General features: G+C 47.5%; 4 protein-coding genes across 5 annotated transcripts; 2 read left to right on the forward strand and 2 right to left on the reverse strand.

The window, feature by feature from the left end:
- Positions 1–27563: 27563 nt before the first annotated feature.
- LOC119399782 (uncharacterized) lies at positions 27564–31146 on the reverse strand. Of its 2 annotated transcripts, XR_007416921.1 has the most exons (3): positions 30651–31146; positions 29401–29833; positions 27564–28155 (listed from the first exon to the last, which is right to left on the reverse strand). XR_007416921.1 is itself a non-coding variant. In XM_049417845.1 (2 exons), the coding sequence occupies exons 1-2, from the start codon at positions 30931–30933 to the stop codon at positions 29655–29657; spliced, it is 462 nt and encodes a 153-aa protein (XP_049273802.1). In that variant the 5' UTR covers positions 30934–31146; the 3' UTR covers positions 28171–29654. The 2 variants fall into 2 exon arrangements, 1 of the variants encoding a protein (XP_049273802.1); XM_049417845.1 differs by lacking the exon at positions 27564–28155 and having other exon boundaries at positions 28171–29833.
- Positions 31147–34575: 3429 nt separating this feature from the next.
- On the reverse strand, positions 34576–36940 carry LOC119400865 (uncharacterized). Its single transcript, XM_037667769.2, has 2 exons — positions 36515–36940; positions 34576–34905 (listed from the first exon to the last, which is right to left on the reverse strand). The coding sequence occupies exons 1-2, from the start codon at positions 36928–36930 to the stop codon at positions 34623–34625; spliced, it is 699 nt and encodes a 232-aa protein (XP_037523697.1). The 5' UTR covers positions 36931–36940; the 3' UTR covers positions 34576–34622.
- A 2428-nt stretch (positions 36941–39368) lies between these two features.
- LOC119399783 (uncharacterized) lies at positions 39369–57807 on the forward strand. The gene is made up of 7 exons (XM_037666622.2): positions 39369–39516; positions 41396–41715; positions 42403–42865; positions 43190–43292; positions 44399–44676; positions 48503–48963; positions 54402–57807. The coding sequence occupies exons 2-7, from the start codon at positions 41480–41482 to the stop codon at positions 54436–54438; spliced, it is 1578 nt and encodes a 525-aa protein (XP_037522550.1). The 5' UTR covers positions 39369–39516; positions 41396–41479; the 3' UTR covers positions 54439–57807.
- A 1482-nt stretch (positions 57808–59289) lies between these two features.
- On the forward strand, positions 59290–60360 carry LOC119399784 (ATP synthase mitochondrial F1 complex assembly factor 1). Its single transcript, XM_037666626.2, has one exon. The coding sequence runs from the start codon at positions 59437–59439 to the stop codon at positions 60355–60357; it is 921 nt and encodes a 306-aa protein (XP_037522554.1). The 5' UTR covers positions 59290–59436; the 3' UTR covers positions 60358–60360.
- The last annotated feature ends 1481 nt before the right edge of the window (positions 60361–61841 follow it).

Raw genomic sequence — 61841 nt, forward strand, 5'->3', positions numbered from 1 at the left:
CGCATAGTAATGTAATTGTAGTATTTGTTCGTTATATTACCTAACATTTCATTTTTATTAATTTTTTTATGACTCAAGATTGTTCGAATTAACTTCTAAATGTTAAACTACGATTTCTTGGCCAATCCGCCGGAGTGGATATGTGCCATAGTGCTCAAGGCAAACCAACCAACAAACAAACAAACGGTTCCTGAGCACGCACACACGCACTTATTCCCGACAGAAATCGCTGAGCGTACAGTGAACTACTTGTGCTGCTGTGTAAACATGAATATAAATGGTAAAAGCGAACGTCAGTCTGATACGTGCGCCGCCTTTTGTTTGCGCGCAACAGGAATGCAACGTGAACGGGCGGGAATGAAAGACATAGTATACTCGCGCTCCTTCCGTGGCTTAAACCTAAGCTTTAAAATCTTCGTCTCGTCTACTCACCCCACTTCTCTCCACAGCCGCCGCGATCAGTGTAAACGAACGCCGTAAGGGCACGCGTCCATCAGAAGGCGTGTAATGACGGGACGCTGTCACGTGATCGAGCATTGCCGCACCCATGGGTATGACGCCAAGGTATATGTAAACTGGTAGCGTAACTTTCATAGAAGGCCATGTATATCAAGTAGTTGGCGGCTCGTCGCCTCCGTCGCGATCTACGTACCGCGCGGACAACTAACAGCAAGCAAAAGGTAAAAATAAAGTATGACGTCACTGTCGGAATTGGTAGCGACCACGCGCATTTTCACTATACATGGCGCGAAATTGAATTTTTTCTTAATTGCTTACCTTTTTCTCTGATAACTACGCGATTTTATTGCGTCTTAAAGGGGCCCTGCAACACTTTTCCAAGTAGCCATGGAATTGCTTCACTAAAGAAACTTATTGCCTCACTAATCGAACGCAGCAAAAATTTTTACTATTCGTCCAGTACGAGCGGAGTTAGAAACAGTTGTCTCACGCTGTAATTCCTTTCTCTTTTCTCTCGCCCCGACGAAAGCGCTGGAAGCTAGTGGGGGGGGGGGGTGAGGGGGGATGGCACGGGAGAATAAGGTACGTCACGCGCGCCACCTGACCTTCAGCACATTTTTTTTTTCTTCGAACGCGTGGCGTACTTTCAGTGCGGTTGACCACGCGTACGCGGGCGAGTGGCGGCCTCTTGCGGCGGCCGCAGTAACTACCAACCGCGCCATGTTCAAATCAGCCAATGGCGTGGAACCTGTCTGTGGCGCCGTAAGCAATATTTTTTTTTTTTGTCGAGAGAAGAGGAAGCGCTTGTTAGCTGACTTTGCGAATTCATTGTAAATCCCAGGGCGCGTTAATTCTGCGCTATAATGTTTGGATTGCGTGTTTTCGGGAGCCTCGGCTACTGCTGGGCAGCGTTTTCTGACCATGCTCAAAGAGTGTTGCAGGGCTCTTTAATGGCTCGCCAATTGGATGTGCGAGAGAAAAGCAAGATCTGCTAAAAAGATTCGGGAAGCAAGCTTGCTTCATTAAGCAAATAGTGTGATTACAATATATACACCAAAATACTTTGAAGATGAAAAAATGGTGATACAATGGCTCACGAGTACAATAGCACATTGCTTCGAAAACTCACGTTGCCCAATCGAGGAAAAGCACTCGAACGAAACAGCTGTCTTGAGAGTATCACTTCGGCTACCTTTGAGTGCAGCGTTTCATCACGAGAGGCGAGGACGCGCCGGCCCTCTGCCAGCGAAAGCAGCCTGCAGTCACAGGAGTGGTTATCTACACATTCCGTGACCTAGTTCAGCTTCTCTGAAGTTCCACGCCATTAAAGAACACATAAGCAAATAAATAACGTATGGAAGATACGCACAGAACCACCGCGCAAAAGTGAGCGATGCCTCGTTGACCAATAATGCGCCAAGTAAATCTATGCCCGCATAGCAGACTGCCTGCATGCAAAGTGGTGGTTAAGGGACCTTGTTGGTACGTACACCTAGTTTTTCAAACAGCGCAAAAGCAGGAGACGAGATTAGACCACACTACACAGCGCCTGTGTTGTGTGGTCTATTCTTGGTGTCCTGTGTCTTCGCTCTTTGAAAAACTATGTGCCTGCATACGCCCCCCCCCCCCCCCCCATTTGTGGCGCTCGACCAAAAACAATAGATAATAAACTATTTAGCCATGTCCAAGATAAACCGTAACGTCAATTTGTAGTTTACTTTGGCATATATAATATTGAGACTATTCGAAAAACAATTCCATTAAGTGTTTCGTTTTCGTTCTTTGTCCCCTCCTCACCTAGTCGCGCTTCTATCCTACAGCGGGCATTGATGTCTGTGGCAATAGGTTTTCGACCACTTTTCATTCCATGTTTCGCGACCGATATAATTTGACCCTGTGTGACGCTATCAATGGAGCTTTACTCCTGCAGAACAGTACTCACAAACTTAGGGCTAAGTAATGAGCGTTCTTCTTTTTTTAAGCTTTTAAAGTTTGTATGGCGACGCTATCACGTGATGATGATTTTTAACACGAAAGTGTCTTATGACGGGGTCCACCAAAACTTTCACGACGTATCTCCGTCACGCAAAAACGTCGCAAAATGAATGCCATCAAATGGCAAAGAAAAAAAAAACTGTTGAAAAAGTTTCGTTGACAGGACTCGAACACACGGAATCACGGTCCCCGACTATGGCCGGCGGGCGTTTAGCCCACTGAGCTACCGCCAAAGACAGAACGGAGGCTACGTGAACGCGCCTTTTATGTTTGACAAATTCCTCTCGCAGTGCTCTTGGATGGATGGATGGATGGATGGATGGATGGATGGATGGATGGATGGATGGATGGATGGATGGATGGATGGATGGATGGATGGATGGATGGACGGATGGATGGATGGATGGATGGATGGATGGATGGATGGATGGATGGATGGATGGATGGATGGATGGATGGATGGATGGATGGATGGATGCTATGAGCATCCCCTTTATAACGAGGAGGTGACGTGTGCCACCAGGCTCGAGAAAAAAAAAAAAAAAAGCGGCGTTGCTGCGACCGTCCCACTCGGCGCGTTTACCATATAAGCTTAATTTCGTCAACGCTTTAACACGCCGCGAGGTGGCGGCTTTATCCCAAGCCTCGCTCATAGTGCCCATCCATATCGAAAAATAGCTCTGCGACGCTCGCCTGGCTGCCGCACCGCGTTCCCCACTCGCCCTGTGAGAAATAACGGCCAGACTAGAGGGAAGACACGACGCGCGTAGGGTTTCTCTTTGCGTTTCACGATGCTTTGAAGGAGTGCATTTCAAGTACAAGTGTTTATTATGTGCTTGTTGATGCCACATTTGCGCGGGATTCACCATATGCGGTGTCCACATATGCGTTAAGAACTTCAGCTACCGCAAGGGTTAAATCATGATCATGGGCGTTAGTCGCCGGTACGGAGATGTGCCACTAGGCATGAACGTGAGTGAGTCTACATCAAGCCGTGCTATACCTGCCAAACAACAGTAGACATTGACAAGCTCTCATATGCAAATCCACTATGAACAATCAGGTACTTCTGTGACGACAGGTTTCACTTTCGTGTTATACCGATTCCTATGACAGAGGGATCAGTCATCTTTTCTTTTTTGTATCACTCATGTTGACGCCGCTGACGCGGGACGCCAGTCACTTTTCACGTTTGATGGAAGGAGGATAAAAAAAGATTTTTTTTTAATCCTCCTTGGTTTGATGAGGCATCTAAGGCTTTCGCCTTAATATGGATTTCGCATTAGAGTCGTCTTGCGCGGATGCATGGGGGAACGTGTGCATTTTCATGTCTTTTGGTTTCGCGAATCCGAAAGAAAAATAATAAACGTTTTTTTCTCTCTCTCTCTCTTACTGCCCAAGCTCGTACACTCGCAGAACAGATGGAGTAAAAAGGCCGTCTTTTTGTCCCACAACAATAATCGTCATTTATTTTGCCTTCCTTTCCTTGCATTATCACCCAGCGCCCGGCACTTTCTGGTCAGGAAAGGCATGTGCGCTATCATTGTGATGTAGCATTCTTGGTAGGAAAGTGGCCATCGCCGAGTTTTCAAGACAGGAAACGCAAGCAAGCCAGATGACGAATATTGTTGTGGGACAAAAACGCGCCCTTTTTACTAGGTCTATTCTGCGAGCGTATGACGTACGATAACTTGAAGAGGCTGTGCCAAGGATAAATCGTTCAATCACCGTTTTACTAACGATGTGAATATTACAGATATTCGTAATGTGATTGATTGCACAACCATTGACGTAAGTAGAGAAAACTTGAAGTTTATGCACTGTAACATGAAGAAAGCGCCACTACTAACATTTGACTACATTGACCGTCCAGGTCCGGATATGTTTAGGCGATGCAGATTGCAACATTTGTTTATTTAGTGAATACCGTAGCCCACTAAGAGGTCGTAGCAGGGGTGCATTCATATATATTGAACTAATACATTATACATGCAATACAATTGCATCAACACTAAAACGCCAAGCACTGTAACAGCAACAAGAAATAAGGTAGAATGACTGTTAACAAAACAAAAGCTATGCCTGTAGGCTTTACAATAAATACCAACCCAGAAGAATGCCACAACTCTATCACCACCCAGATATTAGAAAAGGCTAGTATAAAATGAGCCAAATATTGCTAAAAGCGAGGCCAGTGACAAATGAACAAATGGGGACGCGTTACGTGTAACAAGGTACCAGCAAAGCAAAGGGTACCGAGCTAAGGTACCATTAAGCTGTGACAGGCTGCCGACAAATGAGGACAAGGAGAATGATAGGACTGATTGTGCGGACGGACCGACAGCAGTGATGCAGAACTATCGATGGTACTATCGATACTATCGATAGCTTAGTCACTATCGAACTATCGATAGCGTTATCCATAGCAAAAAATTCGTTGTCACTATCGACAGTACAATATCAACCGCGCGAACTAATTGCAGAATAAACATGGTGGAGCCGGAGGAAAAGGCTGAAGGGCAAGAAAGTTGACATGCTTGTGTTCCTCACCAGAGTGCTTTGCTGACACACGATAAAAAGGTGAATCTGTGCGGCTGTAGCGGAAAGGAAGTAGTTACATGTGGTGCAGGGGCGTAGCCAGAAATTTTTTGGGGTGGGTGTGTGTGTGTGTGGGGGGGGGGGGGTTCAACCATACTTTATGTATGTTTGAGTGTGCGTTTGTATGTGTGCGTGTATATATACGCAAGCAAAATTGAAAATTTTCGAGGGGCGGGAATTGAACCCCCCCCAACCCCCCCTAGCTACGCCCCTGATGTGGTGGAACTGCGCGGCTTTAAATTTATATTGCATTTTATGATTTCAAAATAAAAAAAAATATCAAGAACAGACTTAATTCTAAGGTGTAACAGGTTGTTTTTGGATGTGAATTTATTGATGGACATATTGCGCCATTTTCACTGCGAAATAATTCATTTCTTTCGCCAAAAATTGCTCATAAATTAAGTGAAACTGATAGTAGGCTATTGCAAGTATTTTGGCAATATGGCCGGCCAACAACAGCATCATTATTCACACCACTATCGATGGTTGTGACGGTGAAGAATGCTGCAGCAAGACTGGGAAATCCGGAGCTCTTTATTTGGGTGAACTTGTGCCCAGAAAATCAAAACTCAATATTGTCACGTAGTCATGACGTCGACGAAGGCAGCAGTCAGCACGTCGAGATGAAACTCTTTATTAGGCCGAACTTGTGGCCGAGAAACTGAAAGCTAAAGCAATACACTGATAGCGGCGAACAGAGCGTCGATCGTCGATCGAGTGACAAGCGGTCAAGCGCGTCGGCTTTTATACAGGCGCTATCGAACTTTCCAGCGATATCGCTGGTGGCGGCGTTATCTCTCGACAAATCTGGAACATTCGCGTGCGGCGCGCAATCTTAACAAAACGATCTACTACAATCGCGAAGATTCTCGAACACTGCTTCGCGGACCGCGTCAAGCGTGCATAACCTTCCTTGTCGGTCAAACCGGAACACATCAAAATAAAACAAGAAGTGGGCGTGGCAATATACAAGCGATACACGCTGCACACTGATAGCGCCGAGAACGGTCGTCGGACGTCGAGTAATCTGATCATCGGTGCAACGCATCGTCTTTTTTACATCAGTCATCGAACCTTCCAGCGTTATCGCTGGTGGTCGTGTAAGCTCTCGAATAAACTTGACTATTCGCGTCCGCCGCGTAATCTAAACAAAATGATCTCAAACAAACGTGAAGCTTCTCAAACATTACGGCGCTGTCAAACGTTGCTAACAGTCTTTGTGGGTGAAACTCGAATACATGAAAACAAAACGTTAATCGCACGTGGCAGTAATATCTCTAGTAGTATTAACGATGATACTACAAATTGCACTATCGATAGCTTACTTACACAGTTGATAGTTTCAAGAAAACTATCGATGCTATCGATAGTCAATTTACCGATAGTTCTGCATCACTAGCCGACAGTCAAGAAAGTTGCGATGAGACGATCAGTGTCATCTATCGCCTAAACCATGACATTACGAAAGTAACCACCGTAGTGTTCCAGTGGGAGGATTTGCAGTGACAATAAAGCACCACCGTCCCAAGCAGCATGTGGCACATAAGAGCGTTACTGACAGTTCAGTCCAATGTTTCGTGCATAGGGCGCAGTTTCAGCCTCGTGAAAATAAAACTACGTTCGGGATCAGGGTGGCTACGCGTTTGAACTCGATGGCGCTAGAGCGCAAGCTCGAAGATTGTCTGTGTCTGTGTCAAAATTAGAAAGAAATCACCGCAATTTTGCTCATTTATTTCAGGAAGAAATTAGTAAAATTAGGTTTAGAGCCAAGTCAGTTTCGTTATTTCGGTGTCATGGCGACATTGAACCCAATAGGTACCTCCCGCGGAACGGAAAATTCTTCGTTAAATGGGGAAGTTCCTAATAAAACGGGTTTCGTCAGACCGAGTTCTAAATGTAATACAATTCTGAGGTTTGACGGGCGAAAAACACATTCCTTTATCAAGTATTCCGCACTGGTGACTTCGGAATAATTTTGACCACCCATGGGGTTCTTTAACCCTTTCACTTCTGAGTTTTTTGGCCGAAAACGAAACAAACATACCAATTTCTTTTTTTCTGGGTTGATTCAACGTGTCTTGAAACAATTAAACAAATTTATTCCAAGACCTTTATTGGCAAGATGCAAGCAAAATATTTTTTTTTATGTGCAGCGGATTGGCTTCACTGCAGTGCGCCCTGGAAAGTGCCCTACATCTGCACATTTCGGTGCCGAAAATGTCTCTTTAAAATTAAAAGAATAAAGCGCCGGGAAGCGAGTGCGTGAAAACAAAGCTTGGAGGCGCCGGTGAGGCTTAGCTTACATTTAAGGGTGCCCACTGACGATACGTCGATACGCGGTCGTCGTCCGAATCCGATCATTTATTGAAACTACGCTGCTATGTGCAGTCGCTGCTACACTCGCACGAGAACTGAAATCCTTCACTTAACGAATCTTTGGCAAACAAGGGCATTTTTTTAAAAGGAGCTGTTCCGGCAAGCGCGCACAACTCGTGCACAGAGGCGATTTCATGTGACGTCATGGCAGGACATCCTAGCTTGGTCAATAGTGGGCCGATCACGGAGGCTGTGAAAAACCATGCGAGGCCATGTGGCGTCACTGTGATGTCATGATGACGCCCCATTTTTGGAGATTTGTGACGTCACGATGGCATCATATGGTGACGCCATCACATGATGATGATTTTTCGCATCACTCGTGTTAATGCCGCCGACACGGGACGCGGCTCAATTTTCGGGTTTGATGAGACGGATAAGGCTTTCGCCTTAATATGTATTTCGTCTTCGAGTCGTCTTACGCGGACTCCATCAGGGACCATGTGCCTTTTCTTCTCTTTGGCTATCGCGAATCTGAAAAACAAATAATAATAAACGTTTTCTCTCTCTCAGACAGTCTAAGCGCTTATGACGAAAGATAGCTTAAAGAGTCTGTGCGGATGTCAAAGCGTTCAATTACCGTTTTACAAACGACTTGAATATTTCAGACATTCGCAATGTAATTGATCGCACAACCGTTGACATGAGCAGAGAAAACTGGAAGTTTATGCGCTGTAACGTGGAGCAAGCGCTACTTCAAGCATTTGGTTCCATTGACAATGGAGTTCCCACAGCTTTCCACCCTTCACCATCGTTAAGAACGAATTACCGCTCCGCCACAGATGTAGACATAGGCACATAGGGCCCAAAATAAGAAAAGTATTAAATTAGCAAGCAGTTCTGTGCCAACTCAACCAGGAAACTGTCTATCCCGCTGCACGTCACGTAAGACGACAATAGGTGACCCGTAAAATAAGCAATCACAGGGAACTATGGGACGCGGCGGCTTCCGGTTCGACACACCACGCGGGTGAGCAGTGGCACGCATGGTTTTTTTTTCCGCTCCATCGGCCGCGGTGGAGCAGTGGTTATGGCGCTCAGCTGCTGACCCGAAGGTCGCGGGTTCGATGGAGGCGAAATGCTAGAGGTCCGTGTACTGTGCGATGTGAGTGCACGTTAGAGAACCCCAGATGGTCGAAATTTCCGGAGCCCTTTACTACAGCGTCTCTCAAATCATATCGCGGATTTGAGACGTAAAACCCAGATATTTTTTTTCCTCCCGAAAAATAAGTCTGCCTCACCGTCCCCGTTTCAGCGATGTCAAGGCTTTAGAAGATGATATTGTGTTTTGGTTAAATGATACAGCTATTGTTACAAGCCCCGCAAGCCATGAAAGGTATGCACAAACGATATGCAATGCTTATCTGCTGCTCGCGGGTACTGTAACCATTAGGGACGATGCACCTTAGGGTCACGGCGTGTAGGCGTGCGTCGCGCATCGTCGTCTGCTGTCGCGAGTGCATACTCGTCTGTTTTGCTAGCTGATCAGTCGATACAGAGAACAGTTTTTATTCCATAGTACGTCGCTGCACATGAGAAGCCTCATTTCAAAGATCTTGACAACGTTGCTAGTGGGGGGAGGGGGGGAGGCGAGTTGGAACATGTCTTTGATAATGGTATTGAGCGCAAATACTACACAAAGGACGAGCAAGATACAAGGACGCAGCGCCTTCTTCCAACTAAAATTTATTCGAAAAGCGCACACATATATGTACGCAGAGGAAAAGAACCAAGCCATAAAAGAAAAGAAAGGAAGCAACCCGGGTGTGACCAACAAGAAAAAAAGTCACAGTTTCGCCGCAAGGGCGAAGCAATGAATGCGATAGCAAGAAACTAATGCTATACGAAGTGAGGCTCGCCAATCGATACGCAAAGTTTGAACAGCACTCCTGTGGCAAAGGCGGCCGAAGCAGCGAAGGAAACTACCGTGCTTCAAGTGTAGAGCTGTGACACTTGATAGCTCGCGCTCATCTTCTGTTTGTTCGTTTAGCGGCGTCCCTTGAGCTCGAGTGACTTTCGTACGCTCCATAACATGAGCGCGGACGTCACGGTGAAAGCTCGAAACATCCCTCTTCCCCTCACCACGAGAAAACCGCCCGAGCAGACAGCGGAAGGTCAAGGTTCTCCCAGCGCAAATATAAGAAGAAGCGAGCGAGCTCGCTGACGACTTTAAGATACGCCCGTCGCGCTCCTCGCGCCATCTCGCTGGTAATGAAGAAACACTTATAAGCGCCTGCCGTCTCTGAGTCCTGCCAGCGGTAAAGGGTGTGTATATAACGCTCGCCGTTAGCTCCCGAAGGATCTGCGCTTTCTGGCTAGTGGCTACCGTCACGCGCTGCGGAACTAGAGGTCGTTGGTTCGATTCCGCGCTTCGGAAGCATTTTTCTGAATTATTTTTCTTTGGGACTTTGATATATTTATACATACTTATACATATACGGTGCATGACGGCGGCGACGGCAAAATCCAGCCGAGACTGTCCATATAATAGCTATCGCAATAAAACGCATAAAAGTGTCACGCGAGGAAAAAAAAGATCGACGTCCTTGCTAGGTGCGTCTTTCCTAGGTGCGCCTGCTCAAGAATTCAGTTCTCCATACAATATTCGCAGAAAATTCATGCGTAAGCTTGCTATTCACGTTTGCCTTTGAATGCTCGAGTTGGATCAGCCGACCATTATTTTGCAAGGCGATAATGCCGCGTGCGAGAATGCCGAACAATCAGAAGCCTACGGCGGACCAGTTCGCTGTCTGCTTGCCTCGAACCGGAAACTGGCAGCAGACGACGCATCCCACAATCCCTCGCTCTCTTGCCGGTCACCTATTGCCATGAAGAAACAAATGGCTGCAAAAGACATTAACGTAGTTCTTGTGTAAGTCTCGGTGTAGTTCTAAATCCTGCACTCGATGCAGCACCGCTACTGCGAAACTTGAGGAAGTGCGTAGCACGGGCAACTCCGCGCTTGCCACCGCCTCGACAATGGCGCGCTTTCAGAGGCGGTGGCGCCCTCTCTTGCGCGGCGCGGATATCATCTAGATGCTTCTGAAGCCTTTTTCGTGATTTTAGGTAAACTATTGGGGTTAATTCTTGGTTATTTCTGCAGTTTACAATATTTTAGACCTTGTTAGTTTAGTTTATTTTGCACTGGTTTTGAGCATTGTTAGCCTCGTCTTAGGCCTGTATTCACCACTGCGTGACCATGCGACAAGAGACAGTAGATGAACGACAAGCCGGGCCCCTAAAGTTCTATACACGTCAAAAAGCGACGTCGACTTTCAATCTGTGAATACTGTACGTTACACACGCAGTGGTGTTGCACGCGTAATGTTTGCAGCACAAGTGACCAGTGGGAATTCTGGCGCTAGTGTCTGCATACGCGGGAACTGCAAAAGCATGGTCACGCAGCGTGTTTGCCTATCTTGAGATGACTAACTGTGACTCTAGATGTGCATATGCAGAGGCTTATCTATTCATTCGGATTTTGATGATAATAATAATAGCAATTGTTTAGGGTTTTACGTCCCAAAACCAGCATATGGTTATGATGCACGCAGTATAGTCGAGGGCTCCGGCAATTTCGACCACCCGGTGTTATTTAACTTGCACTTGCGTCACACAGTACACGCGCCTCGCATTTCGCCTACATCGAAATTCAACCGCCGTGACCGGTATCTAACCCGCGACTTTCGGATCAGCAGCCGCGCACCGTAACTACTACTGCACCACCGCGGAGGACATTCGCGCTGTAAAACTCACAGGGTCCTTTATTCACTCACCTAAGACGACTGGAAGGCCGAAAACCATGTTCTTTTCCTTCTCAGTCGATGTACTGTCGCTGCCCTGCAACTCTCCAAACGCTTTTTGCACCTAACGTATTTTTGCATTGCCTCCAGTATCCGAGGCATCTCTCCTGGTTTCGCAGCACCTCCGTGATCAGCCCACTCTTGAACATGCTACCATGTCATGCGATGACGTCATGATGTGACGTGACGTCACTGTGTCATCATGATGGCGATCTGCGACGTCATGATGGCGTCATATGATGACGCCATCACGCGATGATGATTTCTTGCCTCACTCGTGTTCACGCGGACGGGAGACGCCGGTCAATTTTCGCATTTGATGAGGCTTATAAGGCTTTCGCCTTAATAATAGCTGTAATTCATTAATCAAAAAAGTATCCCCAGGATACGAGACTGGCACTGGCGACAACTGTGGCCGAAAAAGGTGGCACACATACGTTTCCTGAGCTCGCACAGACGCGCGTATTCCCGGCAGAAATAGCTGAGCATACAGTGGACTATTTGTATACTGCTGTGTAAACGGGAAATATAAGTGGCGAAAATGAACATCAGTCTGACACATGCGCCGTCTTCAGCAGGCAAGCTTTCACGCGACACGAATGCAAAGTGAACGGCGACGAATGAAAGACCTATAGGCACCCGGCAATGTAGTTTCCGAGATACGATGGTAGCGCCAGAAAACACAGCCTAGCGAGTAGATGCAGCAAGATCGAGTGTCTATCCTCCGCATCCTCCATGTTCAGAAACGCTCCTTGACTTGAACGTGACTTGCCACCGCCTCAATGCAGTGCGTTTGAAACGCGTTTGTAGCGTTTGTGCTGCCTTGGCACAGCCTGAAAAGAGCGCGTTCTAAACGCGTTTGTGCTGCATTGAAGGCGGTGGCAACATCCCTGAGGTGATTACGAACGCACATAGGAAGCGTTCGTTGAAAGAGGCGCCCAACATAGAGTTTCCTAAAGTATTGTAGGAAACTCTATGGCGCCCAAAAGGGAGACACTTGAGCGCGTCGATGTGTCCAGCGAACGTTTCATTTTCTTCGTATCCCTGGCGGCTGGTGCCCTAAATACTTAGGCGTTCGATAAGAGCTCCATCGCGCCCTCTGGTCAGTGACGGGTGCCTATAGTTGTATACAACTTAAATAAAGGGAACCATGTGGGTATGCGAAGCAGCGCATGTGTCGACTTAAAGCTCGGTTCATCACGGGCACCTTGCACGATGTTAACGCGTCCTTCCAAGTGGAGCACACCATGAATGCACTATAGTTGATGTTGCTGTTACGCGTCCCGAACTCTTGTTGGAGCACGCCACGCGGGTTCATCGCGCGTCTGCAGAATCTCGTTCGCAACGCCATCACGTGACAGCTGAGAGAGTGTAAGGGGGAGAGGCCACAGCTTCTTATCCAGTCCCTTACACGCGCCAGCGCTTTCAGACTAGGATACGACGCGTTGGTTCATCGCGCGTCTGAAGAATCTCGTTCCCGGACGCCATCACATGATTGCTGAGAGTGTGCAAGGGGGAGAGGCCACAGCGTCTTACCCAGCCCCTTACACTGGCCCGAACGCGCTAGAGCGTGCCAGCACACATGGTTTTGTCTGCGTTACGCCAAGCTAGGACAGCATACGGCAGCCCGGGCACATAAAATGCTCTGCACGTATCATCATCAAGGCAGTCGAAGAACAAGGGGAAGAAGAATTCTCCTTGGTGCGAGCGAGCGCAGAGATGGCTATCCTAGGTGGTAGAAAGCGGACGGTCGCCAATGGAACTACGGACACAGCCCCGAGCAAAAGTCCAGAGAGGTCCCATCCCCGGGTGACCGAAGCGCGGCACCGGAATATACCTCCTCGGCTACAATGGAGTCATTTTAGTCCACGCGGTAGTGTTCTCCGAAGGTGGGGTAACCGGCCGCCCGGCCCATGACGTTACTCTGGACTGCGCGCTCGTTGGGGCAGGCTCGCATGCATCCGCCTTTGAGAAAAAAATGTCGCTGACTTCAAAAGTATGCGACTAGAGTGTACTCAGGTTGCTTCCGTGCCTTAAACTTAAGCTTGATCTCTAAATTAATTCGTGTCGTCTGCTCACCCACTGCTCTCCGTAATGGCCGAAATATGCTCGATACGTTCACTCAGTTGTGACCACGCAGGCTTTTCACGATAATATCGGCCGAAGCCCATTAATGTGACATTCCAAGAACTGTTCACTTCCAATCTTTACTCCGGAAAGACCTAAGACAGGCGACTGTGAAAAGTACGCCATCGCTTCATTTTAATTTCTTTTTCATCCATTAAGGAGCCGGTTGTCCTCTGGACTCGACCAGTGGAAGGGAGGGGAAGGGAGGCTGTAACGAAGCTCCCCCCCCCCTATAATGGGGAACCCTGTGCACGCCTAGGGCCGCCGCGACCAGCGTAAGCGCCCGCAGTAAGGCCATACTTCCATCAGATGGCGTGCAATGACGGGACGCTGTCACGTGACCAAACATCGCCGCACCTGTCGGTATGACGCTGTGACTGGAGCTTTAATCCTTCTTTCAGAGCACTCACGAACTTGGGACTAAGTAATGCACGTACTTCCGTTTAACAGCTTCTACAGTTGGTGCCACGTCGGCGTAATTTTCACTCAGACACTTACACGACAGCCATCGTTTTACATTTAGCGGCCAGTTTTCAAGCAACAAGACGCAATCTTCACGCGTAATTGCTCGTAACAGTAGTTACACTAAAGTATGGATTTCGCCTTCGAGTGGTGTTACGCGGACGCACAATGGAAGGTGTGCTTTTTTTTTCTTCCCTTTCGTTATCGCGAATCCGAAAAACAAATAAACGTTCTCTCTTTCTCTTACAGTCCAAGTTCGTACAACGAACGAGAGCTTAAAGATTCTGTGCCGAAGAGAAAGCGTTCGCGCACTGTTTTACAAACGATTTGAATATTAAAAGCTTTGTAATGTAATTGATTGCACAACCGTTCACGAGAGTAGAGTAAACTTGAAGTTCATGCAGGGTAACGTGGAGGAAGCACCCCTTCTAAAACTTGGCTCCATTGGCGGTCTAGAGTGAACGGTGCTCACAGATGAACACATAGGGCCCAATTTCATACATACTTTAAGCGTTTTAGGTAGGAGAGCATTTCTGCGCCAACTGAACCAGGAGGCTGTCTATTCCTCTGTCACGTAAGACGACAACTACCATGAAGAAAGAAATGCCTGCACAAGAAATTAAAGCAGTCCGTGTTTAGGTCTTGGTGTAGTTCTAAATCATCCGCTAATGTCGTTCTTGCGAAGTCATCGTATATTTCTAAATCCTGCACTTAATGCAGCCCCACTACCGTTAAACCCGAGCAAGGGCGTAGCACGGGCAACCCAGCGCTTGCCCCCCACCTCGCGAATCGTGCGCTTGCCGAGGCGGTGGCGCCCTCTCTTGCGCGGCGCGGGTACCATCTAGGTGCTTCGGAAGCGTTTTCCGAAACTTTAGGCAAATTATTGCGAAAAATTCTTGGTTTTTTCTGTAGTTGATGGTATTTTAGACTTTGTAAGTTTATTTTTCACTGGTTTTAAGCATTGTCAGCCTTGTTTTATTCCTGTACTGACCACTGCGTGACCATGGGAGATGAGACAGTGAATGGAAGGCAAACAGGGACAGTTAAGTGCTACGCACTTGAAAAAGCGATGTCGCTTTTCAATGCGCGAGTACTGTAGGTTCCACACGCGGTGGTGTTGCACGCGTAATGTTTGCAGCACAAGTGACCAGTGGGAATTCTGGCGCTAGTGTCTACATGTGCGACAACTACAAAGTCATGGTCGCGCAGCGTGAAAATGAAACTTATCACGTATGTTTGCCCGGTGTGGAAATAATTGGCTAAAGCTCTACATGTGCACATGCACAGGCTTAAATGTTCACGAGGTATTTGATAATAATAAGAAGAAGAATTGTTGGGGTTTTCCCTCCCAAAGCCACGACATGATTGTGCGGGACGCCGCAGTGGAGGGCTCCGGAAACTTCGACCATCCGCTGTTCTTCAACGTGCACTGACATCGCACAGTACACGGGCCTCGATCGCATTTCGCCTCAATCGAAATTCAACCGCCGCGGCCCTGTACCGAACCCGCGACTTGCGGTTCAGCAGCCACGCACCGTAACTACTGTACCACCGAGGCGGACACGAGCGTTTTATTAATAGCTGTAATTAATCAGAGAAAAAATTTGGCCAGCTTGCACTTAGTCGCGCAACGCTTGGGCAGCGCAGACACGGTCGCCACCTAGGTCGTCCTGACTTGGCTAAACTTTTACCCTCTCACCTGTCTCTTCCCCCCCCCCCTTTCATACTAAATATACATGGCTCCCTTCACCCTCTTTTTTATCTTTTTTAAGTATTTGTGTTTCTATCTCTTTCTTTTTGTGCCTGTAGGCAACATCGATCATGACAGCTGTGCTGTAAAGAACTCCCGTAGCGCGGTGGCATAGCTGGGAACGAAGGAGCGTACGCAGAAGAAAAATGGCGCACATCTGGCGGCGAAGTCATATCGATTCACTTTTCCCGATATGACATCAGGGCCTTGCTGTCTACGCCTATGAAAATCTCTATGGCACGACTGTGAGATGACCCTGATTATCCTCAAGAACGCCTTTACAGACATGACTCTGGTCGTGCTTTCCTGCTTCCATTCGGGCTAATAAGAGACCAGGAAAAAGTACTGCATCGATTGTGGCTGGGCGTTGCATATCCACGACGATGCCTTTGTAAGATTGCACAGGAGCAACCGCTAACTAACTGCAGCGCATGTCGCACGTCAGAGACTGTACGCCACATCATGTGCGTGGGCCCTCAATACGCGACCGAAAGACAGTCACTTAAGTCCATCATATAAAATTAATTAATTTAATTATTGAGGTTGAACGTCCCAAAACCACGATATGATTATGAGAGACGCCGTAGTGGAGGGCTCCGGAATTTTCGACCACCTGGGGTTCTTTAACATGCACCTAAATCTAAGAACATGGGCCTCGAGCATTTTCGCCTCCATCGAAAATGCTACCGCCGCGGCCGGGATTCGATCCCACGACCTGCAGGTCAGTAGCTGAGCACCATATCCACTAGACTGTGGCAGGTAATGCGCCATAGATCGTCTGGACTCCCTACCATTTTCGGAGGAGAAGCTTTCGGGTGCTTGCGAACATGCAGACCGCGCCCAACGGAGTTTAATGCGCCTCTTGGGATTTCTAAGCGAGACAGCTTAAGATGCTCGTCTTCAAACATGTGCTACGGTATAAGGACTTTCGCGCGTGTCCTGTCCCCGCTCAGGACAGTGCGTATTGTTACTCGCTGTCCTCTACCATAGTCACCTATCATCATTCCTCTCTCGTTTTCCCTTCTCTCCCTTGTCCCCTTACCCCCGTGAGGAGTAGCAGGCTAGAAACCTGCTTTCCAGGCCGATCTCTCCTCCTCCTTGTCATTAAACATCATCTGCTTCTGCTGGCTGTAGGGCGTATGTGGCACAGAAATTGGTCTAATCCCACCACTCACCACACTGGTCCGCTAAAGATTAACAAGGAACACACGGGTGGCGAACATTGATTAGGAATCGCAGGTTGCAGCTTTTCTTGTCAACCATCTGCACCGAATACTTGGGCTCTGAGTGAGCGCGCGCCTGTTCATGATGATGATAATTTTATATCTACGACACGTGGCAGAACCCGATCCTAACAGCTCTGCCGTAATATATCCCCAGGTTATGAGATCGGCACTGGCTACAACTGTGGTAGAAGATGGTGACACACACACGTTTTCTGAGTGCCAACCGACGCGCTTATTCCCGATAGAAACAGCTGAGGATTATGGGGGCGCTCGCCGGTTGTGAGCGCTCGTAGAAGACGAGGACGATCGCGTGTGCGCAATCATAAAACAATAATAGAATTTGACGATATATTTCCAAAAAATGCTAAACTATTGCCTATTGGATATTTAAACGGGATGTTGAACGACCACCTTAAGAGTCTACGGATAAGTTCAGTCATAGTCACAGATGCCTCTGTTGCAGATGAGAAGGCAGGAGTGGGCATTTATTCAACAGCATTAAACTGGTCCTTTTCTCTTCGACTGCCCGATTTTACGCCAATATTCCAGGCAGAATTAATGGCAATTATTCTGGCATTACGCAAACTCCCAGCATCTATTTCTTCAGTGGTTATATTGACCGACTCTTTGTCAGTTTGCGCTGCTTTGACAGTACCAAAGGCATCGAGCTGCCTGTCAGAATTATATACATATATGCCCAATCGTGTAGGTATTGTCCGTTTGGTTTGGGTGCCAGGTCATACTGGAATAACTCTGAATGAAGCAGCGGACACATTGACGGCGACATCGATTCAGGGCCCGGTCCTGAAGGTTCTAAGACCCTCCTCCCAAAATACTATCGCACGATTTCGATATTTTTGTATTCGAGAGGAACACACACGATCTTCTGTTCTAAACGGGGCAGACTTTCAGCACCTTAGGTTTCCATGGCATAGTTCATGGTGTGGCACAAGACAATTGGAAGTTACATTAACTAGATTGCAGAATTCCCTCTTTAAATTTTTACTTACACAGGCATGGTTTTGTTCTTTCCCCTCAATGTTGTTATTGTTCGCAAGCAGAAACCATAGAGCATTTTTTCACAGAATGTCGCAGATATCAACATCTAAGGCAAAGATTTCTTGAACCTCCTTTCCGAAAACTTGGGCTTGAGCTTTCCGTAACGGCATTACTCTCCCTGGGGGCGTCGGCACTGGGTCACTGCAACAGGGACATATGTGAGGCAGTAATTAACTATATAAACAAATCAAAAAGACTGCCATGCTAATATTTCTAGTACACACTTATTTTACTTTTTTCATTTATTGTTCATTATTTATTTAATGCTTTTATTTAACTAACTCTTTCTCTTCCTTTTTTTTCTATCTCTTTAGCATTCAATTGGGAAACCGCGAACACAAATAACATTTTCGCTTACCTAAAATTATCTCTTTAGAATTATCCTTCCCCCCCCCCCCCTTTTTTTTTCACTCACACATTCTACTGCCGCACGATTCGTGGCCGATCCCCCGTGGTGGGTTGTGCCATTCCTCTAGGATCAACCAAAGCGGGCAGTGGCCGCTGGCAGCCGCGGCTGAGGCTTGGACGAGTAAAGACGTCTCCGTTGTTGTATTGGTTTCCTTCCTGAGGAGTTCAGGGATAACCGCAGCCGCAAAACCCTACAGGATAGAGCGAACTATTTGTACTGCGGTTTAAACGTGACTACAAGCGGTAAAAGCGAACATCAGTGTGATACATGCACCGCCTTCAGCAGGAAAGCTTGCACGCAACACAAATGCAACGGGAGCGGGCGCAAATGAAATAAAGATATTGGCACGTAGATGTGACGGTGAAGAAGGCTGTAGCAAGACTGGGAAATACGCACCTATTCATTTCGGCGAACTTGAGCCGTGAAATGAAATGTTAAAGTACAAGCAATTCACGCTGATTGCGGCGAACGGAGCGTCGGCCGTCTGTAATCTGTTATGCGTTAAGGCGCGCCGGTATTTATACATGTGGCATCGAAGGTTCCAGGCTTATCGTTGGTGGCCGTGTTCGTTCTAGAATAAACTCTACTGTGCGCGTCCTGCGCGTAATCTTAACAGAATGATCTCAAGCAATCGCGAAGCTTCTCAAACGCTGCGCCGTGGTCTGCGCCGAGCTTTGCTCACAGCCTTTGCGGGTGAAACGCGACTACATCAAAAAGATGGCTGATCCCTCTGTCATAGGAATCGGTATAACACGAAAGTTAAACATGTCGCCACAGAAGTAGTTTATTGTTTATAGTGCATTGGTATACGAGAGCTTGTACAATGTCTGCTGTTGTTTGGCAGATATAGCACCTCTTGATGTGGACGCATCGCACTCACGTTGACGCCTAGTGGCACATCTCCGTACCGACGACTAACGCCCATGATCATGCTTTAACCCTTGCGGTAGCTGAAGTTCTTAACATATACTTGGACACCGAATATGGTGAATCCCGCACAAATATGGCACCGACAACACATAATAAACACTGATACTCGATATGCACTCCTTCAAAGCGAGCTGAAACGCAAAGAGAAACGCTACGCGCGTCGTGTCTTCCTCTAGCCTGGCCTTTAATTCACACAGGGTGAGGCGCGAAAGCGGTGCGACAGCCAGGCGAGCGTCGGAGAGCTGTTTTTCGATATGAATGGACGCTATGAGCGAGGCTTAGGCTAAAGCCACCACCTCGCGGTGTGTTAAAGCGTTGACGAAATTACACTTTTAGTGGAAACTTGCCGAATGGGACGGTCTCGGCAACGGGACGTTTTTTTTCTTCTTTTTTTTTCGAGCCAGGTGGCATACATGTGACCACCCCGTTATGAAGCGGACGCTCATAGCATGCGTTCATCCGTCCATCCATCCATCCGTCCATCAATCCATCCAAGAGCAACCTCCGCCATGTGTTTGGCGATAGCTCAGCGTGCTAAACGCCCGCCAGCTGGCGTCGCGGACCGAGAGGTCATGGGTTCGTTAAAGCCCCTCCATCGCGTCTACTGCCGCTTTTTTAAGTACCGCCATCTATTGTCCGACGACGACGCCCACTTCCGGTTCCGGAGCTTCCGGAAGGAAGTTCTTGAGCCACTTCTTTCCGCTTTTTCCTTCCATCTTGTTTCTGCGCACGCATGTGCACAAGCGAGAAAGCTCATATTTGCTTCTCCGTTTCGCAAGTGTTGTTGTTTGGAGGTTCGTCGTAAACTGCCTGCCGCCGAGCGAGTTTTCGCTCGGTGTTTCTGCGTCGCGAGGGCATGGGCGGGCATCAGGCGGGCATGGGGCAGGTGCATCAACCGGAAAAGCAGCAGAAACATCATGGTGGCACTTCGGCTTCCGCTATGCGGGGAACCGGTGTAAAGGGAGAGGGGGCGGACGAGTTGGCGCTACTTAACCTAGCCGGCGGAAAACGCATGGAGGGGCTTTAGGGTTCGTCTCCTGTCAACGAAATCTTTTTGTTTTAGTTTTTTTTTCATTGCCATTTGATGGCGTTCATTTTGCTGACGTATTTGCGTGACGGAAATACGTCATGAAAGTCTTTGTGCACACCGCCATAAAACACCTTCGTGGTAAAATAAAGCATTAAACATGCGTGCCAATACACCCACACTACTTCCGTGGCTTAAACCTAAGCTTTAATATATTTGTGTTGTCAACTCGCCCGCTGCTCCCCGTAGTGGCCGAAATAGCGAATGTCCAAGCCGCGCCGGCAGCCTCCGCGATCATTGTAAGCGCACGCAGTTAGGGCACGTCCATCAGAAGGCGTGCAATGGCGGGACGCTGTCACGCGACGAAACATATGGCTGCACCTGTCGGTATCACGCTGTGATTTGAGCTTCAGTCCTGCTTTTAGAGTACTCACGAATTTGGGAGAAATAATAACGCACGTGCTTTCCGTTTCCAGCGTCATACAGTTCGTGTCATATCGGCGCAATTTTGACTCGTACACTTCCACGAGAGCCAGCGTTACCTTTAGAGGCCATACTTGCAGCGACATGACGCGGTAATCACGAGTAATTGCTCACAACAGCCGTTATACTATAGTGCCTAGAATATACTTACTAGTGTGCCGACCGCCGAGGGTTTCCAATGGGAGACGCTGGCACCGACGGTGATGCCTTCCACTGGACGCCACCAGACGGCGACAGTCTTAGGGACCATGCTAACCGAGCGGCGCATCAAGCCAAGCGTGCGCGTTGCACGCGTGTCGCTGAATTGCGCTGCGGATGCTCGTTCCACGGCCGCGTTTTTTTTTTTTTTTTCATGTAGCGGCCGTGCCCGTTCGTAAGCGTACTCGGTTGTGATGATGGAGTTAAGAAATATTCCGTTGCTGTAAACTTGTGGGGCGTTGTCGCTTTCGAGCCAGTAGCTTATGGTGTCTCCGCATGTCATTGCTATAGGTTTCTTTTCTGTGCGCGCGCTTCGCACTTGTTTCTGTTCACAGAACCGCGATGTGGTCGCAGAAAACGAGGCGTAAATACAGCACCTGCTTTGTCCCATATCGTACGAGTGGCTACCGCTCAAACAACGAGCGGTTCTCATTATTCAGCGCTCCTGTGGACACAGAGATTTAATTAAGTTTAGCCGAGTGGCAGAATAATATAAAGAGCACAAATCGAAGATCCGGCGGCGGTCGTTTGTGAGAAGCACTTCAATAATTGCTACACTGAGCATCGTTAGGTGATTACATAGATAATTTGTAAAATATGTGTCGTTAGGTGATTAAATAGATAATTAGTAAACTATGTGTCGTTAGCTCATTAAATGGATAATTTGTAAAATATGTGTCCTTAGGTAAATAAACAGATCATTAGTAAATGTAAGGTAATTAGCTGCAAATTGCCGTGAATTTAGCATTTGTAGCCATGTGTCGCATATAATAGAATTTTCCGAAGAAACAGCCGGTATCGCGCAGCGTATTAATGATAACTGTGCGTACGATCGCTTGTTAGTGCTACGAAATCACATTCCTTCGATTACGCTGTGCACCCCAACCAACATTCCGTAGCGCAAAACTGCATTGGGACAGCCCGTCGGCGTCTCTCACGGGCGCGCGCGTCGTCTAGAGACGCCGCTCGGCATAGCATGGATGGATGGATGGATGCTATGAGCGTCCCCTTTATAACGGGGCGGTGACAAATGTGCCACCAGGCTCGAAAAAAAAAAAAAAACCTTTACTCTTTTTTTCCCTTTTTTTTAGCGTTGGCCTAGTGTCTTTACTTCAATTAAAACTGTTTTACTCCAGAAGAAAAAAAAAACGTTAAGTTTTCAGCTCCGTTCTGTGCCCTTTACGGCAGAATGTCCTTATTTTTTCCCATTACTTATTTTTGTCCTTTCTCTCTAGTTTTCTGCCACCAATACTCTAACCGTCTCTTACTTATTTCAATCGCGGGTGTGTTCAGCTTTCCATTGTCTCTAAAACCCAAGGCGTCATGTAGGCTCGTGCCCAAACATACACCTGGGCGGATATCTCCACATTCAATCAGAACATGCTCCGCCGTTTCCTGATCTTCCCAACAGCACGTGCATTGTTCTTCTTCTTTACTGAATCTCGCTTTATAACTACCCGTTCTAAGGCAACCCGATCTCGCTTCAAACAGTAAAGCGCTTCCCATTGAATTGTCGTAAAATGCCTCCCTCCTTATTTCATTTTTGCCCTTTCGGTAGTTACTCAAAGCCGGTTTTTTCTCCATAGCTGCCATCCAGTAAATCCTCTCCGCCTCTCTGACTTTTCGCTTAACGCTCTTTGTTGACATACTGCTTACACTACCAGCCGTATATTTACTACTGAGCCTCCTAGTTCTTTTTCTCCACTGTGTGTCCACGCTCTTCCTATACAAGTAACGGAACACCTTCTCTGCCCATCTACTCTCCTTCATATTCCTTAGCCTTTCTTCGTACCTTATTTTGCTCTGAGCCTCCCTCGCCTCAAAACCTGCCCATCCCATATCGCCCTTTACAGCCTCATTTGTCGTCTTCCCGTGAGCACCCAACGCGAGGCGTCCCACAGTCCTTTGATTTATATCCATTCCCGATTGCACCTCTGCCCTCATGCAGACCACTGAGTTCCCAAAAGTAAGCCCCGGAACCATTACACCTTTCCACAGACCTCGAAGCACCTCGTACCTATTGTATCCCCACAATGCTCTGTGCTTCATTATTGCAGCATTCCTCTTTCCTTTTGCTGCTGAGGCTTTTTCCTGTACCTCCATGTACCTGTCACCCTCATTTATCCATACTCCGAGGTACTTGTATTCGCTCACCCTCGGTATTTCTTGGCCCTGTATTGACACCGCCTGATCACAAGGGTCATTGAATACCATCAATCCACATTTTTTTACACTAAATCCTAGTCCTAGAGCTTCCCCTTCCCTTCCGCATATATGGTCCTTACGGCTATCGCCGTCTGGTGGCCGCCGGTAGAAGGCATCATTCTCCGTGCCACCGCGACGCCCGCGGTCGGCACACTAGTAAGTATATTCTAGACACTATAGTTATACTAAAATATGGATTTCACCTTCGAGTCGCGTTACGCGAACGCACAAGGGACCGTATGCTTTTTCTTTTCCTTTGTCTATCGCAAATCCGAAAAAAAAAAACCTTTTTCTCTCGCTCTCTTACAGTCCAAGTTCGTATGACGAGCGATAGCTTAAAGAGTCTGAGCCAGAGACAAAGTGTTCACTCACAGTTTTAGATACGATTTGAATATTAAAATATGTTGAATGTAATTATTTGCACAACCGTTCAGGTGGGTAGAGTAAACTTGAAGTTCATGCACTGTAACGTGGAGCAAGCGCCCCTTGTATCATTTGGCTCCATTAACGCTGCGCTGTGCACATTACGAACGGCTCACCTCTCCCCCACAGATCAGCACATAGGGCCCAAAATCATACTCATTTTAAATAAGAAAGCACTTGTGGCAACTTATTTAGGAAACTGTCTATTTCTCGGTCATGTAAGGCGGCAACTTCCATGAAGTAAGAAATACCTGCAACAAAAAATTAATGCAGCTTTATTATAGGTCGTGTGTAGGTCTTCGTGTAGTTCTAAATCATCCGCTTAAAGCAGCCCCACTACCGTTAAACCTCAGGAAGTGCGTATATAGCACGGGCAACCCAGCGCTTGCCACCGCCTCGGCGATCGCGCGCTTGCAGAGGTGGTGGCGCCCTCTCTTGCGCGGAGCCCACGGGTATCGTCCAGATGCTTCAGAAGCGTTTTCCGTGATTTTAGGTAAATTATTGCGATTAATTCTTGGTTACTTATGAAGGTTATATTATTCTAGACCTTTTTAGTTTATTTTGCACTGGTTTTTAGCGCTGTTAATATTGTTTTAGGCCTGTATTGACCACTGCGTGACCATGAGACTGGATGGACGACAAGCCGTTCCCCTAAAGTGCTACGCACTTAGAAAAGCGATGTTGCGGATCAATTCGTGAGTACTGTAAGTTCCACACGTGGTGGTGTTCCACGCGTAATGTTAGGAGCGAAGCACCTTAGGGTCTCGGCGTGTCGGCGAGCACCATAACCACAAGACCACCGTAGCGGGTCTCAGCTCAGTCTGTCCAGAAATACAAATTGGTGTTTGCCGCCCATGTCCACTTCTTCATTTGAGTGGACCAGCGGTGAGAAGTGGGGCTTGCCCAATTTCTCTGTCACATACGCGCTAGGAGTTTTCGCGCACGAAGCAGAGACAAACTTCGGATATTCGCCAAGCCATACACAAGATCGCTGTAAAAAAAAAGAACAACAATAAGTAAAGCGTGCATAACGTACAGAAGCGCAACTTTCGTCATCATCCCCCGTATTATACTATAAGCGTAAACAAGCGCGTGGTTAGAATGAGGAAAAGGTGGCAAAAAAAAGCACACTGAGCGAACGGACTCGCGCTGCGCATCGCTAATCACGGGTAAACACGCAACTGGTAACAAGAGGGCTTCGTGAAGAGTGGCTGTCTCCATTTCAGACATAGGGGTGCGCATGAGGGACACACCGGGGGGGGGGGGCAGGGGGGGAATTACTTCACCGCTAATCTTCTAAAGGGGGGCGCCAATTCGGCCCCATACCTTTACGCAATCTAACCTTTCACGTCATTTTTGAATATGCAATGTTATGGCTACGCATGTTTTTTTTTTCGTTTTTTTTTCTGCGACAGTGGCGACCGAGGACCCCTGATGTTGCATTCACAGAACTCTTTACTTGTCGCCTTTACCGCGGAAATCCGGGAACCAATGGCAAGCCTTTGTGAGAAGCACGTCATGGCTTCGTTTTCATGTTAGGATCCATTGCGGAACTTTTAGATGCGAAGCAGCTTTTGCACTGGGCTGTGTCCATTGGCGACCGTCCGCTTTCTACCACCTAGCATAGCCATCTGAGCGCGCGCTCGCTCCAAGAAGTATTCTACCTCTTGCTCTTCGACCGCCTTGATGATTATACGTGCAGAACACTTCAGGGGCCCGGGCTGCCGTATGCTGTCCTAGCTTGGCGTAACGCAGACGAAACCATGTGTGCTGGCACGCGCTTGCTCGTTCGGGCCCGTGTAAAAGGCTGGGTAAAACGCTGTGTCCTCTCCCCCTTACACGTTCTCAGCGATCACGTGATGGCGTCGGGGAACGAGATTCTGCAGACGCGCGATGAACCCGCGTGGCGTGCTCCAACAAGAGTTCGGGACGAGTAACAGCAACAGCAACTACAGTGAATTCATGGTGTGCTCCACTTGCAAGGACGCGTTAACATCGGGCAAGGTGCCCGTGATGAACGGAACATTAAGTCGACCCATGCGCTGCTTCGCATCCCCACATGGTTCCCTTTCGTGGGAGATGATGTAATTTTTGCTTTTCTGACTCGACCAATGGGGGGACTGGGGGCGCTGTGGGCAAACTTGTCCCCCCTTTAATGGAGCACCTAAAGTCCCTAGATTTTTCCCAAAAATCTAGGGACTTTAGGAGCACCCTGCGTCCGCCTAAGATTCCAGATGCCGCATGCCCAGGATTTGTATGGTGATGGTAGTGGTTATGACGATGTTCATTGGCATTCGCGTTGAAAAGAGGACTCAACCAACTGCTCCACCTATAGCCACCCCCTGGCTACGCCACTGCACTGTCCTGTGGTTCAAGTACACTGTAGGCGCGGCATAGGCAGCGTGCGCGCTTTCGACATGAAACTGCAGTGTAAAGCTTTTTCTTTTCATTTTTTTTTTCTGCGTGCCAAAGGCGAGTCGACTTTCGTTTTGCGCTGACGCACGAGTTTCAGGCATAGCACTGGGCGAAATCTTCGTTAACTTCAGAAGACACGCAAAATAATAATAATAATCGCATAGCCAAAGCATGAGGTGCAATCAAATGAAAAAAAAATAAGGAAAGACATAAGGAAATAAATAAGGACATAAGGAAATAAGGAAGACGGGAAAGAACAGAATTTCACCGAACCCCTAATGCAGAGGAGATTGTTTGTTTACTCATTCACATAAACATGCTGCGAGTCTTGTGCTGCATTTTCAAGTGCTTGAAACGGTTAGATCGATCTCTCTGTTTTCTGTGAGCAAGGGCGACTCCAGGGGCCCTGGGGGGGGGGGGGGGGAGTAGCCCCACCGAAATTGTTGCCTGCCCCCTTTTGCCCCCCCCCCCCAAGAAAAAGAGCATAATCAAAACACAACGCAAAAGTTCCCCACCTCCCTGCACTACCGCCCCCAACCCAATGGAACTCACTTGTCCTGGTAGTCCCCCCCCTCCTCAGGGCCGTAACCAGAAATTCTTTTCGGGGGTAGGGGAGGGGGATTCAACCTCCCTTTATGTATGTGTGCATGTATATATATGCACATGCAAAATTGAAAATTTTCGGCGGGGTTTCAACCCTCAAACCTCCCCCGGCAGTGCCGATGCAGCCCCCCCCCCTCCCCAAGTGAAAAAATTCTGCCAACGTCCCTGTCTGTGAGCTCTCAGAGTCTAGTCCTTTCATACAGAAATAAGATCGTACAACATAAAACTTTACAATGTCCCTTGTCAACGGTTCATAATGAAGCGCGCAACTGACTTCATGAGGGAGCCTTGATTTTGCGACTCCAGCACACTGAGGATACTGTCAGCTTGCTGCAACTGAAGCGCACTGTAAACAGCTCATCAAGTGTTCACATGAAACCATAAAGTTCTGCTGACATCTACGGTAGCCCTCCATTGCCCAAGAAACTTTTATGGTAAGGAGATCAAAGCAGTCCTAGTTGGATGCTTGCTTTCAATACGCACTTCTGTACACATACCCAGCAATCAGAAAAATTGGGCAAGATTGCTTTTGTCTATGTGCTGCTTATGGTCAGCAAGCGTCGCGCTCTGCTGGCCTTGGTCTAATACGTGCGGTTTTTGTTCGCTATGGTATTGGCTCTGACAAGGTGCCAACCCCCTTTCATCAGCATTATCTAGCAATTTTTTTTTTTGGGGGGGGGGGGGCTGCGATCTCGGTTTATGTATATTAGTGGGTGTAAAGATATCGTGGGTGGGGGGGGATAGAGCCTCTGAACTCCCTGGCTACACCACTAGTAAGGGAAGTTGAGTATGCTTGAACACAGTAAGGTGTCACTGGAGCTAACATTTTGATAAGTGGTCTCATCTTCTTCAAGGCAGCGACTGAACGTGGGGTGTTGCCAGCAGTGGCTCCAGTGACACACCACGTTTATATGAGCCCTTGTCGAAATGTTGGCTCCAGTGACACCCAGTGTTCAGGAATGTTCATCTCTTCAAGATCTTCTACTGTGTTTTTGCCTGGTGAGGAGAGATAGTTTTCCTGGCAGTTACCTTCAGAAAAACATTTTGTGAAACACATAGAATGAAAGGCAGTTGACTGTTTATTCAAAAACTGAGTCACGGTTGGGTGCTCGTTGCTGTATGATGACTGCCTAATTACTCCAAATAAATTTCCTGAGGTATCCTGGCTAAACTTTGATGTCTGAGGTACCTGTATAGTTCAGTTTCTCAGTGACACACATGTGCATATTCACTCTAAAATCTAGTGTACATTCACGACGCAGACAAAAATGATGCACACCGCCACTGCACCGATGGTGGTGGTGTGCTTCTTTCTCGTCTGCGTCATGAACAGGTTTATTGTGTGAGAATGTCTTGCCAGCAAGTTCAAATTTTCTATTTATTTACACATAAGAAGTCCTATCATGCTCATTATTGTAACATAAAGACCATTAGCAGTGCAGTTGCTCCAGAATTCCCTAGTGTGCTTTTGCAGCCGCTCCCATTGGGTGAGGAATGTAAGGATTGTCTTGCAGTGCTGTCACTTGCTGTGAGCTGGGCCGCTGGGCTGAAGAGCCTCCGCTGGATAGCGAGATGCCATCGCATCTATGGCAATGCCTATGGTCCTGCAAGAGGAATGAAAAATGGGCAAGGTGTGAGAGTGCTTCTGTCTCTATGATTGTCTGTAACTTAGTGTTACCACGGTGCTCGAATTTGTGTGGCCTGTTGTGTCATGCTGAAACACGCGGGCACAAGCGTGAACGCCATGTTGACAGTTCCATCCGTGTTAGCGCTAGTAGACGTACATCCACGTGCATTTAGAACAAAAAAAAAAAATAAAAAAAATAACAGGGATGTGGCGTGCGCAAGACGTTCTAGTCCCGCCATATATGGGCATGCCAATGAGTCGGTGTGTTTCATGGCGTGATTGAACAACAATAAAAGATGTCAACTTCAGGTACCACGAATTTTCATGTGACACTGAATGACGTTAAAATCTTTATGATGAAATAGGATAGCGTTGATTCAGAAGAAAACAGTGCATCCAGAGGAGTGTTGATAACATTATCCCAAATGATATTTGCCGAGAGTTCGAGGCTCCTCAAAAAAAAAACCGCAACACAAAGACACTTGTGCGTTCATTAAACCACCTTGGTGTGGCCCGTCTTGCTGCACCACAGCGGCAGTAAGTTCAACTAGGCAGCTCCCGCTGTTTTCTGGGCACGCAAAGGGCCGCATCTTTTTATCCGTTGTGGCCGCGGTGTTGCTGTACTCGTGGACCTTTGCAATGAAGGGGAAGCTACGGGGCTTGGCTTCTGCTCATGTACTCCTACGCGAAGTGGTCAGGCTTGGCGTGTGTTTCATAGCGCTGTGGAAAGTGATGACTGTGCAGCTTAAGTGTTGCATAGTATTTGTTTTCTTTGCTTACACAGTCCCTTGTGGGTACAGTTCGTCGCAAGTTTTCTGAGGCGGGTAAACCGAAAAGTGAGAAGGAGACAGACACTCACCTGAAGACGCAGACCCCATTTAGTGTTTGAGGTAAATGCAAAAGGCACGACGTTCTCGCGCGTGCAAAGTCATGAAATGACAACGTATAAAGTCAAACGAATATAAATATCTCACTCATGTGCGCTGTGTCCTTCTCAAAACGCTTCCTGCAGAAAATGAAGGAGTTTTTTTTTATTTCTCACGTAGAAAACACTGCGCATCATGGGACTGCAATCACTAGTGGTAGCATTCACACAACTTGGCTCTGCAGCCTTCGCTTCACTGCCAATAAAAGTTATCCACGAGTGTATCATGAAATCTTCTAATGCTATTCTTTAAGGGGAATGAAATTTGCTTTAGAAATAGGGCATGTTGAAACTTACTTGAAGAAGGCCTGTGTTGCCGTCACGCTCCCATATTTCTTTTCATGCTCAAAAGGTGCAGCTCTTGCAGCATTTTGTGGCCAAGCAGCTCGAACGCATATGTCGCCCACATCTTCTCAATGTTGTTCGGTGCCACATCACAATGCAGCAGCAGACAAGCAGTGCCTAGATGCTTCTTGCTGTCTTGGTGGCAGATTTTCGATCTTTTCGTCCAACACTTCTTCTTTCAACGCGGTACCCTTTTCTGCAATACTTCAATGTTCAAGGTCCTCTGACACAGTTTTCAGACCTGATGACAGCCGTCCATTCTTCTGTCTGATCAGCTTGCGCTCCCGAGTCACTCGGCGAGTTTGCTCTGCAACACCTTGTCGCACTATAGCCTTTCTTAAAAGCAGGCTTTTACTAAGGTATTTGCAGGAGAGACACTGTCCACCTGCAAAGATCAAAGTAAGCAATGTATTAGTCCTGGCAAACCAAGTTTCCTGACACTCCAGCTCTAAAACTGAAATTGCGGGAAATATTCATTAAACAAAAAGTGATGTAATGATGAAATACAGTAACATTGTGCTGGCAAGCTAGTTCATTATCCATATTTCACAGGTATAACAGCATTAACATAGCAACAAATCAAGAAGACACCGGACGGAGTGCTGGCTTAAACTAAGAGTTTATTTTTGAATCAGCTCGCACATTTATGAAACACCATCAATATCAGACAATATATGGTCCCCACCGAAAAAAGGGAGCAGGAAAATCTAAAAGACCCTTTCCAAAAACACATTCCACTGTGTCATTCACTCCAGAACGCAAGATTCACGCCTAATATAATGATGAAGATCAAAAAATGTGTTATTGAAAAGGTTTTTTTTTATGTTCTTGTTCCCTTTCTTGGGGGGGGGGGGGGCGATATCTTGTTTGATATTGGTGGTTTCCCATGAATATGCAAGCTGACCCCAAAAATAAACTGTTTCTTGAAGTCAGCACTCTGTCCTGTCTTCTTGGTTTCTTGAACAAAGGTAGGGAATTTTGAGGGTTCGTTACTTTGACACAAGTTTAACGAAAACTAGCGGATAATGAAGGCAAGGAAGGTGTAGGGGACGCTGATTGTACTGTTTTAAGTGTATTGTAGTAATTGGGATATAGATGCGAAGAAAGCAAAGTGGACGAAATGACAACTTGCCGCAAAAAGACAAACGTTTCATGCACACTTGTTATGTTAGTGCTGTCGTACCTATCAACAATGTAATTACCTGGTGCTTGCACCGTGGTAAGGCAGTTGCTGCTGAAATAAGTTTCGTCTCTTTTAACGACGTGACGTTTCAGGCCCGCCGTGAATTGCTCTTCGCCGTAATCTCTGGAATTCACGGCTCCAGCACACAGGTGAAGGTCCTCAACCTCAGCCAAGAGACATTCGGCATCCAGTTTGTTCCTCACGGGTCTGCTTCCGAGTAGCGTACCCCTGACAAAAACCTTGGAGCGAGGCACTGGGTTGTGACGAAGAAATACTACAACCTTTTCGGAGACAACTTCCATCTTCGAAGTCAGGATCGAGGTGGAATAAAAAACACTATCACCTTGGCCTGGGATGGCATGTCTTGACCAGAATTCCGAAGGCACTCTTAAATTGTCGATGAAGTCGTCTTCACGAGTGCAAGTGGTAGGAGATAGCTGGTCTTCTATAACTTCTTCCACAGCAGCGGAACCTTGGGTTTCTGAACTACGTTCAGGTTGTTGGTGAGCGTTAGTAGCGAGTTTTAGTATAGCGGGAAACGCTTACGTTAGCGTTAGCGTGCGCCTCAACGCTAACGCTAAAACGGAACGCGCTGCGTGTCAACTGGTGGTCTTTTAGTACAGCGGAAGACATTCCCGCTAACGCTAACGCGAGCACATACGGCACATACGGCGCCATCTAGACATAAAAAACACTAAATGCACTGTAGAATCCACAAAAACGCCACCAAGTCGAGCTGATCCAAAGTCACCACTGTTGCGTCTCCATGTCGCGTTTGCAGAAGTGTTGAGTTCTGACACATTGGTTTCTGTCGACATGCCGCGTTCGAGAATTCTTCAAGACCCCTACTACCTGGCCTTTTTAAGCTGGGACGCATCACGCGTCACATTCATGCATTGCCGCGAAAGGCATGAAGGCAAGCGACGCCGGACATTTATCTGCTTGACTTGTGGCCGTATCTTGGAAAGAGGCGACTAAAGACAGCGTCGCCATCTCTGCGCTGCTACAGAAAACATGAGCGAACCTTGCAAACAAATCTTGCTAAGCCTTCTGAAGCGCAAATCCACTTTCTATCTCAAAAACGGAGCTATTTTATCGGCGGTACACGGTTGGCGAAGCCTCATTACTCAAATCTAAATCAAATACGAACATTATTAGGGAATGAATAAGTTTAATAATGCACGACGACGGCTACAAAGATTCGAAGTGGACGGCTCTCGCTTCAACAGGCACCGCCATCTTGCCCTACGTGCGGGATCTCTTGCGTGCGTTAGCGTTGAACGCTATATTCCAGAAATAGCGTTCGTACGTAAGAGCTCGGGCTACGTTTACGTTCTGCTCATGCGCAGTTAGGAGCACGCAACGCTAACGCTAACGCTAAATCCTTGCGTTCGCTGTTATCCGCTATACTAAAACTCGCTAGTATCGAGACCCTGCGGTGAGCTTGGCCCAGCGCTCAGATGATACGTCTTTACCTCGTATGTAAATCGAATGCTGTCGTGAGACCTCTCACTCGGCGGTCTTTCTTTGGGCACTTTTTTCGAGAAATACTCAGGCACATTAGGTAAGATGGTCGGGACTGCGTTAGGGTCCAGTATCGGCTTTCCGCGGGGAATACGAACCTCCTGACCCTGTATGCGATGCACGTAATCTCTGAGGACGAAGTGGGGCTCGAAGTGCAGCTCGCACACGGCGGAGGTGTCGTCCAAGGGCTTGTCCAACCGTCGAAGGTTTCTTTCCCATATCTTTCTTCTGTTTGGGTCCTTCGGCACGCCGAAGAGCGCGATCTTCGGCGCGCCTTTCTTGAACACGTAGCCGGTCTTGCAGCCCGGCGCGTAGCAGTGGTTTAGACGTCGTCCAGGCATTTTTAGGAAGTGTCCGTAAGGGTAGGAAATCTCGCTCACGATGTCAGCACGTTCAAGCAACGAAGAGAAGGAACCACGGAACGAGCGTGAACAGCGCAGCGTCGATGCACAGAGAAGCGCAAACGTGATTGAGGACACTACCGCGGGTAGTGCCACCTGGCCCTCAGCTGTGTAAGCGCTCTTCGTTGAGCGCACAGACTACCTCTACGGCCTTCAAGATTGCGCGCCTGCCTGCTAGCGCCCAATCTCAGAGGCTATGCAACTGGAACCAGTGTCATACCAGAACATTACCTGAAGATGCCGCTTAACATCATGACTGCTTTTTCGAGAATATTCTAAAGAGCACTTGTTTATATCAACTGCTGACTAGTTGATTGCGTGAATGTAATCTGACATTCCTTTACGATGTGTTTAGTTGCTTTTAGGGAGCCTTCATGTGTGCGCCTCCGTGCATAGAGTTAATATTAACTCTATGCCTCCGTGCCGGAGGCGCGCACATGAAGGCTCCTTAGTTGCTTTACTTTAGTTGCTTTGGTATGCAGCGTCATCTCTCCACATTAATAACAACGAGTTTAAAAGATTTGTTTTTTTTTTTGTTCTGGGATACAAGCGGGAAATTGAAATTGGTGAGCGGTCAGAAGTACAAATTTCAGTGTGACCTCTTTGATCGCAGCTAAGATGCCGGACGTCATCAGATGGCACAAAATAGAAGACAGTAAATCGTCTTATAATGATATAGTAATACGTTTACGCTGACTTATAGTAATACGTCCGTTTAAGCTGATTCTTTTAAAACATTGCTCTCATTAATTCTGGCAGAGAGACGTTTATAATAGGTTATAACGAAGGCCCTAATTGACGTCATTTTACAAGAACAGGGAAAGATCTAGGGACTTCAATTATACATAACTTGCAACTACCTCACACCGCCGAACTCTGGGATACGATTTCATGGCATGCGCCGCCATTACCGAGCACATGGCAGCAGACGACACGAACTCAAGCTGTGCGGCTCTCGCATTTCCCGTCGCTGCACATCGCAATGGCGATTTGTGCTACATTTGGCTGCTGCACGAGAAGTGTAAATCAATAATAAAAAAAAAGACCAGACGCGGGGACGTACTGTTTGCCAAACGTGATCGCAAACCCGTGCGACCGCACGAAAGAGCTGTCCGAGAAGCGGAGCACATGGCTTATGCGCGCGTAAACAGGAAGGACCTCAGACGTTGCACAACGTCTGCGTCTGCGGTTGTCACTTCATAACAGGCAAGTTACGCTTCCGAATCTCCTCACCTTTCGCCGAGTGTATCACCACGGAGTTATGCGCTAGGTCAATTTTTGTCGAAACGTGAAGCACCGAATTGAACACAGCGATCGTGCCTTGATTTTCGGGAGGTTATCTTAGCTCTTCGGTGAAACGAACCCCGACTGGGCGTCAAGCATGTTATTGGCCATGGTTTTATGCAGCAATCAGATACGAAATCTCTGCAGTTTCAGCGCCGCAAAATGCAGGTGGCGTAGAGCGCCGCTGTAGGCGCCTCGTGCGAAGTTGTTTCAACCATTACGTGCGACACCACTGACGACACTGTAGGTTGCATAATGTCCTGAACGATTCTCGTTCGTCATCAGCTCAAGGCAAACGATCAAAACACGCGCACGAACGTAAATACAGCGCGGTCACTGAGATTGAGACGTATGTGCTCGGTGATGGCGGACGGAAGATAGGAACTGACGTCACTTGCAAGTTGTGTATAGGTTGAGTGCGAGATCTACGGGACTATGCCACTGTGAGGTCAAAAGTTCTTATGTGTACTCTCGTACTTGCGCTGCTGTGGAAGTGTGGACATTTTCAAAGGAGAGAAGAAACGCCTCCTTTTTAAAGTGCGGCACGGGAGCACAAAGGCTGGCGTCACTGCCTAGCCAATGCGTTCTTATGGGGATCACGCCTGTTTACAACAGCCCAGAGGGGATTATGGTGGTGTCCAGGCAGGCTAGCACGGCGACGACGACGTCGACACCGAGGTCGTCAACGTCTGCGGCAATAATACTAATAACAACACACTGTAGGCTTTTTTTTTCGATTTTACTCTCTGGCACTACCAGCGGTCGAAGTACCAAGTATGGTATCAGAACTCTTCGTTCCTCATGAGCATGGGTACAGCGTCCTCGGCGATCCCCCGCGGCCGCCCTCTGACGACGACGAAGTCTTCCTCGTCGAAGTGCTGGAAGCACACGCGGGGGCTCAGAGGTCTGTTGATCTCGGGGTCGACGGGGAGGTTCTCGCACCAGGTCGACCTCAGCGCCTCGTCGGCGGGCAGCGAGAACAGCCAGATGCCGGTGAACGGCTCAGGGCCTGCCGCGCGGCATCCCCACACGCAGCACTTGTAGAAGCTGCCTTCGCCCTTTACCCTGCGGGTACATATATATATATATATATATATATATATATATATATATATATATATATATATATATATATATATATATATATATATATATATATATATATATATATATATATATATATATATATATATACATGCAGGCGCAAAAAATTAAAAAATGCGACACAAGTTCCCGAAGAATCGTTCTCGCAGCTATAATTTCATGTCCCACGAAGTCGACAAGCAACATAACCCGTTAGTCGCGAACAGAAATTGTCATCATCATGAACCGGCACGTGCTCTCCTCGTCCTCTTCTTCGTCATCTTCTACTTCGCTCCCAGAACACGTGCGCCGATTTGTCCGGCGTGGGATGCAATAACTCTGGTGGGCGAGAGAACGGCTACAGAGGGAGAGGAAAGAAGAGAAAAAATGGAAATTCTTGGCGAAAAATATATTCTTGGCGAGATTCGAACCCGTGTGGCCACGATCCGAAGGCGAGCGTCGTAACCACTCGGCTATCCAGGCACGCTAGCTGAGAATAATTTTGCCTTGTATAGTATAGTACAGCAAGAGGGTGGGAAAGGGAAGTAAGGTTGAGGAGGGGGAAATGTAGGAGGAGAGGGGGTGCACCATAGCATAGCCATGTATAGTATAATATTGCAAGCGGTGGGAAAGGGAAGTAAGGTGAGGAGGAGGGAAACGACGAGGGGAGCGCCACCACAGTTTCGCTGTTCCCTCAGTCTTCACAGCTCTATAGTGCGCAGCTGCCCAATTTTCGAACATGGTCAGAAAATGCAGCTGATCTGTGGTCGAGACTCCTGCGAAAATGTGAGCCAAAACATTATACAGCACAGCAGGCGGCAGGGAATCTGCAATTAAATTGCAAAGTCAGTTAGAAATCGTTCGCTCTTCCCTCGAAAAATGGTGCCATATACCCAGAATCAACTGCGTCACATACTCAAAGGACACGGCCATTGGCTGATCTGAACATCGTGAGCTGCATACTGACCGCAGTTGCCGCGGTGTGCCCTTTTTGCAGCCCCCCCCCCCCGCCCTGCCGACGCCCATATGTTCACCACTGTGATTTTATTGCGATAGCAAACTTTATATATACACTCTCCGAGGGTTTCTGCCGTCGCCGTTATGTTCCGTATAAAGTCGCTCAAGCAGCTACGGCGAACTTGGATCAAAAGGGCGTGGTCGCGCGCGCTACATCGACAGACATCAGTAGACGGCTCGTATACCCTTGTAGTACGTGATGTGCTCTAACCGCTTAAGTTCACATTGAGGCACGACAGGCAGCACGAAAACCGATTCACTCCATGGAGCGGCCGTATTCTCTTACACCAGCACGTTGTAGAGTTACGCGAGGTAGGATCCAAAAGAATCTTGCTTGATATGCAACACTCCCATATGTTGCCATCGCATTAATTGCTTCACACGTACGCACATATAACACCATCACACACACACACGTATGTATGTATGTATGTATGTATGTATGTATGTATGTATGTATGTATGTATGTATGTATGTATGTATGTATGTATGTATGTATGTATGTATGTATGTATGTATGTGCGTGTACAAAGGATCGAGCGATTCACAGAGGGCCGTTTTCTGAGTACTCACTGCGGTACTCTCATCCAGATGGGTGGCTGGGACTTGTCGACCATCTTCAGGTTCTCGTCGTCGGCTCGGCTCTCGAACTCTTCGTTCGGAGAAGAAGGCGCCTTCTCCAGTTTGGGTCGCGTCGACGACGCCCCCGTCACGGTCTTTCTCGCGCTGCGCCTGCTGGGCGGTATGAGCCTCGCCCTCGCCATCCTCTTGCTCAGAGGCTTCTCCTTCTTCAAGCGTCGCCTGCGGGCGTTTCTTTCGGGCGTCCCTCCGGACGCGTCTCCGGCGAGCCGTCCGACAGCTTCGTTCGCGTCCGGTGACTCTCGCTTTGCCGCCGCCTCTATTTCGTTCTCGATCACGTCGACTTCCAGCTTGACCGCCAAGTCCTGCGACGAAACGCTTCTTGCGGCTGCATCTCCTGGGGATCTCATCGACGGCTCCCCCGACTTCAACCCGTGGACGACTTGGGCTCCTTCGGAGCTCGTCAGACGCTGCGGGCCTCCCGAGCTCCCTTCCGTCTCCTCGGTACTTTGCCGATGATGGTGCGTAGATTCAGACATGGTCATGGACTGTGTGACGGCTTGAGCTTCGAGACTGGGACACCAAAAAGAAAAACAATTCTTTTTCTGGTTAAATACTCGATTACCACCTAACAACAACAAAAAAAAAAAGTCAGCGCCGCCCACAGCCATCGTTGTACGCCCCTCAGAGAATTTTCATGAATGCTACATCCAATAGGATTGCTCATTTTAACAACGGCACGCTACGACACAGTATACAAGCGTCAGCCCGTAAATGTATAAAACAGTAGCGTAGCCAGAATGCTTTTTCGGGAGGGGGGGGGGGGAGGTTTCAACCATACTGTATGTATGTTCATGCGTGTATTTGTATGTGCGCGTGTACACATACACATACACAATTGAAAAATTTCGGAGAGGGAGGTTTTAACGCCCCAATCCCCTCCCCCCCTCCCCTGGCTACGCCAGTGGTATAGAGTGACACTATAGGGAAACAATGAATCCGTTTATAGACTGATAAAGTGCTCTTAAGTAACTGTATAATTGTTGGTCATTATTAAGGTAAAGTTTCGGTTTTGAACTTCGCGCCACACTTTCAGCAAATGAAGGTCAGTGTGACTAGGGCTCTTCAACACGTACGATTCAACAATTCAATCGTTCTTCAAGGTACGATTGAATAATTATGTGCAAGGAATCGCGTAATTCCTACACGCTGGTGGTTCACCAAAGAAATTCCTTAGTGCTAAGGAGCGCATTGAGACGCTTGGCGCGTTTTCACGGTACTGAGAATGTCGTCGAGTCACCGTTCAACCGAATTTGGGTGCAGTGAACGATCGTACTTTAAGAAACAATTAACGGCAACGTTGTGTAATTACGCACTGCCTGTGACATGGTTTCTATTTATGAAATTCTATTTTCTAAATCTACTGCTATTCGTCATTCTCATTAGATTACAACACCTAAACAAAAGTAATGACACGCAGATATCGCGGTGACAACAATCCACACAACAGGCAGTTTTGGAATAGCGTACGCTTTGCGGTCGCCCGCTATTTCCGTCACTTAACGGGGGCCCGCAAGCGGTTAACGTACGAGGCATGCGCAGTGGCGGCGAACGCTAACGCATAGCTTTGCGTACGCTATTATAAGACTGCCTAATCAATAACTGCGGGCCTGCGTATCTGCTGTTTCCGTATTCACCAAGGTACGGAACGCTATAACGAACGCGCGACTACCGTGACTGAAGTACCCAAGTCGCGCTACTCAAATTTATTCACACGTATGCTAAAGCGATTTACGCCGTCTTAACAAAAACAAACAATGGGTCTCGAGCTTAGTCTTGCCACACGCTTCGCGATCAAGTACCGTTCTTACCGGCGTCGATTTCCGGCGTCAAATGTGTCGACCTAAATTTGGTGAATATTATTATCTCTGACGCTGATATGAAAATGAGTTACGACGTGCGTGCGAGATCACGCTGAACAATTTCGAATGAGGATTACCGAAAGTGTCACCTAACACCAGACTTGACGCAGCGTTGGTTGTAATTAAGTGGCAAATAAAGTAACCGAAACTAATCGTATTCCGTCGGTGTAGCACGTATGAGAAACACAATCCCACATTAAAAAGAAATGAACTGCGTACAAATTATGATTACTGACCTGTCTCGCACGGCGGAGGCTTCCTCCAAAGTACACGCGGGTAGCAACTTTTCGTGGTTTTGGTCTTTGGACTACAACAATAATAAAGCAATACGAAACACCCGCGCGTTGTTTGACAGACGCCGCCCGCGTTTATAAACACTCAACAACGCTAGTGAGTAACCAGAGGCAACACAAACGAAAGCAGTGAAGTAATGATGATGATAGCAACCTTGTTTTAATATTAACGTATACATGTCACGCTTTTTTGTGATCAAGAATGTTCCTTAAGTAATAAATGGTACTAAAAAACAGCATACTGCAAAAGTGGATTGTTTCTTGCATAGAGTTTCATGAAACATGCATGAAACGATATGGTTCTTAGAGACGGCAGTTCGAAACTGTCTCGCACTACTTTGACATTAAACGCGTTTACAACTAGCCATGCAAAAATGATATACGATGCCGTTGGGGTAGTTGGGGTAAAAGCGAGCCCTCAGACGCCCTAAATTTTGGGCCGCTTTTCTAAGAGCGGCGTATAAATTACATTGATTGTCTAGTGACTCGACTCAACCTCACCAGCACACGCAGCTCTTATTGTGGCCTTTGAGACTAACTTCGGCAGCGCTGCTGAAACAAATCTTGGAGGCCACGCTCGTCTTCGGTGTTGCACACTAGAGGGCGAAGCAATAGCTACCGATGGTAAGGCGCAAAAAAACAAGAGGCTTAAAAAAACAATGGTGTCCGTCTCGTTAACCGCCGTGTTGGTTTCGCATCGCTAAATACCTCCTGCGAGCGCTACTCTGACACTTTCGACTTCACCACCAAGCTCAGGTCTTGTTTGTAAGCGATGCTTGATGTAAGTATGAGCGTCGATAAACTTCGTGGTCTTTGCGCAGTTTGTTTAATTACCCGTACGCTAGTGTCAGGTTTGAGGTGCGCGGTGAACACGCGTTGCTTGATCTGCAAAACACCGCACCTGAGCTCGCTCTGGGTTTTCATTACGTCGATCGAAACGATGGTGAGTCTTCGCGCGCAAATGATCAGGAAGCGATTGTGCAATTAGCACTGTGCAAGTGAACTTGTTAAACAAGCGTCAAAGTTGGGCAACATCGGCGAGTTTTAGCGCGCCATTTGTGCGAGCACGTAAGTACTTACAGCTCCGATCTCTAGCTACGTTGTGACAGTAGGCATCGAAAGATGGGATTAACATCTATCCAACATGTGAACTGTTTTCTCTTCTCTTTTTAGCTAATGAGAGCTTGCTAGTGCATTGTTTTCAACGATGCTGTTGCGGCGTTACAAATGTGGACCGACAAAATATGTCAAACAAAATTTCATACTGATAAAATACAATTCATAGACTGATAAAATACAGTTCAGACAAGTCCATAAACCATCCAGTTGTGTCTAACTAAAGAAACGAGCTCCTCGAACACTTTTTCGTCTTCGATTAGTTCAAAACCATGCACATAATTCATATATACAAACATCACGCATCCAGTTCATCCATTTACAAGCCTCATAGATCGAGCACCAAATACACTAACTCTAAACCCTCACACACCTGGTGTAGTGTTTCAGCTAATCAACGTACTGCCAATTAGAGGGTTTTTCCTCTATTTAATACATGTCCTTCCTGTTTATGAAGACCTCTAACATTGGGATTGCCGTTTCTCTACCTTTGCTAGAATTTTCATGCTGCTTTGCCTTACATGCAACATTCGTCAAGGTGTTGCTTCATTTGGCAGAAATCGCATTCTTATTTATTTATGTATGTGACCCATTAATTTTTGTCCTGTCGCATGTCAAATGATGTTAACATGAAGGCAGCCACCCTTTTATGCTGACCATTGAAGAATCTTTTTTTGCAGCGACACTTTTGCTTCACCTTTAATTGTATGTAAAGAAAAATACTTTGAATTATTATTGTTCACCTGCCACGGTGGCTTAGCACGTAAGATGTCGCTCTACTTTAAGCATAAGGGCGTGGGTTTGATCCCCGGGATCATTTCGATTGGGGGCAGAATGCAAGCACACCCGTGTGCTTACATGTAGCTGCACATGTAAAGAATCGCCTGGTGGTTAAAATCAATCAGGGGTCCTACCGCTAAGCCATGCTTCGTAAGTAATCATATCGTGGTTTTTGCATTGTAAAATTCCACAATTATTATTACAATAGATTTCATCCTGTCTACGGTTATTAGGTACTGAGTAAAAAAGCAAGGCCAGAGATTCATTTTTGATTGCTGAATGAGTGAGTAGTGGTAATGCATTTTGTGTGCAATACGTGGTAGTTTTATTCATCTTCCAGATTTCGTTTTTTCGCAGGCAGAATAATTGCAAAGGAATTATGGCGTACTGTGCCTCCACAGGCATTGAAAGAAAGCTTCCTCCACAATTTTTTTTTTTTGGCAGCTATGCAGCTGATGTTCTGAAGCACTAATACCATAATAATAGAACACACTCATGGCAGTGTGCCGGCAATTTTTAATGATTATTGGTCCAATTATTTGCTTGCATTCTTCCTTCGTTTGTTTGTTGCCTTAACAACCAGTATTCCATTGCATTGCCACTCCTGTCGTAGCCCTAAATTAAGGTTGCAGCCTATCTAAATAACTAAATAAATAAATAATGACCGTCTGCACCTTAGTGAACCTTATTATCACATTCGCTGCTGCTCAATATCAAGTTATGGATCTCGTTCACTCAGAAATAATTTTTTTCTTTTCGAACAGCTGCCCTGTTTCAGAGGAGCCTTCCCGTAACATAGGGCTGTCAACAACGCAAAAAAAGAACCTCAAGCGTGGCAGCCATTGGAAATGGACGCAGGGAGCGGTGTTGAGTTGGCAAATCTGAGCACCGGTGGAGTTTGGCCTCTGGGCTACGATGTCTGGCCACCAAGCACGCTCCTGATGGAGGATGTGGACTCCACGCACGTTTACGAGTCTGGAGGGGTAGCCGACGGCCAGTTTGTCGTTCCTGCCGGAGTGGACGTCGACGAAGAAGGCAGTGGCGACGACCGAGGTGCTTTCTGCAGAAGCACCGACAGCTCTCAGTAAGCAATTGATTAAAGGGTCCATGACATGGTCGCCCAATAATTTGCAGTTTTCTGCGAAAAATAGAAGTAGAGGGTCTGTTGCGCCTGTACATATATGAAAAATGGACTGTAAAAGAATATATTGTCAAAAACCTGCATGGCCTTATAACCCTGTAGAATGGCGGGACAGCTTTGACAGAGTATGGTGCGCCCCTTAGAGAATTAGGGGTGGGGGCCGCTGCCCCCCTGCCCCCTCCTGTGCACAGATAAATGGCTGCAATTGCCTAGTTGAGCTTATGTGTGCTTACATCAGCTTTTTGTCACGTGCTCGCACAAAATCTCGACGTTTCCACAGCCGTTTCGCTGCGTGGCTCCATTGGTTACACGCAAGTCGCCATTTTGAATGTTTTGGTGACGTGCAAATGGCATTCTTGTGTGTTTTGGTACCTGACGTCGTCGTAACTAGCCATGCTGGTGTGTGAAGTCACCAGAATCGATAGTGTAGCGTGATGTCACGCTAGTGTACATGTCAGTACGTGTGCCATGCGAAATCAGAATAAAGTACCTTATGAGCACTTGCTCAGAGCCGTCTCTGTACACAGGAGACTTGTATGGTGGAGTAAACTCAGCTTCAAAAATTGGTGTCATTACCCTTTTAGTGTATGGTTGACTGCCAGTAACGATGGGTCACTTTGGTTGTTTCAGCGACGTCTTGGGAGACATGGAGGAAGAAGCGAGATGTGGGGAAGGAGTGCACGATGTTGACGGTGGAAGCGAATTGCCGGAGAGTGAAAACAGTCGTGGAAGCGATCCAGTAGATGTTGAAGGAGGGAAGGACATGGAACCTGATGTGGCAAGGCGCGGAGGCTTGGAACCGATGTCTCACAGTCCGATTCCGGTCTCTCTTGGCGGTGATCAAGCGATTACAGCGTGTATAAAAGAGGAACCTCTTGAGCAACCGTTGGATACCGGCAATCACGTGCAGCGGCTACGTTCTTGGGCAGTCGATTTTTGGCAATCGGAACGTTTCAACACCATTTCGAAGCAAATTAAAGAAGACTCGAAAGACGAGGAGCGACCGGTAGTCGACGTTGTAGGCAGACCAGCGGAAGTTCAAAAGAATGGTGGAAGCCGTGCCGTGAAGGTTAAAGCTGAAGAACAAAAACAGGTGAGCAGCTTAGAACTTGATTTCAGACTGCATTATCAGTTGATCGTATTCAAGAATGCAATCACTTTTGCGAGATTTTGCATCGCTTCGCACTTGATGCATCGAAGTGTATGGGTGACGCCGTTTCTTGCACAATGCCAAGCCCGCTGTTTCACCATGCTGCCAGAAATTCTTTTGCTTGTAGAGACCCCAACAAAGCTGGCACTGACTTCTGAAATCTCTCTAAAGTGAATGTACTAATTGCCAGAAAAATTATCTGTTAAGAAAACGGCTGCTAGCTAGTACGGAGAAGGATATACAATGCCCAATACCTTTGTGTTTTAGGTTTTCGGAAGCGACCAACTTCTTATGATGCAGGCAAGTGAAGAACCTGCCCACAACCTAAGTGCCAGTAGCGACGACTCTTCTGATCGGCTGGCTGGTGGAGGTGAGCTTTGGGTGTGTCTTTGTTTTTTTGGAACACGCCTGGCATGTGCTCCTTGTGCAGGCTTGGCCTGTTTAGGTGGTGGCCTAATTCAGAGGCTTCCACAGTTTGCTGAGCAATTTTGTTTCCGGGTCATAACGGCGCACCCAGCATTCGTTGATACTCGTGCCGAAGTGATTGGAAGAGTTGTCAGTGTTGCTCTTTCAAAGTTTTGAAATTGCTATGCCTGCTTCCGTCCGCAAGTCATTTTTCTTTCTTTATTGTTAACTGGCAACCATGAAATCAAGCTTATGGCAGCCTTTGTCTTACACAGTTAGTATTTTGAAAGACGTACAATAATGTACACGTTGTAAAGCATTGGAGTGTGTTGTACGCTCCTATTAACCTCTTAACCCTTTTGATAGTTTAAGAAGTTGTCTCCATGAAATGGTTATTTTTTTCTAAAGTTGGTACTGAATATTTTTGTTCGAAAAAGCAAGTTCTTGCTGTTAAAAAAGAAATATTCAAGCACATACAAAGTCCAATTAGCTTAATGAAGTTTATTTTTAATAACTGATGGATAAAAGGCCAGCTACCTGCAAGTAATTAACAGTAAAAAAACAAAAGAACAAAAATGCTCAGAAATTGTGAGCGTTATGAGAATAGTTTCATCATTCTGACAACTTTAATCATTCTGCCAGCGGAAATGGAATGCTGTTATACAGGACAATCTCGTGAACTGATTGAAAAGCATGGAAAAAAGTCAGGTTAACAGGAAATGGAGAAAAGAGACGAAGTTTTAACAAGTCAAGAAAACAAGTGGCCTGAGATACCCGTCAGATGTGGTGTGACAGAAGGACACTCCCCAAAGGGTGCAACTGCTCTTAGAATGGCTTGTAGTATAGTACAGCAAAAAAAAAACAGCAACTGGACACAAGTGCCCGTGCCATACACCGTGACTTGTGCTGGACACAAGCATTCGTATCCATTTTCTGCTTCTTCGTGTGTACTTGTTTCTTGTTGCACTATATTGGCATCATCGTTACGTTCAGAGCGCAGGAATCACTATGCTTTTGCTGAACTCCTTGCACGATGTGACAGTAACAACGGGACGTTGTTGAAACGTGCAGTTCGGAGCCCCGCCACGTTGTCTTTGGTGTCCCGTTCACTGGACGCACAGCCGGGATGTTCAAGCTTGGTCGTGCTCAGCTACAAGGAGCTGGACAAGGTCATGACCGAGCAAGTGGACGAGTGCCTGGAGAAGGACGTGAGGGCACTGCTCCTGCCTCTAGAAGCGAAGTGCAGTAAGCTGCAGGCGGCGCTGAGGCAAAACCGCTGGCAAACGATCCAGCTGAGCGAGCAGCTCAGTGAGCTTATCCTCAAGGAGCATTGGGAGGGCCAGGCACAGGTAGGAGACTCTTGGCAACTCGATGGTTAAGAAAGGGAAATTGACGACCACTCGTTTGTAGCACGAAGCTACTAGGAAATCCATACGGATTTCTCAGGAGGAAAGCTTAGTCGCCGAAACATTCGTCCTGGTCCAGGGTTCCTGAACCCGGACCAACGCCTTTCCGAGGCGGTTGCTAGACCAGTTGAGCTAATCGGGATGCTGGCATTTGGCAGTGCGAGGGTGAATTCATCAGCAACTCGAAGCTCATGGACACAGAATATGGACCTTGTTAGGTGAATTGGCAGAGCGACCGCCCCGGAAAGGCGTTGGTCCCGGGTTCGATCCCCAGACCAGGACGAAATTTTCGACAACTAAGTGGCTTTCTTTCTGTAACAGACTGTAAAAGAATATTGCATCGCAAAATGAGCCCTATAAGTCGCTGGCTATAAATCCCGCCCACCACCGGTGACTGCCATTTCGCCATGGCGTGTGTGACGTCATGTGCTTCATGGAGTGTAGCCGTTGTCTTCTATGTAAGTTTCAGCTGCTGCAAATCGTTAAAATTTCGATGCCGAGCTGAAGAAAGCTGTAACAGCTCTATTGTACGCGCAGCTGACCACGAAACAGAAGTGTTGGCCGGAATACAGATGCTCACAAAGCAAGCGACTTGTTATGTCATGGCTCACGAGTGCGCCAGTGTTGACAGACTCTCAGGCTGCTCGCGTGTTTATAAAGGTACTCTTCATAAATTAATTGCTCGACCAAATGCGCTGAAATTTCACCAGCTTGTTTGTGAAGACCCGAGGATTAACCCACATAACACAGATTATGAGCCAAAATTGAGTGTCATGGTCCCTTTAACAGTGATTCCACTCCTGCGCCAACTGCGCCAAAGTGCGCCAAATTGTATTTACTGCGCCATCCTGATAATATTGACGAAATTTGCGCCAAACTGCGCCAAAGTCTCGGGTTTGGAGGCGTCTATCACCGGCAATCGCACCGCCGGCGCGTCAGAACATGTGCAGCTCGATCTTGGGGCTTCCAATAAAGTCGCAATCATGGACCAAGAATTATTCCGCTGAATAAATAGCGCTCGCGCGTGCGTTCCGAGTAAGCCACGATGCCATGCACGGTGCCGACGCAGCTTCTCTTCTGCAAGTCGGCTCGACAGCAAAACGCGCTCTCCGCAGAGGCTCGTGACGTCTAGGCCTATCGGTAGCGAGAAAGTGCGACGGCGATTCATCGGCGGACGTCGTCTGTTCCAGAAACGCTGCTGATAGCTCGTTTCAAGCGTCGCACGGCACGTAAGGAAAGCAATGTTCAGTAATAACTACATGAGTGCCGCTAAAATGTCTGTCACTTCTGTTGCCGGACATCGCGGAATGAAATCTGGGATCGCTCGCAGTAGATATATGGGACAATATCGAATTTTCCGTGCTTCGCATTTATGGAAGAGCACGCGAACGGTAGAAACGCGTTGACACTTTTCCTCAGATATACTTTATTCGTGGATCTTCATCCAGAACAGCTTTTTCGTAATTCCTTCCGCCAGCACGTCCGAGTTTGTAATCACTCTGCGGTAAATACCCCCTAAAAGGCCCTGCCGTTTCGAGCTCACGTGCTCCAATTCGAATTTTTTGCTTGGTTTTTTAAAAATGTCATCTCATTAGTAAAATCATATCTCCTGGTCGGAGCAGCCGAAAATGCGCAGCTGTCAGTAGCGGGCCCGTCGCTGACGGCCCACAGTGAAGCGGCTACGCCATGTTACACGTCCGCCCCTCGCTTTCGGGGGTCAATAGCTAACGGTTAAAAAAACTCAGTTTCGCTTAAGAGTGAAGCAATGAATGCGATACCAAAAAATTGTATTGTGAAACGAAGTAAGACTAGCAGCTAACTCTTTTGGATCCGATCTCGCGTAACTCAACAAAACGCTGTTTTAAGGGAATATGGCCCCTCCAGGAACCGAAGCGTTTCCTTGCTCTGAGTTCTCTAAACGCAAAGTAAGCGTTGAGAGCACAGCAAGCTTACGAGCCGTCTCCTGATGCCTCGAGATAGCGCGCGCGCAAGCGACTGCGCCCTTCGAACGATGCGGTCCCCCCCCCCTCCACTCCCCTGGCGTCCCTTCATGCTCCTTACGAAAGACGGGCGGGGCGTTTCCTCTCTGTTTGATGAGCAATCGACGGCAGGCCCGCACGCGGGAAGATGTTATCGCATGCGCTGTCCGTGCGGCGGAGACAGACGGCCGGCTAGTTTAATCTCCGCTTCAGCCGCGTTTGTCGCCAGCGCTCGCGAGCTTTTACCCGCCGCTAGAATGCGCGTGGTGATGTTATTATTTTGGACTTTATACGGAAAATTACGGCAACGGCGAAAATCCGCCGAGAGTGTCCATATAATTGCTATCGCAAGGGTCAATGTACGGGGCAGATTTTGCGCCCCCCCCCCCCTCTTAGGTGATAAGTTGGGGGGGGCGCCCCCCCTGCCCCCCCCTGTGCGCACGCCTATGCTCCTGGGACGACTTTTTCCATGAGATTTGCAATGAATCGAAATATTTCTAGCCTTCATAAGAGCCCCATAATAATACTGAGGTGCTTGAATGTTAATGCAATATGCTTCTGTATTGCACTCCAGGATGTAAAATTCGCTGCTCCAAAGTGCTCCCAGATGCAAAATTATCTGCTCCAAAGTGCTCCAAGATGAAAATTTTGCTGCTCCAAAGTGCTCCAAAACGAAAATTTTGCTGCTCCAAAAATTGCTCCAAATCAGAGGTCCTCGGTAGCATCACTGCTTTAAGGAAAGATAGAGTAAAAAGTATGTTTTTTTTATTTCTTTCTGAGAAATTCGTATGGATTTCTCAGAAATTTATCCCCTCACATCAGATATCCCTGCATCCGCTACAGGGATATTTGACGTCACGGCTCGCTCTGACGTGCAGCCACCTCGGGGTGACAATCCTCCAAAAATATAACCGACTGTTCGTAAATATGTAAAATAAACTCCGTCTTTTGGAAGAGTGGCGCCTTCCGAGTGGAATTTCGACGTTTTTGCCATTTTTTTTTTCAATTTTCGTTCAGCATCCCAGCATGTTAGGCAATCCTGGATGGTCAACATTAATGCAGAGTTCCTCGCTGCACTGTGGCTCATAATCACATCGTGGTTTTCGTGCTTACAACTCTAGAACTTTATGAAGTTTGTCATAAATGTATGCACGTTACAGTGTAATTGCAGAAACTCCATTTTTTCATTTACTCAATTATATTGGTATTTAACAGTGATGTGTCTTTTCATAGCTACCAGGTACGCTTCTGTCAGTGTTATTCATTTACTGAACATGTACACCTTGGTTATGTTAGTGTGGTACGTGTTTTGAGCTTGGCCGTAGTGAATTGGTCTGAATAGACAATTTGACCGGGCTAGTTGGTAATCATCCATCATTGTAGGAATAGAGTAGACCCAATGTATTAGAAATGAATTGACCAGATTGCTTTGCCGGTTGGTACATGTCCAAAGAAAACGAGTAAAAGCGCAAACAAGAGGGAAAATTGATCCGAATAAACCAGTGAAATTCATATTTGTCGCTGCGGAACAAAATAACCTGCTTCACATTGACCATTGGTAAGCGTCATTATTGAAAGTCAGTTGGAGGTATGAGATGGGTACTAAAAGGTGGGAAGTGTGGCCGAGGATGCCAAAGGGTTATGTGGCACAGCGAAATTAAGAAATTTGGCGGCATACAATGGAATCAGCTTGCAGATAACAGGGTGAGTTGGAGGTCATTGATAGAGGCCTTCGCCCTGCGCTGGACGTTCAGTCGGATGATGATGATAATGATGCATGCCCTATGCAGAAACTTTCCACTGACGTGACACACCCATCGGAACGAGGTGCGCGCGTCTTGGCACCCGTCTCCAAGTTCCGGACGTCGCGCCAGAAGCGTTGCCGCTGGTACCCCGGCACTTCGTGGAGGAGACAGTTACGAAAGAGCAGGGCAAGGCGTCTGTGGGACAGTTTCTACGCGAAATGTGCCAGCGTTGAAATGACCGAACACGAGCACGGCGAGCCCGACACAGACGGATCAGCGGAGGACAGCTACCAGCACGATCACTCGGAAGTCCGTGGAGCGGAGGTCGCCGAGTTCCAGCAAACCTGCACGGGAGTGCGCAGACAGGCAGCTGCCAAGTGCCAGAGCAAACAGACTTTCGAAGTGTCGCGACATCGTCATGGACGGGACGCTCCGAAAGAACAGCTGCCGAACCAGACTCCTTGCGAGGTCGAGGTCCGTCCAGGAATTCCCTACACTCCCGAGAGGTAGGTGTCGCCTTTAAAGGCCTATAGACTATTTTGCGAATGTGTTAATAAAGGGCTGACATCTTAAGCAGTTAACGCTGCCGCTTTTTTGTTTTCATGTGTAACAGCTGAATGAGCGGTACTACAGTAGTCTGTGGGGTCTGAGCGATAAACCGCCGCCCTCGGAACACACGGACACAGTTCACGCGGTCGTGCAACAAACGTGTACGTTTATTAAACACTTCTTTAATATATGGCAAGCTTGCCGGCCGAGTTAGTAACACGTAACACGCTAGCTAAACTTATACACAATACAGTGGAACCCCGCTGTTACGTTCCTCACTGCTGCGTTTTCCCGGCTGTTACGTCGTCTTCCGCCGGTCCCGGCATAGCTCCCATAGGATACAATGTATTGGGAACCCCGCTGTTATGTCGTAACTGTCGCACCGTTCCCGTATGATACGTCGCGAAGTGCGCTCGGAGCCGACCGAGTGACTACCAAAGAGAGCAGCCATGGTGCATTTTCACGCAGCTTGGCCTCGTTTGACCGTAATATTAGCCACATGAGAGGCGCAAGCAACAGAATCTTTCAATTGATGCAAACAAAAGCATGGCCTTCGAGATTCAAATTGCAAAGATGGCGTCTATGACGTAACTGCTCGCGAAAGCAAGGCCTTCGAGATTGGCATTTACTATGACAAAAGCCGACCGAGTGACTACCAAAAAGAGCGGCCATGGTGCATTTTCACGCAGCTTGGCCTCGTTTGACCGTAATATTAGCCGGATGAGAGGCGCAAGCAACAGAATCTTTCAATTGATGCAAACAAAAGCATGGCCTTCGAGATTCAAATTGCAAAGATGGCGTCTATGACGTAACTGCTCGCGAAAGCAAGGCCTTCGAGATTGGCATTTACTATTGACAAAAGCATAGCCTTTGAGATTTGTATTGCGTAAACATGGCGTGTATGACGTAATTGTTTGCGAAAGCAAGGCCTTCGAGATTGGCATTCACTTCTGCCATCGCGTTGGCGTAGACTCATCATCATCGTTATTTGTCGGAGAACGGGAGGAGTTCGAGCTGGTTGGAGCTCGCATGGTCGTGCGTGCGGTTCGCGGTCGGACTCGCCGTGCCGGTCGTGATTGCGTGTGCTTAGTTCTTTCATGCCTACAGCTGTTGGTGTTAAAAAAATCACATACGTTGATTACATTTCTGTGGATGAGGCCGTCCTAAGCTCCGCGTTTCTATCCATCGACTAGATCGCGGCTGAGCGCACCAATTTTCGTGCTGCTCGTAAGAATTGAAATAAAATTCTGTACCACTAAATATTTTGCCGTTTTTCCTGTTTTTCGGCTCTTATGTTTCCCGTCTCTTACGTTTATTTCCTACGGTCCCTTCAAAAACGTATCAGCGGGGTTCTACTGTATAAGACATACAATACATCATAACATAAGACAACATAAGACATACAATAAGACAACATAATACAATACAAATGCGGCGCCGCAGATGCACGACTCACCACGAGGGCCTGAGGGAAGCCAGCCGCGGTACTGTCCCCCCCGGACCCACCGTGGCCGACGTCCATCCGTGCGCACCGCCACACCTCAAAAGAGAACCTTTGCCGTTTCTATGCGCCGGCCTAAATTCTTCACGGCGGCGATGCCGGTGCCACCGCGCTAAACTCTGGTTACAGCCAGCACATCCCTGACCTTGGCCGAATGTCTCCACTTACGCGCAAAGCACGTGCGTTGCAAATACAGCGGCCACGCCCAAGTTACGGCAGACGCCTTTACAGGGGGTGATAGCACCCCCACAAGTCTCACACGCATAAAAACATCTGTACAGACCCATTCGGCTTTTCAAGACTGTTAATTTGAAGTCACCATATGGAAAACTGAGCAGTCGTTCATGTAAATGCCTTAAAGGGATACTGAACAAAAACGTGAAAAATCTACGAAAACACTTACATTCGACTCGGACGACAAGACTATTCCTATAAACAGCGTTTATTTCACGTAATTTCGAGCAGTTGGTTGTATTTTTAGTGGATTGTGAGAGCACGGCGGCTGCACGCCAGTGCGCTTGTCGATGGTCGTGACGTCGAATGCTCCAGCAAGGGGGGGGGGGGGGCAACCAGCACGTTCTCTCCTGCCGTGCCACCACTTCCCTTTCTCCTGTCCTCTCAAGAACTGAGGGTGGCTTGGGGTGGCTGGTGTGGCGCTGAGCCTTGTCCCCTTTTCCCCACGTGGGAGACAAAATAGCTCTTCTTCCTCAAAAACCACTACAACTACCGAGCGTGTCGCAAGCGCGCAAAAATGCAAGGTGCGAGTGACAGTGGTTCCACGAGCGGTGATTGCGACTCCGAGTTCGACAGGCCTCCAAAACAGATGCGCCAAATACAACCATATGCGTGTGACCCTTCTGCTTCATCAAGCGACAGCGAGGACGACAAGCCAGGCGAGCCGCCATAGCCCAACGTTGGTCGGCAGCCGGCACCAGCAATTTATACAGTGACTCATAGCCACTATCCTCGAAGTGTTCGGAGCACAAAAAGTCATGCTTTGAAGGCACCCATGTTGGCTGCTACGGGCGCGCAGCGCGAATCCATATCCTTCGAAGCTTCGGCTCTGTCGGAAAGGTATGACAGGGCTTGTCTCTCTCGATGCTGCTTTCCGCACAACCTAGAGCAGAACAGCATCGAGGCATTCTGCGTTGCGCCAGGTCCTTCACCGTTCACATTGCGTAGCAGCACACAACGCAAACGGCAAATTCGTAGATGTAGGGGCAAGCTCCGCTTGAGAAAACAAATATACGGCCGAGAGTGCGGCAATGGCGTCAGTGGCTGCTGGTTGAGAACACCTTCCCGACCTTTCTCCGTGAGAACATGTTTTGGGAGAGACGCGTGGCAGCGGGTGACGGCTTGCGACGTTGACTGGTAAACGATTTTGCAGCGAGCACGGTTGGCGAGTCAGTATCCCGCGGGTTTCGTGTCACTTCCTCTCTAGTTCGTGGCGCGACCGCTAGATGCGCCATTTTGCGAAAAATGCATTAAATTCATTATTTTCTGCTAGTCTCTGGCTGAAGTGAAGGTTGTTTCAACAAATTTCAGCACCCAACCTTTCAATTGGGCCATTTATCTCGGCAGCGAAAATTTTGTTCAGTATCCGTTTAAGGTGGCGGCACCCAGGAATCGAAAATAAAATTGTCAGTACTGAACAATGGCTGCACTATGAGCAAAGATAGAGTAAAAAACGGCGTATTTTTGTCTTACAACACTTGTTGTCATCTGGCTTGCTTGCGTTTCCTTTCTGGAACGCTCGGCGCTCGCCACTTTCCTGTCAAGAATGTTATGTCATGCTGATAACACGCATGCCGTTTGTGACCTGGAAGTCCTTTGCACGTGGCGATACTGCAAGGAAGGCACGCAAGAGAGATGACGATTATTGTTGTGGGACAAAAAGATACCCCTTTTACTTGCTCCTTTTTTAGAGTGCGGTGTATAGCTTATAATTTTCGAGGCAGTGGAAATTTTAGAAGGATACAAAATTGGGTGGATTGGTGAACATACATGGCGAAAATTGCGTGGTGGTTGATAGTGTCTGTTCTGTGTTGTTCACTCTTTCTTTTGTCCTCGCCACAAAATTTGCGCTGTATCTTTTCGCCATAGGAGTGGAAATTTGGACTCATTGGTTCGTGGTCTTTGAGATGTGCAGTGTAGGGGGCAACTGACATTAAAGAAAAAGGACAAGACGACACACAAAAGCGCCGCAGTAAACATCCTTGTCAGCCCCAGGGTTCGGAAGGACCCCAGTGTTTTGTGTGTTGCGTCGCCCTCCTCATCCTTCTGTTTTGTCTGTGCCGTAGAGTCTCTCACAATAATACCTAGATGGAAATGTGGTGCCACCGTCTATGCGAGCTTTCTAAGCGGTAATCTGCCATCATGTATGTGTGTCTGCGAAGCTTCTGTTGGTTGAAGTTTGGCGAGGCTTGGCCTAAAATGTGGACATGGCAGCATAAATAAAGCTTCTCCGAAAAAAAAAAAGAAGCCTTCACAAACGAATCTCATTCACCCATAGTACTTACAATAAAAGTTTGCTCACCTGCAAAGCATAAGCAAATGGCCAAAGGAAGGAACTGACAACTATTGCAGAGTGGACGCTGGGCCTTGTCATCTGTCCTCCAACTTTAGCAGCCTTGTTGATACTTTCTACGTTTCATAACATTATACACTGAAGCAGAAGACTCAAAGTTAACTAAAACTCGTCTCTGTGTAATACTGCGAAAAAGCTCATTATGTTCTGCTTCAGTACAAAATAACCGATGTGATGCAAGGTAGAGCACTGCACGGGCCCGGGCCGGCCCGAAAGCCCGGGCCCGGCCCGGCCCGCGGGCCGGGCCGGGCCGTCCGAAGCGTTTTCCAGCGGGCCCGGGCTGGGCTCGGGCTTCAAAGTGCGGGCCCGGGCCGGGCCCGGGCTTGATGCCGCGGGCCTGGGCCGGGCCCGGGCTTGAGGCTGCGGGCCGGGCTGGACTCGGGCCCGCTCATTAAAAGGCGTAAGTCGGGCCTTCGAGCACACGCGAACGTTATACATAGCATGGTCTAAGGTATATTGTGCCAAGCTGAAGTGACACGTATATAAACAGCTGTAACAATGGGCCAGATCACGGTTGTTCCCTTGGGAGGCATAAAGATTTCGGTCTTTTATTCGAGGTTGACACATACGATACATTTCATTTATATTCCTTAGTATTACGTGCCAAAACCACGACACGATTACGAGGCACGCCGTAGTGGCACCGGATCAATTTCGACCACCTCGAGTTCTCTAACGTGCACCTAAAGATAAGTATATACACGGGTGTTCTTCCATTTCGCCCCCACTAAATTGCTGCCGCCGTGGCCGCGGGAATCGCACCCGCGTCCTAGGACTTAACAGCGAAACAGTTTAACCGCTGAGCTACCACCGTGGGCAAAGCAACATTTCGATGCATGTACACACCGGATTTTCCGTCCGATCGCCCGCTACAAAGCGCACGGCATCATTAATAATCATCATCAACAACTAATATCCTCTAGCGGGCCCGGGTCGGGCCTGGTCATGAATAAGCGCGCCCTGGATTAGTTTAGTAATGGACGCCCGGGCCCGGGCCGGGCCCGGGCTTGGAACGACGGGCCCGGGCCGGGCTCGGGCTGGATACGGTCAAGTACGCCCGGGCCCGGGCCGGGCTCGGGCTTGGAACCACGGGCCCGGGCTGGGCTCGGGCTTCATAAAGCGGGCACGGGCCGTAAAATCCGGCCCGTGCAGTGCTCTAATGCAAGGAACGCTTTCAGCCAGCTGCGTCTTCAAGGTGTCTGGGCTCTTGCGTTGTCTTCATCTCTTGTGTCCGTGTTTGCATGCCTACTTTCTTTTATCAGGGCTATTGTAATTGTCGTTAATTTTCTCCCTTTTCTCCACTCAAGCTTCTGGGATGCCCCTTACTCCATCTGGATGGATTGAGCATTCCGACAAAAGTTGGCAGCATCGTGCCAATCAAGCCGTCCCGGATCATGGTACCCAAATATGAGCCAAGGCAGTCAGAGCAAAGCTTGCATCCATCTTTCTCCTTCGGGACAACTGGACACAAGTATTAGGCCTGCTGCGTGCAATGCCCTTGACTGAGTCAACACGGGAAAGTGTTTTCTTGAACAGTTCATCTTATATATAAAAAAAAAAAAGAACGCCGGACGTTGGCGCAGTCGGGAACATCGGACAGTGCCGTGTTTCCGAGACCTGGGAAAGAAATGCTCTTCAGCAGCACAAAGCAGTGTTGCAATAGTGATGGTCATGTAAGTTAAGGTTTTAAAGTTTGCCATCATTGTGTTCACTTTAGAGCGAATGGACGTTGCTGTACCATATATTCTCTCATATAACTCGCCCCTGCACATAACCCACACTCCTACCTACTAGCAGAACATTTTTAAAAGAGAAAAGCTTCCTTGTGTATTGTTTCCGTGACACCATCTCCCTTGCATTGCTGGGAAGCAATGCTACAAAGGTACCTCGCACACCAAACATCTGCGTATTACCCGTGGACTGACTTTATTTTATATTTCTGTATTTTTCGTGCGGGTTATATGTGAGAATATGCAGTACCTTTCAGCAAGTGTGCAAGAGCAACAGTCCGTCTTGTCCAAGAACACCTCCAACTACGCAGCTGTGGACATCAAGCATGAACGTGTGGACCCAGTGAAGCAAAAATAAGCCGCGTCCAAGTGTTTGTGTGGATGTGTAGAAGGCTGCGCCAAGAAGGAATGTTCTTTTTAACACCTTCAAGACCACAGGACTGGTTCTGCTCAACCTCAGACTTTTCCACTGCAGCGTTCAGCGCTGCGCGTTATCTCTGGACGTGACCAACACCAAAGAGACTGTGATACCACGGGTGAACATATGCCCCCAACTATGATCTCAAAGGACAAGGCACAGAATTGAGTGCGGTCGTTTAGATTATCCAACAAATGTGATATCTCGTGCGTGTGAAGTTTTTCAGCTGTTGCTTAACTGTCGTATTTGCCACGCCTGTCAAGTCCTGCTTTCTCCGTGTACTGCATCGGCGCAGTGTCCTTGCAATCCTGGCTGTTTGTTGTAGCAGACGCATGCCCCAAGTGTGTACGGTACTCATAAAGTGAACCGCATCACTTATACTCTGTTTCAGAAGTTCCGTGCAGCACTGTGGAAGGGTCGTGTAGCCTTGGCTCTGCTGCACGGAACTTCTGGAACAGAGTACTCTGCTCCAGAAGTTCCGTGCAGCACTGTGGAAGGGTCATGTAGCCTTGGCTCTGCTACACGGAACTTCTGGAACAGAGTATAAAGGGGTGGTGCCATCAAATTTCGAGGCTATAACAAGCCTTTTGTGGGTTTCCTCTGTATGCAAGGACACTCCACACGAAGGGTCGGACACCAGCAAACGTTTAGAATATATTTTAATTCACTTCCAAAGTGTACCTAAATGCCCATTCTCCCAATCGAAACCCATCGCCAGCGCGCCAACACTGACGTAGATCATAGGAGGGGCAAAGAAAATTGTAGTGACGTCGCACCAGACCTGCTGTAGTGACCTGAGTGACCTCCGGACCTCCGCAATGCATGTACCGGCTGTAGTGAACTAGAATATATTCTAGTTCACTAGAGTACTGGGAAAGCATCGGTCGCTACATCACTCGCCGAGTTTCGATCGCTTTCTGGCTAAGTGCGTCACAGCCTTGTGTGGTCACGTGACCAAGCCCCCTACACTTCTAAGTCACTGCCCAACCTCGGCGCCCAAAAACCAAAACCGGAAAGTTGTTCTCATCAAAAGGCGATATTAAAATATTTAGCGAGAATACGTGAACCTTGGTGCGTGCATCATGCTTCCTGGAGCTATAGGAAACGCTTACAGCAAAGAACGCGCAAGCCACAAATTTGGTGGCACCACCCTTTAAGGCCTAAGTAATGCACCTACTTTCGTTTCCACCATGTTTAGTTCTTATCATATCAGCTCAAATCCTTACGTAGGAATATCGCCTTTTTGTTAGCCAGATTTATAGCAATATGACCTGGTTATCTCCAGTAATTGTTCATTGAAGTTGTGATATCTAACAGTTTGTTGCTACATTGCTGATAAGTTTATCCCACAAAAGAAAGACAGACTTTTCGCATGGGGATTGGTTAGCTATTGCTGAATAAGGTTTACCGAGTAAATACATCTGTGCATTGTTGGGAGACTTTGATAAGGCTAAGTGTACCTATGTTTTACAAGTTTTTAACCACTTTGCATGTGTGTTTGTGGCAGATATGTGAATAGTATTTGCCACAAGTCCTGCCAATGAGGTTGTATCGAGTACATCCATTTGTAGCCGACAAGTATCGCGATTTGAAAAACCACATGGGTAAAAACACGACTTGTGCGAGTTCCATTGCTTGCCTCTTGTTTGCATGTCTTACCGAACTGTTCCAAGAGACTGCAAGGCACAGTCTGTGAAAACTATACATTGCCTCCAATGTATAAAGTTGTATGTGTTGCTTGTGAGAAAAATAATGTTATGTGGGACTTTGTGCAATAGACAAACATGTATTGACCAAAGGTACCCTTTTCTGGTTGCAATACAGGATTCGATGAGTATGCGATTTCAAGAGGGAACATACCGAATGTTTTAACTGAACCTTTTGCTGTTCAAGCTTTGAGACAGTTTTGCGTTTCGTTTTAAATGATTCATAAGTTTTTCCCACTGTTCCAACAGTACTGATTGGCAGTGCATGTCGTGCAAGCAGCTGTTTGCATGCAATGTTGCGTTTTTTGTTGCACAAACATTACCAGCATGCACAAGTAAGGTGTTTTCTTAACAATTTTTGTATTATTTATTGCTCAAATGTTTGTATTATTTTTTGTGCAAATATTGCCAGCATGCATGAATAAAAATGTTTGCTTTCCGATTCTTGTTCTCATTTGCGGAGGCAGTGACAGGGTTGAGCAGCATCTTAGCTTGAATAACAAGTTAGCACCAGCGTGGTCAGTGAACAAAATTACGCTAATCAATTATGCCTATTGCATGGTCCCAGGCCAACCCTTTGCGACATGATGCTTACATTTGCAATTTCTGTGCACTAATGGCAAGGGAGAGACCACAGACACAGGGCTAATGGTAAATTAAGCATTCTTGTTGCATAAACTATCATTATAGCACTTCTGGTTGAAATATTTTGGTACACACAAACCTTTTGGTGAAGGCAGACAGTGTTTAACGAGACGTACACGGGGCGTTTCATCAGTTTGGGTTGTAGAGTTCAGTTGACTATAGCACGAGCAATTTAAGACAACCTTAATGAGAACAGTCAAGTCGAGGAAAGCGTAGGGGATGTTATTTGTAGCAATTACAATGCAACAGAGGAAATTAAGGTAGACGAGAAGACAACTTGCTGCCGGCAGGGACTGAACAGTAATGCGATTATTTAGTGAATGACCGCAAAATAAAGTCTTCCTCACACTTCCACTTGCCTTGGTCTCCAGAACCTTGGAATCAAATCCTGTCAATTTCCCGCATTTATTGACAATCAAGTGTCGTCCGAACACCGGATGCAAGGGCGTCAACGGTTACTCCGTGACAGCACTTGCAAAACCTCAGCTAATATAGAGCGCACAAAGTTTGACGAAGAATGAAAATTTTTATTTGCCGTAAACATACAAAAACGTGAAGCAAGCGACGTCTTCTGATGCAGCTGTACACCTGCGACAAAGAATGAAAATGCAAATCAGTCATCGACAGTACACACACGTGGCAACAAGTGCTGGACGCTTTTCTTTTGTCAGAAATGTACTGGACCTCTTCAGCGTCATTTCAGTCCGCCCGTACAAGTTCATCATTCTAGGAAACTACGCAAGAGTAACGGACAACGTTAAGATTCAGCCTCGATAGGGTTCTGATGCGACCGTTACGAGACAAAGGGCTACGATCCGAATAGGCTTAGCTCAAGAATTTTGGTTTAAAAAACACTTTAGCAAATGCGACATTGCCGCCATTCAATACGCAGTTCGCTGCATTAATACGTGGCTGGGGAACTCCGCAAACGCTTTTAGCGTTCCTTGCATCAATGCCGGCCACGTGGTACCCACGCGCTAAGAACTCGTCAACGTGTTCTTACGCTCACTTCAACAGGAAAATAGAAATGTCCCAAGCTTGACATGGTTTAAGTTAAATTCTACGCGAAATAATATGGTCCAGGTACTCACACGGCGCAAGTTGAGGGCTTCAACGATGGTCTACAAGAGCTGCGAAATGCACCCACCGCCACAACACCGAAGTGGTCCAAATTGTGCGTTAAGGGGAGGGGAACGGCTACTTTATGCTGCCCACCAGCCGACCCTACCCGTCAGTTATTGTGAACCCGTCCAACATTGTATGTTGCTGATGATGATAACACATGAATGCGTGGCCTCCGTGAATGCGTCCGAATACCGGAGGCCATGATGGTGAATGGAGCATTGGGGACGAGATAGGAAGGATTTCGGTTTTCTGTGAGGCATTCGGTAGAAGTTAAGCGTGCTTATAGAAATAACGTGTAAACAGTGCACAGTTTTATGCTGTTTACATCAGTTTACATCATAAACAAGCTCTTCAAACCATTAAAAACGTACTTGAAGGCAACGTGCGAGAAAACAGAGCGCTGTAAAATAAGTGCAGTTTATCCAACGAAAAAATGTAATGCGACTCACAAATTTTAAAGGTTTGATATGAAACATAAATAAAATGTTGTGTTCTTAATGTAAAACGCACATCTAGCCATAACCTAGCCAAGACGAGCCTGAACGTTTAAATAACGCAGTGGTTTCACTTTTGTTATTCCGACGTCTGTCGTGCAGCGTGATGTCTGCTCGTTGCATAGCTGTTCCAACCGGCACGCTCACTGCGTTCTTTTAAATACAACGTAAATAACGTTTCTCGGTGTTCTGTCCTAACGCAGGCCGTCAATTCACTCGTCGCGATGGCACTCTTCAGGCCAGCATGGCGATTCGCATTCCAACGACTCGTCCGCAATGCCTCAAACCGGAACGTCGGTGAACTGCAAGCGATACCGGCGAGACCACTGAGCAGCGATTCCGACACTCCGTCTACGTACACGAGCAACCCGTTCTACAGCAAGTACGCGGACAAGATTCGAGAACTCGAACGGCGAGATCCCGATGCGCTCAAAAGACGTCGCCAGCAGGACGAGGCGGCGTCGACGTCTCAGAAGAAGACTACGAACGCGACGGATTCCGAGGATAGCGGTGTTGGTAACGCAACTGTCCGGGAGGAAAAGTCGCTACAACCGGAGCCGACCTACGTGAGACCTTCCAAGTTCGACGCTGAGGCGATACGGGAACTACGTTCGCGATGCAACTCAATCTCCGAGCTCACGGAGGCCTGGAAACAACTGCATGCCGGCAGAGACGCAGTCTGCGCTGTGATCCCTAGTTCTACGTACGAAACGATACGGGAACGGGCTAAGGACTATCCCGTGTTCCTCTACCCTCTCCCCAGGAAAGCCGGAGGCTACGAGTTCGTTCTCTCCCAGTTCTTGGGTGACCAGTGCCACATGACTCCTCTGGCCAGCTACCAGAGGCACGGCAGCGAAGCACCGGCCTGTCTCGCGCTTAGCTACTTGACTCAGCTCGCCTCTAAGGATGACTTGTCGGTGGTTCTGATGAGCGGCGAATACGACGCCAAGGTTATCGGTCCCACGGAAGCGCAGTGTTTGGTCAATCAGTTGCAACTCTACTACGGTGGAAACGAGCTCAAAAAGAAGCTTCTCCTGTGGAACTTCAACCGCGAGTCGCGCTCCTTCAACCACGAGGCCCTCATCCGGGAGTTCGAGTCGTCGGTGACGCAGGAACAGGAAGGTTCCTCTGTGAGGCAGCGTTGAAAGACTTCTATAGAGTTCTACAGAAAGGAGGACGTTTGGGTGTGTTGGTAGTTCATCGTACAGGACAAGCGCTTGTCCTGTCTTCGTCCTGTCTTGCGCTTGTTTAGTGCTGTATGGTTTCTGAAGTACGATAGAATTCTAAACTGACGTAAAGACAATTGAACGCGTAGATTCCGTAGTTGTAGTGGGCACATATGTGAAGTCGGCGTTCACTTCTGCGACCAACAAACCTTTGTATTCGTAAGCTAAATGGATTCTGCGTGTGCTTCCATGGTTTACCACTACATCTGCGCATGCCTGAAAGACAGTGCCATATTCATATTTCTGTGCCTTTAGGGTTCCACATTAGAGGGGGCCACAGTCACGTGGCAGTGGTCCACTGCCTCTCGCATCCATCACATTGTGAATAAAAGTTGAACGAAAGGCTAATTTGCACAAACCACACGATTTATTTCCAGTGAAACATGAATTTCAGCTTGCCTCTATTTACTGTAGTTACAGCACTATACACAGGAACTGCAGTCAAGCACTTGCCTAAACTGGCATCTAACGTAGTTGTATGCACAGTTAAACGGCATCACACACAAAAAAAAAAAAATCTATGTTTCCCACTTGAAGTACAATTTCTGCTAATTGTAGTCGGTCATAAGCGTGACGAGGGTAGTACAGCCAACCTTGTGGAATGTGCGAGCAACTAGCAATAACGCCATGGTACCCGACGAGAGAAGGACCCCTCCCGAAACTGTCGGTGAATATTTATTTCACTGTTCACCTCCATTGTGCCATAACCCATTATCCAAAAAGAATTGGCCATTGACCCATTACTCTACACTTATATACAGTACAGTACACGTATATACACTTATATACAGTACAGTACGGTCCACTGTTAAAAGGAACACTCAAATGAGTGCCTTTCGTATTGATGGCCCCCTGAATGCACGTGCACATGGAAACTTGGCTTGTGCATGGCACTAGTCTCTCAAAAGGCGTCAGAACCGTCAACCACCAGTAGTCGTATGCAAATCTAAGCCACGATGCTTTTCCAAGGGAGGTAAATCTAGACATATACTTCATGCAAAAGTGTTCCCTTTAACAGTGGACCCGTCTGTACATATTATGCACACATGCACAAACATACGTGAAGGGGGATAGGAACCCCTTGAAATAAACTTCTGGCTACACGCCTGAGCTTGTCTCCTGCGCTATGTGGCGAGCGCCCTTCAAAAGTTGTACAAACTTTGGGTCGTAGGGTTTCTTTTTGACACACCGAAATCTCCTGCTAATCTTGAATTGACTTCATTTCTCCAATGCTGCGCACCTGCTATCTTGCTTCAAGAAATGCTATGGCACACTTGGATGCAGATGGAGTTTGTTACAGCATGATCTGTGTGCGGCATTAAAGTGAAAGAAATAATGAACCGACAGTAAGGTATACAACTATGCGCAACAAAGAGCGGCCATTTAAATGGTCAGCGGTTCTC

Source organism: Rhipicephalus sanguineus, chromosome 7, assembly GCF_013339695.2.
Source record: "Rhipicephalus sanguineus isolate Rsan-2018 chromosome 7, BIME_Rsan_1.4, whole genome shotgun sequence".
Classification (NCBI taxonomy): Eukaryota; Metazoa; Arthropoda; class Arachnida; order Ixodida; family Ixodidae; genus Rhipicephalus; species Rhipicephalus sanguineus.

Coding starts and splice junctions, on each gene's coding strand:
- LOC119399782 (XM_049417845.1), bottom strand. CDS start 30,933: ATGGAAGTTGTCTCCGAAAAGGTTGTAGTATTTCTTCGTCACAACCCA. Junction 29,834..30,650: donor TACCACGGTGCAAGCACCAG/GTAATTACATTG, acceptor TGATCTTTGCAG/GTGGACAGTGTCTCTCCTGC.
- LOC119400865 (XM_037667769.2), bottom strand. CDS start 36,930: ATGAGATCCCCAGGAGATGCAGCCGCAAGAAGCGTTTCGTCGCAGGAC. Junction 34,906..36,514: donor ATCTGGATGAGAGTACCGCA/GTGAGTACTCAG, acceptor ATGTACCCGCAG/GGTAAAGGGCGAAGGCAGCT.
- LOC119399783 (XM_037666622.2), top strand. CDS start 41,480: ATGGACGCAGGGAGCGGTGTTGAGTTGGCAAATCTGAGCACCGGTGGA. Junction 41,716..42,402: donor AGAAGCACCGACAGCTCTCA/GTAAGCAATTGA, acceptor TGGTTGTTTCAG/CGACGTCTTGGGAGACATGG. Junction 44,677..48,502: donor ATTGGGAGGGCCAGGCACAG/GTAGGAGACTCT, acceptor TGCCCTATGCAG/AAACTTTCCACTGACGTGAC.
- LOC119399784 (XM_037666626.2), top strand. CDS start 59,437: ATGGCACTCTTCAGGCCAGCATGGCGATTCGCATTCCAACGACTCGTC.